Below are 72,089 nucleotides of genomic sequence, written 5' to 3' on the forward strand. Positions count from 1 at the left end.
CATTTGGTTTGAGCGCAATCATTAAACTTAGGTCAAAAAAGCCATTTAAGCCTTTTCACAGTGAGATCTATGCGATATGGCCGAGAAATGTAATTTTGATGTTAACTCCCAAACCGCTGCGCAGAAGTCAACTAAACTTCACCCAATAGTGTATTGTATCACATTCTAGTAGTTACATTTGAAAATTTCGTTCTAGGACATTTGGTTTGAGCGCAATCATTAAACTTAATTAAAAAAGTCATTTAAGCCTTTTCACAGTGAGATCTATGCGATATGGCCGAGAAATGTAATTTTGATGTTAACTCCCAAACCGCTGCGCAGAAGTCAACCAAACTTCACCCAATAGTGTATTGTATCACAATCTAGTAGTTACATTTGAAAATTTTGTTCTATGACATTTTGTTTGAACGCAATCATCAAACTTAATTAAAAAAGTCATTTAAGCCTTTTCACAGTGAGATCTATGCGATATGGCCGAGAAATGTAATTTTGATGTTAACTCCCAAACCGCTGCGCAGAAGTCAACCAAACTTCACCCATTAGTGTATTGTATCACAATCTAGTAGTTACATGTGGAAATTTGGTTATTGGACATTTGGTTTGAGCGCAATCATTAAACTTAGGTCAAAAAAGCCATTTAAGCCTTTTCACAGTGAGATCTATGCGATATGGCCGAGAAATGTAATTTTGATGTTAACTCCCAAACCGCTGCGCAGAAGTCAACCAAACTTCACCCAATAGTGTATTGTATCACAATCTAGTAGTTACATTTGAAAATTTTGTTCTAGGAAATTTTGTTTGAGCGCAATCATCAAACTTAATTAAAAAAGTCATTTAAGCCTTTTCACAGTGAGATCTATGCGATATGGCCGAGAAATGTAATTTTGATGTTAACTCCCAAACCTCTGCGCAGAAGTCAACCAAACTTCACCCATTAGTGTATTGTATCACAATCTAGTAGTTACATGTGGAAATTTGGTTCTAGGACATTTGATTTGAGCGCAATCCTCAAACTTAGGTCAAAAAAGCCATTTAAGCCTTTTCACAGTGAGATCTATGCGATATGGCCGAGAAATGTAATTTTGATGTTAACTCCCAAACCGCTGCGCAGAAGTCAACCAAACTTCACCCAATAGTGTATTGTATCACATTCTAGTAGTTACATTTGAAAATTTCGTTCTAGGACATTTGGTTTGAGCGCAATCTTTAAACTTAGGTCAAAAAAGCCATTTAAGCCTTTTCACAGTGAGATCTATGCGATATGGCCGAGAAATGTAATTTTGATGTTAACTCCCAAACCGCTGCGCAGAAGTCAACCAAACTTCACCCAATAGTGTATTGTATCACAATCTAGTAGTTACATTTGAAAATTTTGTTCTAGGACATTTTGTTTGAACGCAATCATCAAACTTAATTAAAAAAGTCATTTAAGCCTTTTCACAGTGAGATCTATGCGATATGGCCGAGAAATGTAATTTTGATGTCAACTCCCAAACCGCTGCGCAGAAGTCAACCAAACTTCACCCAATAGTGTATTGTATCACAATCTAGTAGTTACATTTGAAAATTTTGTTCTAGGACATTTTGTTTGAACGCAATCATAAAACTTAATTAAAAAAGTCATTTAAGCCTTTTCACAGTGAGATCTATGCGATATGGCCGAGAAATGTAATTTTGATGTTAACTCCCAAACCGCTGCGCAGAAGTCAACCAAACTTCACCCAATAGTGTATTGTATCACATTCTAGTAGTTACATTTGAAAATTTCGTTCTAGGACATTTGGTTTGAGCGCAATCATTAAACTTAGGTCAAAAAAGCCATTTAAGCCTTTTCACAGTGAGATCTATGCGATATGGCCGAGAAATGTAATTTTGATGTTAACTCCCAAACCGCTGCGCAGAAGTCAACTAAACTTCACCCAATAGTGTATTGTATCACATTCTAGTAGTTACATTTGAAAATTTCGTTCTAGGACATTTGGTTTGAGCGCAATCATTAAACTTAATTAAAAAAGTCATTTAAGCCTTTTCACAGTGAGATCTATGCGATATGGCCGAGAAATGTAATTTTGATGTTAACTCCCAAACCGCTGCGCAGAAGTCAACCAAACTTCACCCATTAGTGTATTGTATCACAATCTAGTAATTACATGTGGAAATTTGGTTCTAGGACATTTGATTTGAGCGCAATCCTCAAACTTAGGTCAAAAAAGCCATTTAAGCCTTTTCACAGTGAGATCTATGCGATATGGCCGAGAAATGTAATTTTGATGTTAACTCCCAAACCGCTGCGCAGAAGTCAACCAAACTTCACCCAATAGTGTATTGTATCACATTCTAGTAGTTACATTTGAAAATTTCGTTCTAGGACATTTGGTTTGAGCGCAATCTTTAAACTTAGGTCAAAAAAGCCATTTAAGCCTTTTCACAGTGAGATCTATGCGATATGGCCGAGGAATGTAATTTTGATGTTAACTCCCAAACCGCTGCGCAGAAGTCAACCAAACTTCACCCAATAGTGTATTGTATCACAATCTAGTAGTTACATTTGAAAATTTTGTTCTAGGACATTTTGTTTGAACGCAATCATCAAACTTAATTAAAAAAGTCATTTAAGCCTTTTCACAGTGAGATCTATGCGATATGGCCGAGAAATGTAATTTTGATGTTAACTCCCAAACCGCTGCGCAGAAGTCAACCAAACTTCACCCAATAGTGTATTGTATCACAATCTATTAGTTACATTTGGAAATTTGGTTCTTGGACATTTGATTTGAGCGCAATCCTCAAACTTAGGTCAAAAAAGCCATTTAAGCCTTTTCACAGTGAGATCTATGCGATATGGCCGAGAAATGTAATTTTGATGTTAACTCCCAAACCGCTGTGCAGAAGTCAACCAAACTTCACCGAATAGTGTATTGTATCACAATCTAGTAGTTACATTTGAAAATTTTGTTCTAGGAAATTTTGTTTGAGCGCAATCATCAAACTTAATTAAAAAAGTCATTTAAGCCTTTTCACAGTGAGATCTATGCGATATGGCCGAGAAATGTAATTTTGATGTTAACTCCCAAACCTCTGCGCAGAAGTCAACCAAACTTCACCCATTAGTGTATTGTATCACAATCTAGTAGTTACATGTGGAAATTTGGTTCTAGGACATTTGATTTGAGCGCAATCCTCAAACTTAGGTCAAAAAAGCCATTTAAGCCTTTTCACAGTGAGATCTATGCGATATGGCCGAGAAATGTAATTTTGATGTTAACTCCCAAACCGCTGCGCAGAAGTCAACCAAACTTCACCCAATAGTGTATTGTATCACATTCTAGTAGTTACATTTGAAAATTTCGTTCTAGGACATTTGGTTTGAGCGCAATCTTTAAACTTAGGTCAAAAAAGCCATTTAAGCCTTTTCACAGTGAGATCTATGCGATATGGCCGAGAAATGTAATTTTGATGTTAACTCCCAAACCGCTGCGCAGAAGTCAACCAAACTTCACCCAATAGTGTATTGTATCACAATCTAGTAGTTACATTTGAAAATTTTGTTCTAGGACATTTTGTTTGAACGCAATCATCAAACTTAATTAAAAAAGTCATTTAAGCCTTTTCACAGTGAGATCTATGCGATATGGCCGAGAAATGTAATTTTGATGTTAACTCCCAAACCGCTGCGCAGAAGTCAACCAAACTTCACCCAATAGTGTATTGTATCACAATCTAGTAGTTACATTTGGAAATTTGGTTCTTGGACATTTGATTTGAGCGCAATCCTCAAACTTAGGTCAAAAAAGCCATTTAAGCCTTTTCACAGTGAGATCTATGCGATATGGCCGAGAAATGTAATTTTGATGTTAACTCCCAAACCGCTGCGCAGAAGTCAACCAAACTTCACCCAATAGTGTATTGTATCACAATCTAGTAGTTACATTTGAAAATTTTGTTCTAGGACATTTTGTTTGAACGCAATCATCAAACTTAATTAAAAAAGTCATTTAAGCCTTTTCACAGTGAGATCTATGCGATATGGCCGAGAAATGTAATTTTGATGTTAACTCCCAAACCGCTGCGCAGAAGTCAACCAAACTTCACCCAATAGTGTATTTTATCACAATCTAGTAGTTACATTTGGAAATTTAGTTCTTGGACATTTGATTTGAGCGCAATCATTAAACTTAATTAAAAAAGTCATTTAAGCCTTTTCACAGTGAGATCTATGCGATATGGCCGAGAAATGTAATTTTGATGTTAACTCCCAAACCGCTGCGCAGAAGTCAACCAAACTTCACCCATTAGTGTATTGTATCACAATCTAGTAATTACATGTAGAAATTTGGTTCTAGGACATTTGATTTGAGCGCAATCCTCAAACTTAGGTCAAAAAAGCCATTTAAGCCTTTTCACAGTGAGATCTATGCGATATGGCCGAGAAATGTAATTTTGATGTTAACTCCCAAACCGCTGCGCAGAAGTCAACCAAACTTCACCCAATAGTGTATTGTATCACAATCTAGTAGTTACATTTGAAAATTTTGTTCTATGACATTTTGTTTGAACGCAATCATCAAACTTAATTAAAAAAGTCATTTAAGCCTTTTCACAGTGAGATCTATGCGATATGGCCGAGAAATGTAATTTTGATGTTAACTCCCAAACCGCTGCGCAGAAGTCAACCAAACTTCACCCATTAGTGTATTGTATCACAATCTAGTAGTTATATGTGGAAATTTGGTTATTGGAAATTTGGTTTGAGCGCAATCATTAAACTTAGGTCAAAAAAGCCATTTAAGCCTTTTCACAGTGAGATCTATGCGATATGGCCGAGAAATGTAATTTTGATGTTAACTCCCAAACCGCTGCGCAGAAGTCAACCAAACTTCACCCAATAGTGTATTGTATCACAATCTAGTAGTTACATTTGAAAATTTCGTTCTAGGACATTTTGTTTGAGCGCAATCATCAAACTTAATTAAAAAAGTCATTTAAGCCTTTTCACAGTGAGATCTATGCGATATGGCCGAGAAATGTAATTTTGATGTTAACTCCCAAACCGCTGCGCAGAAGTCAACCAAACTTCACCCATTAGTGTATTGTATCACAATCTAGTAGTTACATGTGAAAATTTGGTTCTAGGACATTTGATTTGAGCGCAATCCTCAAACTTAGGTCAAAAAAGCCATTTAAGCCTTTTCACAGTGAGATCTATGCGATATGGCCGAGAAATGTAATTTTGATGTTAACTCCCAAACCGCTGCGCAGAAGTCAACCAAACTTCACCCAATAGTGTATTGTATCACATTCTAGTAGTTACATTTGAAAATTTCGTTCTAGGACATTTGGTTTGAGCGCAATCTTTAAACTTAGGTCAAAAAAGCCATTTAAGCCTTTTCACAGTGAGATCTATGCGATATGGCCGAGGAATGTAATTTTGATGTTAACTCCCAAACCGCTGCGCAGAAGTCAACCAAACTTCACCCAATAGTGTATTGTATCACAATCTAGTAGTTACATGTGGAAATTTGGTTTTTGGACATTTGGTTTGAGCGCAATCATTAAACTTAGGTCAAAAAAGCCATTTAAGCCTTTTCACAGTGAGATCTATGCGATATGGCCGAGAAATGTAATTTTGATGTTAACTCCCAAACCGCTGCGCAGAAGTCAACCAAACTTCACCCAATAGTGTATTGTATCACAATCTAATAGTTACATTTGAAAATTTTGTTCTAGGAAATTTTGTTTGAGCGCAATCATCAAACTTAATTAAAAAAGTCATTTAAGCCTTTTCACAGTGAGATCTATGCGATATGGCCGAGAAATGTAATTTTGATGTTAACTCCCAAACCTCTGCGCAGAAGTCAACCAAACTTCACCCATTAGTGTATTGTATCACAATCTAGTAGTTACATGTGGAAATTTGGTTCTAGGACATTTGATTTGAGCGCAATCCTCAAACTTAGGTCAAAAAAGCCATTTAAGCCTTTTCACAGTGAGATCTATGCGATATGGCCGAGAAATGTAATTTTGATGTTAACTCCCAAACCGCTGCGCAGAAGTCAACCAAACTTCACCCAATAGTGTATTGTATCACAATCTAGTAGTTACATTTGAAAATTTTGTTCTAGGACATTTTGTTTGAACGCAATCATCAAACTTAATTAAAAAAGTCATTTAAGCCTTTTCACAGTGAGATCTATGCGATATGGCCGAGAAATGTAATTTTGATGTTAACTCCCAAACCGCTGCGCAGAAGTCAACCAAACTTCACCCAATAGTGTATTGTATCACAATCTAGTAGTTACATTTGGAAATTTGGTTCTTGGACATTTGATTTGAGCGCAATCCTCAAACTTAGGTCAAAAAAGCCATTTAAGCCTTTTCACAGTGAGATCTATGCGATATGGCCGAGAAATGTAATTTTGATGTTAACTCCCAAACCGCTGCGCAGAAGTCAACCAAACTTCACCCAATAGTGTATTGTATCACAATCTAGTAGTTACATTTGAAAATTTTGTTCTAGGACATTTTGTTTGAACGCAATCATCAAACTTAATTAAAAAAGTCATTTAAGCCTTTTCACAGTGAGATCTATGCGATATGGCCGAGAAATGTAATTTTGATGTTAACTCCCAAACCGCTGCGCAGAAGTCAACCAAACTTCACCCAATAGTGTATTTTATCACAATCTAGTAGTTACATTTGGAAATTTAGTTCTTGGACATTTGATTTGAGCGCAATCATTAAACTTAATTAAAAAAGTCATTTAAGCCTTTTCACAGTGAGATCTATGCGATATGGCCGAGAAATGTAATTTTGATGTTAACTCCCAAACCGCTGCGCAGAAGTCAACCAAACTTCACCCATTAGTGTATTGTATCACAATCTAGTAATTACATGTGGAAATTTGGTTCTTGGACATTTGATTTGAGCGCAATCCTCAAACTTAGGTCAAAAAAGCCATTTAAGCCTTTTCACAGTGAGATCTATGCGATATGGCCGAGAAATGTAATTTTGATGTTAACTCCCAAACCGCTGTGCAGAAGTCAACCAAACTTCACCCAATAGTGTATTGTATCACAATCTAGTAGTTACATTTGAAAATTTTGTTCTAGGAAATTTTGTTTGAGCGCAATCATCAAACTTAATTAAAAAAGTCATTTAAGCCTTTTCACAGTGAGATCTATGCGATATGGCCGAGAAATGTAATTTTGATGTTAACTCCCAAACCTCTGCGCAGAAGTCAACCAAACTTCACCCATTAGTGTATTGTATCACATTCTAGTAGTTACATTTGAAAATTTCGTTCTAGGACATTTGGTTTGAGCGCAATCTTTAAACTTAGGTCAAAAAAGCCATTTAAGCCTTTTCACAGTGAGATCTATGCGATATGGCCGAGAAATGTAATTTTGATGTTAACTCCCAAACCGCTGCGCAGAAGTCAACCAAACTTCACCCAATAGTGTATTGTATCACAATCTAGTAGTTACATTTGAAAATTTTGTTCTAGGACATTTTGTTTGAACGCAATCATCAAACTTAATTAAAAAAGTCATTTAAGCCTTTTCACAGTGAGATCTATGCGATATGGCCGAGAAATGTAATTTTGATGTTAACTCCCAAACCGCTGCGCAGAAGTCAACCAAACTTCACCCAATAGTGTATTGTATCACAATCTAGTAGTTACATTTGGAAATTTGGTTCTTGGACATTTGATTTGAGCGCAATCCTCAAACTTAGGTCAAAAAAGCCATTTAAGCCTTTTCACAGTGAGATCTATGCGATATGGCCGAGAAATGTAATTTTGATGTTAACTCCCAAACCGCTGCGCAGAAGTCAACCAAACTTCACCCAATAGTGTATTGTATCACAATCTAGTAGTTACATTTGAAAATTTTGTTCTAGGACATTTTGTTTGAACGCAATCATCAAACTTAATTAAAAAAGTCATTTAAGCCTTTTCACAGTGAGATCTATGCGATATGGCCGAGAAATGTAATTTTGATGTTAACTCCCAAACCGCTGCGCAGAAGTCAACCAAACTTCACCCAATAGTGTATTTTATCACAATCTAGTAGTTACATTTGGAAATTTAGTTCTTGGACATTTGATTTGAGCGCAATCATTAAACTTAATTAAAAAAGTCATTTAAGCCTTTTCACAGTGAGATCTATGCGATATGGCCGAGAAATGTAATTTTGATGTTAACTCCCAAACCGCTGCGCAGAAGTCAACCAAACTTCACCCATTAGTGTATTGTATCACAATCTAGTAATTACATGTAGAAATTTGGTTCTAGGACATTTGATTTGAGCGCAATCCTCAAACTTAGGTCAAAAAAGCCATTTAAGCCTTTTCACAGTGAGATCTATGCGATATGGCCGAGAAATGTAATTTTGATGTTAACTCCCAAACCGCTGCGCAGAAGTCAACCAAACTTCACCCAATAGTGTATTGTATCACAATCTAGTAGTTACATTTGAAAATTTTGTTCTATGACATTTTGTTTGAACGCAATCATCAAACTTAATTAAAAAAGTCATTTAAGCCTTTTCACAGTGAGATCTATGCGATATGGCCGAGAAATGTAATTTTGATGTTAACTCCCAAACCGCTGCGCAGAAGTCAACCAAACTTCACCCATTAGTGTATTGTATCACAATCTAGTAGTTATATGTGGAAATTTGGTTATTGGAAATTTGGTTTGAGCGCAATCATTAAACTTAGGTCAAAAAAGCCATTTAAGCCTTTTCACAGTGAGATCTATGCGATATGGCCGAGAAATGTAATTTTGATGTTAACTCCCAAACCGCTGCGCAGAAGTCAACCAAACTTCACCCAATAGTGTATTGTATCACAATCTAGTAGTTACATTTGAAAATTTCGTTCTAGGACATTTTGTTTGAGCGCAATCATCAAACTTAATTAAAAAAGTCATTTAAGCCTTTTCACAGTGAGATCTATGCGATATGGCCGAGAAATGTAATTTTGATGTTAACTCCCAAACCGCTGCGCAGAAGTCAACCAAACTTCACCCATTAGTGTATTGTATCACAATCTAGTAGTTACATGTGAAAATTTGGTTCTAGGACATTTGATTTGAGCGCAATCCTCAAACTTAGGTCAAAAAAGCCATTTAAGCCTTTTCACAGTGAGATCTATGCGATATGGCCGAGAAATGTAATTTTGATGTTAACTCCCAAACCGCTGCGCAGAAGTCAACCAAACTTCACCCAATAGTGTATTGTATCACATTCTAGTAGTTACATTTGAAAATTTCGTTCTAGGACATTTGGTTTGAGCGCAATCTTTAAACTTAGGTCAAAAAAGCCATTTAAGCCTTTTCACAGTGAGATCTATGCGATATGGCCGAGGAATGTAATTTTGATGTTAACTCCCAAACCGCTGCGCAGAAGTCAACCAAACTTCACCCAATAGTGTATTGTATCACAATCTAGTAGTTACATGTGGAAATTTGGTTTTTGGACATTTGGTTTGAGCGCAATCATTAAACTTAGGTCAAAAAAGCCATTTAAGCCTTTTCACAGTGAGATCTATGCGATATGGCCGAGAAATGTAATTTTGATGTTAACTCCCAAACCGCTGCGCAGAAGTCAACCAAACTTCACCCAATAGTGTATTGTATCACAATCTAATAGTTACATTTGAAAATTTTGTTCTAGGAAATTTTGTTTGAGCGCAATCATCAAACTTAATTAAAAAAGTCATTTAAGCCTTTTCACAGTGAGATCTATGCGATATGGCCGAGAAATGTAATTTTGATGTTAACTCCCAAACCTCTGCGCAGAAGTCAACCAAACTTCACCCATTAGTGTATTGTATCACAATCTAGTAGTTACATGTGGAAATTTGGTTCTAGGACATTTGATTTGAGCGCAATCCTCAAACTTAGGTCAAAAAAGCCATTTAAGCCTTTTCACAGTGAGATCTATGCGATATGGCCGAGAAATGTAATTTTGATGTTAACTCCCAAACCGCTGCGCAGAAGTCAACCAAACTTCACCCAATAGTGTATTGTATCACAATCTAGTAGTTACATTTGAAAATTTTGTTCTAGGACATTTTGTTTGAACGCAATCATCAAACTTAATTAAAAAAGTCATTTAAGCCTTTTCACAGTGAGATCTATGCGATATGGCCGAGAAATGTAATTTTGATGTTAACTCCCAAACCGCTGCGCAGAAGTCAACCAAACTTCACCCAATAGTGTATTGTATCACAATCTAGTAGTTACATTTGGAAATTTGGTTCTTGGACATTTGATTTGAGCGCAATCCTCAAACTTAGGTCAAAAAAGCCATTTAAGCCTTTTCACAGTGAGATCTATGCGATATGGCCGAGAAATGTAATTTTGATGTTAACTCCCAAACCGCTGCGCAGAAGTCAACCAAACTTCACCCAATAGTGTATTGTATCACAATCTAGTAGTTACATTTGAAAATTTTGTTCTAGGACATTTTGTTTGAACGCAATCATCAAACTTAATTAAAAAAGTCATTTAAGCCTTTTCACAGTGAGATCTATGCGATATGGCCGAGAAATGTAATTTTGATGTTAACTCCCAAACCGCTGCGCAGAAGTCAACCAAACTTCACCCAATAGTGTATTTTATCACAATCTAGTAGTTACATTTGGAAATTTAGTTCTTGGACATTTGATTTGAGCGCAATCATTAAACTTAATTAAAAAAGTCATTTAAGCCTTTTCACAGTGAGATCTATGCGATATGGCCGAGAAATGTAATTTTGATGTTAACTCCCAAACCGCTGCGCAGAAGTCAACCAAACTTCACCCATTAGTGTATTGTATCACAATCTAGTAATTACATGTGGAAATTTGGTTCTAGGACATTTGATTTGAGCGCAATCCTCAAACTTAGGTCAAAAAAGCCATTTAAGCCTTTTCACAGTGAGATCTATGCGATATGGCCGAGAAATGTAATTTTGATGTTAACTCCCAAACCGCTGCGCAGAAGTCAACCAAACTTCACCCAATAGTGTATTGTATCACAATCTAGTAGTTACATTTGAAAATTTTGTTCTATGACATTTTGTTTGAACGCAATCATCAAACTTAATTAAAAAAGTCATTTAAGCCTTTTCACAGTAAGATCTATGCGATATGGCCGAGAAATGTAATTTTGATGTTAACTCCCAAACCGCTGCGCAGAAGTCAACCAAACTTCACCCATTAGTGTATTGTATCACAATCTAGTAGTTATATGTGGAAATTTGGTTATTGGAAATTTGGTTTGAGCGCAATCATTAAACTTAGGTCAAAAAAGCCATTTAAGCCTTTTCACAGTGAGATCTATGCGATATGGCCGAGAAATGTAATTTTGATGTTAACTCCCAAACCGCTGCGCAGAAGTCAACCAAACTTCACCCAATAGTGTATTGTATCACAATCTAGTAGTTACATTTGAAAATTTCGTTCTAGGACATTTTGTTTGAGCGCAATCATCAAACTTAATTAAAAAAGTCATTTAAGCCTTTTCACAGTGAGATCTATGCGATATGGCCGAGAAATGTAATTTTGATGTTAACTCCCAAACCGCTGCGCAGAAGTCAACCAAACTTCACCCATTAGTGTATTGTATCACAATCTAGTAGTTACATGTGAAAATTTGGTTCTAGGACATTTGATTTGAGCGCAATCCTCAAACTTAGGTCAAAAAAGCCATTTAAGCCTTTTCACAGTGAGATCTATGCGATATGGCCGAGAAATGTAATTTTGATGTTAACTCCCAAACCGCTGCGCAGAAGTCAACCAAACTTCACCCAATAGTGTATTGTATCACATTCTAGTAGTTACATTTGAAAATTTCGTTCTAGGACATTTGGTTTGAGCGCAATCTTTAAACTTAGGTCAAAAAAGCCATTTAAGCCTTTTCACAGTGAGATCTATGCGATATGGCCGAGGAATGTAATTTTGATGTTAACTCCCAAACCGCTGCGCAGAAGTCAACCAAACTTCACCCAATAGTGTATTGTATCACAATCTAGTAGTTACATGTGGAAATTTGGTTTTTGGACATTTGGTTTGAGCGCAATCATTAAACTTAGGTCAAAAAAGCCATTTAAGCCTTTTCACAGTGAGATCTATGCGATATGGCCGAGAAATGTAATTTTGATGTTAACTCCCAAACCGCTGCGCAGAAGTCAACCAAACTTCACCCAATAGTGTATTGTATCACAATCTAATAGTTACATTTGAAAATTTTGTTCTAGGAAATTTTGTTTGAGCGCAATCATCAAACTTAATTAAAAAAGTCATTTAAGCCTTTTCACAGTGAGATCTATGCGATATGGCCGAGAAATGTAATTTTGATGTTAACTCCCAAACCTCTGCGCAGAAGTCAACCAAACTTCACCCATTAGTGTATTGTATCACAATCTAGTAGTTACATGTGGAAATTTGGTTCTAGGACATTTGATTTGAGCGCAATCCTCAAACTTAGGTCAAAAAAGCCATTTAAGCCTTTTCACAGTGAGATCTATGCGATATGGCCGAGAAATGTAATTTTGATGTTAACTCCCAAACCGCTGCGCAGAAGTCAACCAAACTTCACCCAATAGTGTATTGTATCACATTCTAGTAGTTACATTTGAAAATTTCGTTCTAGGACATTTGGTTTGAGCGCAATCTTTAAACTTAGGTCAAAAAAGCCATTTAAGCCTTTTCACAGTGAGATCTATGCGATATGGCCGAGAAATGTAATTTTGATGTTAACTCCCAAACCGCTGCGCAGAAGTCAACCAAACTTCACCCAATAGTGTATTGTATCACAATCTAGTAGTTACATTTGAAAATTTTGTTCTAGGACATTTTGTTTGAACGCAATCATCAAACTTAATTAAAAAAGTCATTTAAGCCTTTTCACAGTGAGATCTATGCGATATGGCCGAGAAATGTAATTTTGATGTTAACTCCCAAACCGCTGCGCAGAAGTCAACCAAACTTCACCCAATAGTGTATTGTATCACAATCTAGTAGTTACATTTGAAAATTTTGTTCTAGGACATTTTGTTTGAACGCAATCATCAAACTTAATTAAAAAAGTCATTTAAGCCTTTTCACGGTGAGATCTATGCGATATGGCCGAGAAATGTAATTTTGATGTTAACTCCCAAACCGCTGCGCAGAAGTCAACCAAACTTCACCCAATAGTGTATTGTATCACAATCTAGTAGTTACATTTGAAAATTTTGTTCTAGGACATTTTGTTTGAACGCAATCATCAAACTTAATTAAAAAAGTCATTTAAGCCTTTTCACAGTGAGATCTATGCGATATGGCCGAGAAATGTAATTTTGATGTTAACTCCCAAACCGCTGCGCAGAAGTCAACCAAACTTCAACCATTAGTGTATTGTATCACAATCTAGTAGTTACATGTGGAAATTTGGTTCTAGGACATTTGATTTGAGCGCAGTCCTCAAACTTAGGTCAAAAAAGCCATTTAAGCCTTTTCACAGTGAGATCTATGCGATATGGCCGAGAAATGTAATTTTGATGTTAACTCCCAAACCGCTGCGCAGAAGTCAACCAAACTTCACCCAATAGTGTATTGTATCACAATCTAGTAGTTACATTTGAAAATTTTGTTCTAGGACATTTTGTTTGAGCGCAATCATCAAACTTAATTAAAAAAGTCATTTAAGCCTTTTCACAGTGAGATCTATGCGATATGGCCGAGAAATGTAATTTTGATGTTAACTCCCAAACCGCTGCGCAGAAGTCAACCAAACTTCACCCATTAGTGTATTGTATCACAATCTAGTAGTTACATGTGGAAATTTGGTTATTGGACATTTGGTTTGAGCGCAATCATTAAACTTAGGTCAAAAAAGCCATTTAAGCCTTTTCACAGTGAGATCTATGCGATATGGCCGAGAAATGTAATTTTGATGTTAACTCCCAAACCGCTGCGCAGAAGTCAACCAAACTTCACCCAATAGTGTATTGTATCACAATCTAGTAGTTACATTTGAAAATTTTGTTCTGGGAAATTTTGTTTGAGCGCAATCATTAAACTTAATTAAAAAAGTCATTTAAGCCTTTTCACAGTGAGATCTATGCGATATGGCCGAGAAATGTAATTTTGATGTTAACTCCCAAACCGCTGCGCAGAAGTCAACCAAACTTCACCCATTTGTGTATTGTATCACAATCTAGTAATTACATGTGGAAATTTGGTTCTACGACATTTGATTTGAGCGCAATCATCAAACTTAGGTCAAAAAAGCCATTTAAGCCTTTTCACAGTGAGATCTATGCGATATGGCCGAGAAATGTAATTTTGATGTTAACTCCCAAACCGCTGCGCAGAAGTCAACCAAACTTCACCCAATAGTGTATTGTATCACAATCTAGTAGTTACATTTGAAAATTTTGTTCTAGGACATTTTGTTTGAACGCAATCATCAAACTTAATTAAAAAAGTCATTTAAGCCTTTTCACAGTGAGATCTATGCGATATGGCCGAGAAATGTAATTTTGATGTTAACTCCCAAACCGCTGCGCAGAAGTCAACCAAACTTCAACCATTAGTGTATTGTATCACAATCTAGTAGTTACATGTGGAAATTTGGTTCTAGGACATTTGATTTGAGCGCAGTCCTCAAACTTAGGTCAAAAAAGCCATTTAAGCCTTTTCACAGTGAGATCTATGCGATATGGCCGAGAAATGTAATTTTGATGTTAACTCCCAAACCGCTGCGCAGAAGTCAACCAAACTTCACCCAATAGTGTATTGTATCACAATCTAGTAGTTACATTTGAAAATTTTGTTCTAGGACATTTTGTTTGAGCGCAATCATCAAACTTAATTAAAAAAGTCATTTAAGCCTTTTCACAGTGAGATCTATGCGATATGGCCGAGAAATGTAATTTTGATGTTAACTCCCAAACCGCTGCGCAGAAGTCAACCAAACTTCACCCATTAGTGTATTGTATCACAATCTAGTAGTTACATGTGGAAATTTGGTTATTGGACATTTGGTTTGAGCGCAATCATTAAACTTAGGTCAAAAAAGCCATTTAAGCCTTTTCACAGTGAGATCTATGCGATATGGCCGAGAAATGTAATTTTGATGTTAACTCCCAAACCGCTGCGCAGAAGTCAACCAAACTTCACCCAATAGTGTATTGTATCACAATCTAGTAGTTACATTTGAAAATTTTGTTCTGGGAAATTTTGTTTGAGCGCAATCATTAAACTTAATTAAAAAAGTCATTTAAGCCTTTTCACAGTGAGATCTATGCGATATGGCCGAGAAATGTAATTTTGATGTTAACTCCCAAACCGCTGCGCAGAAGTCAACCAAACTTCACCCATTTGTGTATTGTATCACAATCTAGTAATTACATGTGGAAATTTGGTTCTACGACATTTGATTTGAGCGCAATCATCAAACTTAGGTCAAAAAAGCCATTTAAGCCTTTTCACAGTGAGATCTATGCGATATGGCCGAGAAATGTAATTTTGATGTTAACTCCCAAACCGCTGCGCAGAAGTCAACCAAACTTCACCCATTAGTGTATTGTATCACAATCTAGTAGTTACATGTGGAAATTTGGTTTTTGGACATTTGGTTTGAGCGCAATCATTAAACTTAGGTCAAAAAAGCCATTTAAGCCTTTTCACAGTGAGATCTATGCGATATGGCCGAGAAATGTAATTTTGATGTTAACTCCCAAACCGCTGCGCAGAAGTCAACCAAACTTCACCCAATAGTGTATTGTATCACAATCTAATAGTTACATTTGAAAATTTTGTTCTAGGAAATTTTGTTTGAGCGCAATCATCAAACTTAATTAAAAAAGTCATTTAAGCCTTTTCACAGTGAGATCTATGCGATATGGCCGAGAAATGTAATTTTGATGTTAACTCCCAAACCTCTGCGCAGAAGTCAACCAAACTTCACCCATTAGTGTATTGTATCACAATTTAGTAGTTACATGTGGAAATTTGGTTCTAGGACATTTGATTTGAGCGCAATCCTCAAACTTAGGTCAAAAAAGCCATTTAAGCCTTTTCACAGTGAGATCTATGCGATATGGCCGAGAAATGTAATTTTGATGTTAACTCCCAAACCGCTGCGCAGAAGTCAACCAAACTTCACCCAATAGTGTATTGTATCACATTCTAGTAGTTACATTTGAAAATTTCGTTCTAGGACATTTGGTTTGAGCGCAATCTTTAAACTTATGTCAAAAAAGCCATTTAAGCCTTTTCACAGTGAGATCTATGCGATATGGCCGAGAAATGTAATTTTGATGTTAACTCCCAAACCGCTGCGCAGAAGTCAACCAAACTTCACCCAATAGTGTATTGTATCACAATCTAGTAGTTACATTTGAAAATTTTGTTCTAGGAAATTTTGTTTGAGCGCAATCATCAAACTTAATTAAAAAAGTCATTTAAGCCTTTTCACAGTGAGATCTATGCGATATGGCCGAGAAATGTAATTTTGATGTTAACTCCCAAACCGCTGCGCAGAAGTCAACCAAACTTCACCCAATAGTGTATTGTATCACAATCTAGTAGTTACATTTGAAAATTTTGTTCTAGGACATTTTGTTTGAACGCAATCATCAAACTTAATTAAAAAAGTCATTTAAGCCTTTTCACAGTGAGATCTATGCGATATGGCCGAGAAATGTAATTTTGATGTTAACTCCCAAACCGCTGCGCAGAAGTCAACCAAACTTCAACCATTAGTGTATTGTATCACAATCTAGTAGTTACATGTGGAAATTTGGTTCTAGGACATTTGATTTGAGCGCAGTCCTCAAACTTAGGTCAAAAAAGCCATTTAAGCCTTTTCACAGTGAGATCTATGCGATATGGCCGAGAAATGTAATTTTGATGTTAACTCCCAAACCGCTGCGCAGAAGTCAACCAAACTTCACCCAATAGTGTATTGTATCACAATCTAGTAGTTACATTTGAAAATTTTGTTCTAGGACATTTTGTTTGAGCGCAATCATCAAACTTAATTAAAAAAGTCATTTAAGCCTTTTCACAGTGAGATCTATGCGATATGGCCGAGAAATGTAATTTTGATGTTAACTCCCAAACCGCTGCGCAGAAGTCAACCAAACTTCACCCATTAGTGTATTGTATCACAATCTAGTAGTTACATGTGGAAATTTGGTTATTGGACATTTGGTTTGAGCGCAATCATTAAACTTAGGTCAAAAAAGCCATTTAAGCCTTTTCACAGTGAGATCTATGCGATATGGCCGAGAAATGTAATTTTGATGTTAACTCCCAAACCGCTGCGCAGAAGTCAACCAAACTTCACCCAATAGTGTATTGTATCACAATCTAGTAGTTACATTTGAAAATTTTGTTCTGGGAAATTTTGTTTGAGCGCAATCATTAAACTTAATTAAAAAAGTCATTTAAGCCTTTTCACAGTGAGATCTATGCGATATGGCCGAGAAATGTAATTTTGATGTTAACTCCCAAACCGCTGCGCAGAAGTCAACCAAACTTCACCCATTTGTGTATTGTATCACAATCTAGTAATTACATGTGGAAATTTGGTTCTACGACATTTGATTTGAGCGCAATCATCAAACTTAGGTCAAAAAAGCCATTTAAGCCTTTTCACAGTGAGATCTATGCGATATGGCCGAGAAATGTAATTTTGATGTTAACTCCCAAACCGCTGCGCAGAAGTCAACCAAACTTCACCCATTAGTGTATTGTATCACAATCTAGTAGTTACATGTGGAAATTTGGTTTTTGGACATTTGGTTTGAGCGCAATCATTAAACTTAGGTCAAAAAAGCCATTTAAGCCTTTTCACAGTGAGATCTATGCGATATGGCCGAGAAATGTAATTTTGATGTTAACTCCCAAACCGCTGCGCAGAAGTCAACCAAACTTCACCCAATAGTGTATTGTATCACAATCTAATAGTTACATTTGAAAATTTTGTTCTAGGAAATTTTGTTTGAGCGCAATCATCAAACTTAATTAAAAAAGTCATTTAAGCCTTTTCACAGTGAGATCTATGCGATATGGCCGAGAAATGTAATTTTGATGTTAACTCCCAAACCTCTGCGCAGAAGTCAACCAAACTTCACCCATTAGTGTATTGTATCACAATCTAGTAGTTACATGTGGAAATTTGGTTCTAGGACATTTGATTTGAGCGCAATCCTCAAACTTAGGTCAAAAAAGCCATTTAAGCCTTTTCACAGTGAGATCTATGCGATATGGCCGAGAAATGTAATTTTGATGTTAACTCCCAAACCGCTGCGCAGAAGTCAACCAAACTTCACCCAATAGTGTATTGTATCACATTCTAGTAGTTACATTTGAAAATTTCGTTCTAGGACATTTGGTTTGAGCGCAATCTTTAAACTTATGTCAAAAAAGCCATTTAAGCCTTTTCACAGTGAGATCTATGCGATATGGCCGAGAAATGTAATTTTGATGTTAACTCCCAAACCGCTGCGCAGAAGTCAACCAAACTTCACCCAATAGTGTATTGTATCACAATCTAGTAGTTACATTTGAAAATTTTGTTCTAGGAAATTTTGTTTGAGCGCAATCATCAAACTTAATTAAAAAAGTCATTTAAGCCTTTTCACAGTGAGATCTATGCGATATGGCCGAGAAATGTAATTTTGATGTTAACTCCCAAACCGCTGCGCAGAAGTCAACCAAACTTCACCCAATAGTGTATTGTATCACAATCTAGTAGTTACATTTGAAAATTTTGTTCTAGGACATTTTGTTTGAACGCAATCATCAAACTTAATTAAAAAAGTCATTTAAGCCTTTTCACGGTGAGATCTATGCGATATGGCCGAGAAATGTAATTTTGATGTTAACTCCCAAACCGCTGCGCAGAAGTCAACCAAACTTCACCCAATAGTGTATTGTATCACATTCTAGTAGTTACATTTGAAAATTTCGTTCTAGGACATTTGGTTTGAGCGCAATCATTAAACTTAGGTCAAAAAAGCCATTTAAGCCTTTTCACAGTGAGATCTATGCGATATGGCCGAGAAATGTAATTTTGATGTTAACTCCCAAACCGCTGCGCAGAAGTCAACCAAACTTCACCCAATAGTGTATTGTATCACAATCTAGTAGTTACATTTGAAAATTTTGTTCTAGGAAATTTTTTTTGAGCGCAATCATCAAACTTAATTAAAAAAGTCATTTAAGCCTTTTCATAGTGAGATCTATACGATATGGCCGAGAAATGTAATTTTGATGTTAACTCCCAAACCTCTGCGCAGAAGTCAACCAAACTTCACCCATTAGTGTATTGTATCACAATCTAGTAGTTACATGTGGAAATTTGGTTCTAGGACATTTGATTTGAGCGCAATCCTCAAACTTAGGTCAAAAAAGCCATTTAAGCCTTTTCACAGTGAGATCTATGCGATATGGCCGAGAAATGTAATTTTGATGTTAACTCCCAAACCGCTGCGCAGAAGTCAACCAAACTTCACCCAATAGTGTATTGTATCACATTCTAGTAGTTACATTTGAAAATTTCGTTCTAGGACATTTGGTTTGAGCGCAATCTTTAAACTTAGGTCAAAAAAGCCATTTAAGCCTTTTCACAGTGAGATCTATGCGATATGGCCGAGAAATGTAATTTTGATGTTAACTCCCAAACCGCTGCGCAGAAGTCAACCAAACTTCACCCAATAGTGTATTGTATCACAATCTAGTAGTTACATTTGAAAATTTTGTTCTAGGACATTTTGTTTGAACGCAATCATCAAACTTAATTAAAAAAGTCATTTAAGCCTTTTCACAGTGAGATCTATGCGATATGGCCGAGAAATGTAATTTTGATGTTAACTCCCAAACCGCTGCGCAGAAGTCAACCAAACTTCACCCAATAGTGTATTGTATCACAATCTAGTAGTTACATTTGAAAATTTTGTTCTATGACATTTTGTTTGAACGCAATCATCAAACTTAATTAAAAAAGTCATTTAAGCCTTTTCACAGTGAGATCTATGCGATATGGCCGAGAAATGTAATTTTGATGTTAACTCCCAAACCGCTGCGCAGAAGTCAACCAAACTTCACCCATTAGTGTATTGTATCACAATCTAGTAGTTACATGTGGAAATTTGGTTATTGGACATTTGGTTTGAGCGCAATCATCAAACTTAGGTCAAAAAAGCCATTTAAGCCTTTTCACAGTGAGATCTATGCGATATGGCCGAGAAATGTAATTTTGATGTTAACTCCCAAACCGCTGCGCAGAAGTCAACCAAACTTCACCCAATAGTGTATTGTATCACAATCTAGTAGTTACATTTGAAAATTTTGTTCTAGGAAATTTTGTTTGAGCGCAATCATCAAACTTAATTAAAAAAGTCATTTAAGCCTTTTCACAGTGAGATCTATGCGATATGGCCGAGAAATGTAATTTTGATGTTAACTCCCAAACCTCTGCGCAGAAGTCAACCAAACTTCACCCAATAGTGTATTGTATCACAATCTAGTAGTTACATGTGGAAATTTGGTTCTAGGACATTTGATTTGAGAGCAATCTTTAAACTTAGGTCAAAAAAGCCATTTAAGCCTTTTCACAGTGAGATCTATGCGATATGGCCGAGAAATGTAATTTTGATGTTAACTCCCAAACCGCTGCGCAGAAGTCAACCAAACTTCACCCAATAGTGTATTGTATCACAATCTAGTAGTTACATTTGGAAATTTTGTTCTTGGACATTTGATTTGAGTGCAATCCTCAAACTTAGGTCAAAAAAGCCATTTAAGCCTTTTCACAGTGAGATCTATGCGATATGGCCGAGAAATGTAATTTTGATGTTAACTCCCAAACCGCTGCGCAGAAGTCAACCAAACTTCACCCATTAGTGTATTGTATCACAATCTAGTAGTTACATGTGGAAATTTGGTTCTAGGACATTTGATTTGAGCGCAATCCTCAAACTTAGGTCAAAAAAGCCATTTAAGCCTTTTCACAGTGAGATCTATGCGATATGGCCGAGAAATGTAATTTTGATGTTAACTCCCAAACCGCTGCGCAGAAGTCAACCAAACTTCACCCAATAGTGTATTGTATCACATTCTAGTAGTTACATTTGAAAATTTCGTTCTAGGACATTTGGTTTGAGCGCAATCTTTAAACTTAGGTCAAAAAAGCCATTTAAGCCTTTTCACAGTGAGATCTATGCGATATGGCCGAGAAATGTAATTTTGATGTTAACTCCCAAACCGCTGCGCAGAAGTCAACCAAACTTCACCCAATAGTGTATTGTATCACAATCTAGTAGTTACATTTGAAAATTTTGTTCTAGGACATTTTGTTTGAACGCAATCATCAAACTTAATTAAAAAAGTCATTTAAGCCTTTTCACAGTGAGATCTATGCGATATGGCCGAGAAATGTAATTTTGATGTTAACTCCCAAACCGCTGCGCAGAAGTCAACCAAACTTCACCCAATAGTGTATTGTATCACAATCTAGTAGTTACATTTGGAAATTTGGTTCTTGGACATTTGATTTGAGCGCAATCCTCAAACTTAGGTCAAAAAAGCCATTTAAGCCTTTTCACAGTGAGATCTATGCGATATGGCCGAGAAATGTAATTTTGATGTTAACTCCCAAACCGCTGCGCAGAAGTCAACCAAACTTCACCCAATAGTGTATTGTATCACAATCTAGTAGTTACATTTGAAAATTTTGTTCTAGGACATTTTGTTTGAACGCAATCATCAAACTTAATTAAAAAAGTCATTTAAGCCTTTTCACAGTGAGATCTATGCGATATGGCCGAGAAATGTAATTTTGATGTTAACTCCCAAACCGCTGCGCAGAAGTCAACCAAACTTCACCCAATAGTGTATTTTATCACAATCTAGTAGTTACATTTGGAAATTTAGTTCTTGGACATTTGATTTGAATGCAATCATTAAACTTAATTAAAAAAGTCATTTAAGCCTTTTCACAGTGAGATCTATGCGATATGGCCGAGAAATGTAATTTTGATGTTAACTCCCAAACCGCTGCGCAGAAGTCAACCAAACTTCACCCATTAGTGTATTGTATCACAATCTAGTAATTACATGTAGAAATTTGGTTCTAGGACATTTGATTTGAGCGCAATCCTCAAACTTAGGTCAAAAAAGCCATTTAAGCCTTTTCACAGTGAGATCTATGCGATATGGCCGAGAAATGTAATTTTGATGTTAACTCCCAAACCGCTGCGCAGAAGTCAACCAAACTTCACCCAATAGTGTATTGTATCACAATCTAGTAGTTACATTTGAAAATTTTGTTCTATGACATTTTGTTTGAACGCAATCATCAAACTTAATTAAAAAAGTCATTTAAGCCTTTTCACAGTGAGATCTATGCGATATGGCCGAGAAATGTAATTTTGATGTTAACTCCCAAACCGCTGCGCAGAAGTCAACCAAACTTCACCCATTAGTGTATTGTATCACAATCTAGTAGTTATATGTGGAAATTTGGTTATTGGAAATTTGGTTTGAGCGCAATCATTAAACTTAGGTCAAAAAAGCCATTTAAGCCTTTTCACAGTGAGATCTATGCGATATGGCCGAGAAATGTAATTTTGATGTTAACTCCCAAACCGCTGCGCAGAAGTCAACCAAACTTCACCCAATAGTGTATTGTATCACAATCTAGTAGTTACATTTGAAAATTTCGTTCTAGGACATTTTGTTTGAGCGCAATCATCAAACTTAATTAAAAAAGTCATTTAAGCCTTTTCACAGTGAGATCTATGCGATATGGCCGAGAAATGTAATTTTGATGTTAACTCCCAAACCGCTGCGCAGAAGTCAACCAAACTTCACCCATTAGTGTATTGTATCACAATCTAGTAGTTACATGTGAAAATTTGGTTCTAGGACATTTGATTTGAGCGCAATCCTCAAACTTAGGTCAAAAAAGCCATTTAAGCCTTTTCACAGTGAGATCTATGCGATATGGCCGAGAAATGTAATTTTGATGTTAACTCCCAAACCGCTGCGCAGAAGTCAACCAAACTTCACCCAATAGTGTATTGTATCACATTCTAGTAGTTACATTTGAAAATTTCGTTCTAGGACATTTGGTTTGAGCGCAATCTTTAAACTTAGGTCAAAAAAGCCATTTAAGCCTTTTCACAGTGAGATCTATGCGATATGGCCGAGGAATGTAATTTTGATGTTAACTCCCAAACCGCTGCGCAGAAGTCAACCAAACTTCACCCAATAGTGTATTGTATCACAATCTAGTAGTTACATGTGGAAATTTGGTTTTTGGACATTTGGTTTGAGCGCAATCATTAAACTTAGGTCAAAAAAGCCATTTAAGCCTTTTCACAGTGAGATCTATGCGATATGGCCGAGAAATGTAATTTTGATGTTAACTCCCAAACCGCTGCGCAGAAGTCAACCAAACTTCACCCAATAGTGTATTGTATCACAATCTAATAGTTACATTTGAAAATTTTGTTCTAGGAAATTTTGTTTGAGCGCAATCATCAAACTTAATTAAAAAAGTCATTTAAGCCTTTTCACAGTGAGATCTATGCGATATGGCCGAGAAATGTAATTTTGATGTTAACTCCCAAACCTCTGCGCAGAAGTCAACCAAACTTCACCCATTAGTGTATTGTATCACAATCTAGTAGTTACATGTGGAAATTTGGTTCTAGGACATTTGATTTGAGCGCAATCCTCAAACTTAGGTCAAAAAAGCCATTTAAGCCTTTTCACAGTGAGATCTATGCGATATGGCCGAGAAATGTAATTTTGATGTTAACTCCCAAACCGCTGCGCAGAAGTCAACCAAACTTCACCCAATAGTGTATTGTATCACATTCTAGTAGTTACATTTGAAAATTTCGTTCTAGGACATTTGGTTTGAGCGCAATCTTTAAACTTAGGTCAAAAAAGCCATTTAAGCCTTTTCACAGTGAGATCTATGCGATATGGCCGAGAAATGTAATTTTGATGTTAACTCCCAAACCGCTGCGCAGAAGTCAACCAAACTTCACCCAATAGTGTATTGTATCACAATCTAGTAGTTACATTTGAAAATTTTGTTCTAGGACATTTTGTTTGAACGCAATCATCAAACTTAATTAAAAAAGTCATTTAAGCCTTTTCACAGTGAGATCTATGCGATATGGCCGAGAAATGTAATTTTGATGTTAACTCCCAAACCGCTGCGCAGAAGTCAACCAAACTTCACCCAATAGTGTATTGTATCACAATCTAGTAGTTACATTTGAAAATTTTGTTCTAGGACATTTTGTTTGAACGCAATCATCAAACTTAATTAAAAAAGTCATTTAAGCCTTTTCACGGTGAGATCTATGCGATATGGCCGAGAAATGTAATTTTGATGTTAACTCCCAAACCGCTGCGCAGAAGTCAACCAAACTTCACCCAATAGTGTATTGTATCACAATCTAGTAGTTACATTTGAAAATTTTGTTCTAGGACATTTTGTTTGAACGCAATCATCAAACTTAATTAAAAAAGTCATTTAAGCCTTTTCACAGTGAGATCTATGCGATATGGCCGAGAAATGTAATTTTGATGTTAACTCCCAAACCGCTGCGCAGAAGTCAACCAAACTTCAACCATTAGTGTATTGTATCACAATCTAGTAGTTACATGTGGAAATTTGGTTCTAGGACATTTGATTTGAGCGCAGTCCTCAAACTTAGGTCAAAAAAGCCATTTAAGCCTTTTCACAGTGAGATCTATGCGATATGGCCGAGAAATGTAATTTTGATGTTAACTCCCAAACCGCTGCGCAGAAGTCAACCAAACTTCACCCAATAGTGTATTGTATCACAATCTAGTAGTTACATTTGAAAATTTTGTTCTAGGACATTTTGTTTGAGCGCAATCATCAAACTTAATTAAAAAAGTCATTTAAGCCTTTTCACAGTGAGATCTATGCGATATGGCCGAGAAATGTAATTTTGATGTTAACTCCCAAACCGCTGCGCAGAAGTCAACCAAACTTCACCCATTAGTGTATTGTATCACAATCTAGTAGTTACATGTGGAAATTTGGTTATTGGACATTTGGTTTCAGCGCAATCATTAAACTTAGGTCAAAAAAGCCATTTAAGCCTTTTCACAGTGAGATCTATGCGATATGGCCGAGAAATGTAATTTTGATGTTAACTCCCAAACCGCTGCGCAGAAGTCAACCAAACTTCACCCAATAGTGTATTGTATCACAATCTAGTAGTTACATTTGAAAATTTTGTTCTGGGAAATTTTGTTTGAGCGCAATCATTAAACTTAATTAAAAAAGTCATTTAAGCCTTTTCACAGTGAGATCTATGCGATATGGCCGAGAAATGTAATTTTGATAACTCCCAAACCGCTGCGCAGAAGTCAACCAAACTTCACCAATTTGTGTATTGTATCACAATCTAGTAATTACATGTGGAAATTTGGTTCTACGACATTTGATTTGAGCGCAATCATCAAACTTAGGTCAAAAAAGCCATTTAAGCCTTTTCACAGTGAGATCTATGCGATATGGCCGAGAAATGTAATTTTGATGTTAACTCCCAAACCGCTGCGCAGAAGTCAACCAAACTTCACCCAATAGTGTATTGTATCACAATCTAGTAGTTACATTTGAAAATTTTGTTCTAGGACATTTTGTTTGAACGCAATCATCAAACTTAATTAAAAAAGTCATTTAAGCCTTTTCACAGTGAGATCTATGCGATATGGCCGAGAAATGTAATTTTGATGTTAACTCCCAAACCGCTGCGCAGAAGTCAACCAAACTTCAACCATTAGTGTATTGTATCACAATCTAGTAGTTACATGTGGAAATTTGGTTCTAGGACATTTGATTTGAGCGCAGTCCTCAAACTTAGGTCAAAAAAGCCATTTAAGCCTTTTCACAGTGAGATCTATGCGATATGGCCGAGAAATGTAATTTTGATGTTAACTCCCAAACCGCTGCGCAGAAGTCAACCAAACTTCACCCAATAGTGTATTGTATCACAATCTAGTAGTTACATTTGAAAATTTTGTTCTAGGACATTTTGTTTGAGCGCAATCATCAAACTTAATTAAAAAAGTCATTTAAGCCTTTTCACAGTGAGATCTATGCGATATGGCCGAGAAATGTAATTTTGATGTTAACTCCCAAACCGCTGCGCAGAAGTCAACCAAACTTCACCCATTAGTGTATTGTATCACAATCTAGTAGTTACATGTGGAAATTTGGTTATTGGACATTTGGTTTGAGCGCAATCATTAAACTTAGGTCAAAAAAGCCATTTAAGCCTTTTCACAGTGAGATCTATGCGATATGGCCGAGAAATGTAATTTTGATGTTAACTCCCAAACCGCTGCGCAGAAGTCAACCAAACTTCACCCAATAGTGTATTGTATCACAATCTAGTAGTTACATTTGAAAATTTTGTTCTGGGAAATTTTGTTTGAGCGCAATCATTAAACTTAATTAAAAAAGTCATTTAAGCCTTTTCACAGTGAGATCTATGCGATATGGCCGATAAATGTAATTTTGATGTTAACTCCCAAACCGCTGCGCAGAAGTCAACCAAACTTCACCCATTTGTGTATTGTATCACAATCTAGTAATTACATGTGGAAATTTGGTTCTACGACATTTGATTTGAGCGCAATCATCAAACTTAGGTCAAAAAAGCCATTTAAGCCTTTTCACAGTGAGATCTATGCGATATGGCCGAGAAATGTAATTTTGATGTTAACTCCCAAACCGCTGCGCAGAAGTCAACCAAACTTCACCCATTAGTGTATTGTATCACAATCTAGTAGTTACATGTGGAAATTTGATTTTTGGACATTTGGTTTGAGCGCAATCATTAAACTTAGGTCAAAAAAGCCATTTAAGCCTTTTCACAGTGAGATCTATGCGATATGGCCGAGAAATGTAATTTTGATGTTAACTCCCAAACCGCTGCGCAGAAGTCAACCAAACTTCACCCAATAGTGTATTGTATCACAATCTAATAGTTACATTTGAAAATTTTGTTCTAGGAAATTTTGTTTGAGCGCAATCATCAAACTTAATTAAAAAAGTCATTTAAGCCTTTTCACAGTGAGATCTATGCGATATGGCCGAGAAATGTAATTTTGATGTTAACTCCCAAACCTCTGCGCAGAAGTCAACCAAACTTCACCCATTAGTGTATTGTATCACAATCTAGTAGTTACATGTGGAAATTTGGTTCTAGGACATTTGATTTGAGCGCAATCCTCAAACTTAGGTCAAAAAAGCCATTTAAGCCTTTTCACAGTGAGATCTATGCGATATGGCCGAGAAATGTAATTTTGATGTTAACTCCCAAACCGCTGCGCAGAAGTCAACCAAACTTCACCCAATAGTGTATTGTATCACATTCTAGTAGTTACATTTGAAAATTTCGTTCTAGGACATTTGGTTTGAGCGCAATCTTTAAACTTATGTCAAAAAAGCCATTTAAGCCTTTTCACAGTGAGATCTATGCGATATGGCCGAGAAATGTAATTTTGATGTTAACTCCCAAACCGCTGCGCAGAAGTCAACCAAACTTCACCCAATAGTGTATTGTATCACAATCTAGTAGTTACATTTGAAAATTTTGTTCTAGGAAATTTTGTTTGAGCGCAATCATCAAACTTAATTAAAAAAGTCATTTAAGCCTTTTCACAGTGAGATCTATGCGATATGGCCGAGAAATGTAATTTTGATGTTAACTCCCAAACCGCTGCGCAGAAGTCAACCAAACTTCACCCAATAGTGTATTGTATCACAATCTAGTAGTTACATTTGAAAATTTTGTTCTAGGACATTTTGTTTGAACGCAATCATCAAACTTAATTAAAAAAGTCATTTAAGCCTTTTCACGGTGAGATCTATGCGATATGGCCGAGAAATGTAATTTTGATGTTAACTCCCAAACCGCTGCGCAGAAGTCAACCAAACTTCACCCAATAGTGTATTGTATCTCATTCTAGTAGTTACATTTGAAAATTTCGTTCTAGGACATTTGGTTTGAGCGCAATCATTAAACTTAGGTCAAAAAAGCCATTTAAGCCTTTTCACAGTGAGATCTATGCGATATGGCCGAGAAATGTAATTTTGATGTTAACTCCCAAACCGCTGCGCAGAAGTCAACCAAACTTCACCCAATAGTGTATTGTATCACAATCTAGTAGTTACATTTGAAAATTTTGTTCTAGGAAATTTTTTTTGAGCGCAATCATCAAACTTAATTAAAAAAGTCATTTAAGCCTTTTCATAGTGAGATCTATACGATATGGCCGAGAAATGTAATTTTGATGTTAACTCCCAAACCTCTGCGCAGAAGTCAAACAAACTTCACCCATTAGTGTATTGTATCACAATCTAGTAGTTACATGTGGAAATTTGGTTCTAGGACATTTGATTTGAGCGCAATCCTCAAACTTAGGTCAAAAAAGCCATTTAAGCCTTTTCACAGTGAGATCTATGCGATATGGCCGAGAAATGTAATTTTGATGTTAACTCCCAAACCGCTGCGCAGAAGTCAACCAAACTTCACCCAATAGTGTATTGTATCACATTCTAGTAGTTACATTTGAAAATTTCGTTCTAGGACATTTGGTTTGAGCGCAATCTTTAAACTTAGGTCAAAAAAGCCATTTAAGCCTTTTCACAGTGAGATCTATGCGATATGGCCGAGAAATGTAATTTTGATGTTAACTCCCAAACCGCTGCGCAGAAGTCAACCAAACTTCACCCAATAGTGTATTGTATCACAATCTAGTAGTTACATTTGAAAATTTTGTTCTAGGACATTTTGTTTGAACGCAATCATCAAACTTAATTAAAAAAGTCATTTAAGCCTTTTCACAGTGAGATCTATGCGATATGGCCGAGAAATGTAATTTTGATGTTAACTCCCAAACCGCTGCGCAGAAGTCAACCAAACTTCACCCAATAGTGTATTGTATCACAATCTAGTAGTTACATTTGAAAATTTTGTTCTATGACATTTTGTTTGAACGCAATCATCAAACTTAATTAAAAAAGTCATTTAAGCCTTTTCACAGTGAGATCTATGCGATATGGCCGAGAAATGTAATTTTGATGTTAACTCCCAAACCGCTGCGCAGAAGTCAACCAAACTTCACCCATTAGTGTATTGTATCACAATCTAGTAGTTACATGTGGAAATTTGGTTATTGGACATTTGGTTTGAGCGCAATCATCAAACTTAGGTCAAAAAAGCCATTTAAGCCTTTTCACAGTGAGATCTATGCGATATGGCCGAGAAATGTAATTTTGATGTTAACTCCCAAACCGCTGCGCAGAAGTCAACCAAACTTCACCCAATAGTGTATTGTATCACAATCTAGTAGTTACATTTGAAAATTTTGTTCTAGGAAATTTTGTTTGAGCGCAATCATCAAACTTAATTAAAAAAGTCATTTAAGCCTTTTCACAGTGAGATCTATGCGATATGGCCGAGAAATGTAATTTCGATGTTAACTCCCAAACCTCTGCGCAGAAGTCAACCAAACTTCACCCAATAGTGTATTGTATCACAATCTAGTAGTTACATGTGGAAATTTGGTTCTAGGACATTTGATTTGAGAGCAATCTTTAAACTTAGGTCAAAAAAGCCATTTAAGCCTTTTCACAGTGAGATCTATGCGATATGGCCGAGAAATGTAATTTTGATGTTAACTCCCAAACCGCTGCGCAGAAGTCAACCAAACTTCACCCAATAGTGTATTGTATCACAATCTAGTAGTTACATTTGAAAATTTTGTTCTAGGACATTTTGTTTGAACGCAATCATCAAACTTAATTAAAAAAGTCATTTAAGCCTTTTCACGGTGAGATCTATGCGATATGGCCGAGAAATGTAATTTTGATGTTAACTCCCAAACCGCTGCGCAGAAGTCAACCAAACTTCACCCAATAGTGTATTGTATCACATTCTAGTAGTTACATTTGAAAATTTCGTTCTAGGACATTTGGTTTGAGCGCAATCATTAAACTTAGGTCAAAAAAGCCATTTAAGCCTTTTCACAGTGAGATCTATGCGATATGGCCGAGAAATGTAATTTTGATGTTAACTCCCAAACCGCTGCGCAGAAGTCAACCAAACTTCACCCATTAGTGTATTGTATCACAATCTAGTAATTACATGTGGAAATTTGGTTCTAGGACATTTGATTTGAGCGCAATCCTCAAACTTAGGTCAAAAAAGCCATTTAAGCCTTTTCACAGTGAGATCTATGCGATATGGCCGAGAAATGTAATTTTGATGTTAACTCCCAAACCGCTGCGCAGAAGTCAACCAAACTTCACCCAATAGTGTATTGTATCACAATCTAGTAGTTACATTTGAAAATTTTGTTCTAGGAAATTTTGTTTGAGCGCAATCATCAAACTTAATTAAAAAAGTCATTTAAGCCTTTTCACAGTGAGATCTATGCGATATGGCCGAGAAATGTAATTTTGATGTTAACTCCCAAACCGCTGCGCAGAAGTCAACCAAACTTCACCCAATAGTGTATTGTATCACAATCTAGTAGTTACATTTGGAAATTTGGTTCTTGGACATTTGATTTGAGCGCAATCCTCAAACTTAGGTCAAAAAAGCCATTTAAGCCTTTTCACAGTGAGATCTATGCGATATGGCCGAGAAATGTAATTTTGATGTTAACTCCCAAACCGCTGCGCAGAAGTCAACCAAACTTCACCCAATAGTGTATTGTATCACAATCTAGTAGTTACATTTGAAAATTTTGTTCTAGGACATTTTGTTTGAACGCAATCATCAAACTTAATTAAAAAAGTCATTTAAGACTTTTCACAGTGAGATCTATGCGATATGGCCGAGAAATGTAATTTTGATGTTAACTCCCAAACCGCTGCGCAGAAGTCAACCAAACTTCACCCAATAGTGTATTGTATCACATTCTAGTAGTTACATTTGAAAATTTCGTTCTAGGACATTTGGTTTGAGCGCAATCATTAAACTTAGGTCAAAAAAGCCATTTAAGCCTTTTCACAGTGAGATCTATGCGATATGGCCGAGAAATGTAATTTTGATGTTAACTCCCAAACCGCTGCGCAGAAGTCAACCAAACTTCACCCAATAGTGTATTGTATCACAATCTAGTAGTTACATTTGAAAATTTTGTTCTAGGAAATTTTGTTTGAGCGCAATCATCAAACTTAATTAAAAAAGTCATTTAAGCCTTTTCACAGTGAGATCTATGCGATATGGCCGAGAAATGTAATTTTGATGTTAACTCCCAAACCGCTGCGCAGAAGTCAACCAAACTTCACCCATTAGTGTATTGTATCACAATCTAGTAGTTACATGTGAAAATTTGGTTCTAGGACATTTGATTTGAGCGAAATCCTCAAACTTAGGTCAAAAAAGCCATTTAAGCCTTTTCACAGTGAGATCTATGCGATATGGCCGAGAAATGTAATTTTGATGTTAACTCCCAAACCGCTGCGCAGAAGTCAACCAAACTTCACCCAATAGTGTATTGTATCACATTCTAGTAGTTACATTTGAAAATTTCGTTCTAGGACATTTGGTTTGAGCGCAATCATTAAACTTAGGTCAAAAAAGCCATTTAAGCCTTTTCACAGTGAGATCTATGCGATATGGCCGAGAAATGTAATTTTGATGTTAACTCCCAAACCGCTGCGCAGAAGTCAACTAAACTTCACCCAATAGTGTATTGTATCACATTCTAGTAGTTACATTTGAAAATTTCGTTCTAGGACATTTTGTTTGAGCGCAATCATTAAACTTAATTAAAAAAGTCATTTAAGCCTTTTCACAGTGAGATCTATGCGATATGGCCGAGAAATGTAATTTTGATGTTAACTCCCAAACCGCTGCGCAGAAGTCAACCAAACTTCACCCAATAGTGTATTGTATCACAATCTAGTAGTTACATTTGAAAATTTTGTTCTATGACATTTTGTTTGAACGCAATCATCAAACTTAATTAAAAAAGTCATTTAAGCCTTTTCACAGTGAGATCTATGCGATATGGCCGAGAAATGTAATTTTGATGTTAACTCCCAAACCGCTGCGCAGAAGTCAACCAAACTTCACCCAATAGTGTATTGTATCACAATCTAGTAGTTACATGTGGAAATTTGGTTCTAGGACATTTGATTTGAGCGCAGTCCTCAAACTTAGGTCAAAAAAGCCATTTAAGCCTTTTCACAGTGAGATCTATGCGATATGGCCGAGAAATGTAATTTTGATGTTAACTCCCAAACCGCTGCGCAGAAGTCAACCAAACTTCACCCATTAGTGTATTGTATCACAATCTAGTAGTTACATGTGGAAATTTGGTTATTGGACATTTGGTTTGAGCGCAATCATTAAACTTAGGTCAAAAAAGCCATTTAAGCCTTTTCACAGTGAGATCTATGCGATATGGCCGAGAAATGTAATTTTGATGTTAACTCCCAAACCGCTGCGCAGAAGTCAACCAAACTTCACCCAATAGTGTATTGTATCACATTCTAGTAGTTACATTTGAAAATTTCGTTCTAGGACATTTGGTTTGAGCGCAATCTTTAAACTTAGGTCAAAAAAGCCATTTAAGCCTTTTCACAGTGAGATCTATGCGATATGGCCGAGAAATGTAATTTTGATGTTAACTCCCAAACCGCTGCGCAGAAGTCAACCAAACTTCACCCAATAGTGTATTGTATCACAATCTAGTAGTTACATTTGAAAATTTTGTTCTAGGACATTTTGTTTGAACGCAATCATCAAACTTAATTAAAAAAGTCATTTAAGCCTTTTCACAGTGAGATCTATGCGATATGGCCGAGAAATGTAATTTTGATGTTAACTCCCAAACCGCTGCGCAGAAGTCAACCAAACTTCACCCAATAGTGTATTGTATCACAATCTAGTAGTTACATTTGAAAATTTTGTTCTATGACATTTTGTTTGAACGCAATCATCAAACTTAATTAAAAAAGTCATTTAAGCCTTTTCACAGTGAGATCTATGCGATATGGCCGAGAAATGTAATTTTGATGTTAACTCCCAAACCGCTGCGCAGAAGTCAACCAAACTTCACCCATTAGTGTATTGTATCACAATCTAGTAGTTACATGTGGAAATTTGGTTATTGGACATTTGGTTTGAGCGCAATCATCAAACTTAGGTCAAAAAAGCCATTTAAGCCTTTTCACAGTGAGATCTATGCGATATGGCCGAGAAATGTAATTTTGATGTTAACTCCCAAACCGCTGCGCAGAAGTCAACCAAACTTCACCCAATAGTGTATTGTATCACAATCTAGTAGTTACATTTGAAAATTTTGTTCTAGGAAATTTTGTTTGAGCGCAATCATCAAACTTAATTAAAAAAGTCATTTAAGCCTTTTCACAGTGAGATCTATGCGATATGGCCGAGAAATGTAATTTTGATGTTAACTCCCAAACCTCTGCGCAGAAGTCAACCAAACTTCACCCAATAGTGTATTGTATCACAATCTAGTAGTTACATGTGGAAATTTGGTTCTAGGACATTTGATTTGAGAGCAATCTTTAAACTTAGGTCAAAAAAGCCATTTAAGCCTTTTCACAGTGAGATCTATGCGATATGGCCGAGAAATGTAATTTTGATGTTAACTCCCAAACCGCTGCGCAGAAGTCAACCAAACTTCACCCAATAGTGTATTGTATCACAATCTAGTAGTTACATTTGGAAATTTTGTTCTTGGACATTTGATTTGAGTGCAATCCTCAAACTTAGGTCAAAAAAGCCATTTAAGCCTTTTCACAGTGAGATCTATGCGATATGGCCGAGAAATGTAATTTTGATGTTAACTCCCAAACCGCTGCGCAGAAGTCAACCAAACTTCACCCATTAGTGTATTGTATCACAATCTAGTAGTTACATGTGGAAATTTGGTTCTAGGACATTTGATTTGAGCGCAATCCTCAAACTTAGGTCAAAAAAGCCATTTAAGCCTTTTCACAGTGAGATCTATGCGATATGGCCGAGAAATGTAATTTTGATGTTAACTCCCAAACCGCTGCGCAGAAGTCAACCAAACTTCACCCAATAGTGTATTGTATCACATTCTAGTAGTTACATTTGAAAATTTCGTTCTAGGACATTTGGTTTGAGCGCAATCTTTAAACTTAGGTCAAAAAAGCCATTTAAGCCTTTTCACAGTGAGATCTATGCGATATGGCCGAGAAATGTAATTTTGATGTTAACTCCCAAACCGCTGCGCAGAAGTCAACCAAACTTCACCCAATAGTGTATTGTATCACAATCTAGTAGTTACATTTGAAAATTTAGTTCTAGGACATTTTGTTTGAACGCAATCATCAAACTTAATTAAAAAAGTCATTTAAGCCTTTTCACAGTGAGATCTATGCGATATGGCCGAGAAATGTAATTTTGATGTTAACTCCCAAACCGCTGCGCAGAAGTCAACCAAACTTCACCCAATAGTGTATTGTATCACAATCTAGTAGTTACATTTGAAAATTTTGTTCTAGGACATTTTGTTTGAACGCAATCATCAAACTTAATTAAAAAAGTCATTTAAGCCTTTTCACGGTGAGATCTATGCGATATGGCCGAGAAATGTAATTTTGATGTTAACTCCCAAACCGCTGCGCAGAAGTCAACCAAACTTCACCCAATAGTGTATTGTATCACATTCTAGTAGTTACATTTGAAAATTTCGTTCTAGGACATTTGGTTTGAGCGCAATCATTAAACTTAGGTCAAAAAAGCCATTTAAGCCTTTTCACAGTGAGATCTATGCGATATGGCCGAGAAATGTAATTTTGATGTTAACTCCCAAACCGCTGCGCAGAAGTCAACTAAACTTCACCCAATAGTGTATTGTATCACATTCTAGTAGTTACATTTGAAAATTTCGTTCTAGGACATTTGGTTTGAGCGCAATCATTAAACTTAGGTCAAAAAAGCCATTTAAGCCTTTTCACAGTGAGATCTATGCGATATGGCCGAGAAATGTAATTTTGATGTTAACTCCCAAACCGCTGCGCAGAAGTCAACCAAACTTCACCCAATAGTGTATTGTATCACAATCTAGTAGTTACATTTGAAAATTTTGTTCTAGGAAATTTTGTTTGAGCGCAATCATCAAACTTAATTAAAAAAGTCATTTAAGCCTTTTCACAGTGAGATCTATGCGATATGGCCGAGAAATGTAATTTTGATGTTAACTCCCAAACCGCTGCGCAGAAGTCAACCAAACTTCACCCAATAGTGTATTGTATCACAATCTAGTAGTTACATTTGGAAATTTGGTTCTTGGACATTTGATTTGAGCGCAATCCTCAAACTTAGGTCAAAAAAGCCATTTAAGCCTTTTCACAGTGAGATCTATGCGATATGGCCGAGAAATGTAATTTTGATGTTAACTCCCAAACCGCTGCGCAGAAGTCAACCAAACTTCACCCAATAGTGTATTGTATCACAATCTAGTAGTTACATTTGAAAATTTTGTTCTAGGACATTTTGTTTGAACGCAATCATCAAACTTAATTAAAAAAGTCATTTAAGACTTTTCACAGTGAGATCTATGCGATATGGCCGAGAAATGTAATTTTGATGTTAACTCCCAAACCGCTGCGCAGAAGTCAACCAAACTTCACCCAATAGTGTATTGTATCACATTCTAGTAGTTACATTTGAAAATTTCGTTCTAGGACATTTGGTTTGAGCGCAATCATTAAACTTAGGTCAAAAAAGCCATTTAAGCCTTTTCACAGTGAGATCTATGCGATATGGCCGAGAAATGTAATTTTGATGTTAACTCCCAAACCGCTGCGCAGAAGTCAACCAAACTTCACCCAATAGTGTATTGTATCACAATCTAGTAGTTACATTTGAAAATTTTGTTCTAGGAAATTTTGTTTGAGCGCAATCATCAAACTTAATTAAAAAAGTCATTTAAGCCTTTTCACAGTGAGATCTATGCGATATGGCCGAGAAATGTAATTTTGATGTTAACTCCCAAACCGCTGCGCAGAAGTCAACCAAACTTCACCCATTAGTGTATTGTATCACAATCTAGTAGTTACATGTGAAAATTTGGTTCTAGGACATTTGATTTGAGCGAAATCCTCAAACTTAGGTCAAAAAAGCCATTTAAGCCTTTTCACAGTGAGATCTATGCGATATGGCCGAGAAATGTAATTTTGATGTTAACTCCCAAACCGCTGCGCAGAAGTCAACCAAACTTCACCCAATAGTGTATTGTATCACATTCTAGTAGTTACATTTGAAAATTTCGTTCTAGGACATTTGGTTTGAGCGCAATCATTAAACTTAGGTCAAAAAAGCCATTTAAGCCTTTTCACAGTGAGATCTATGCGATATGGCCGAGAAATGTAATTTTGATGTTAACTCCCAAACCGCTGCGCAGAAGTCAACTAAACTTCACCCAATAGTGTATTGTATCACATTCTAGTAGTTACATTTGAAAATTTCGTTCTAGGACATTTTGTTTGAGCGCAATCATTAAACTTAATTAAAAAAGTCATTTAAGCCTTTTCACAGTGAGATCTATGCGATATGGCCGAGAAATGTAATTTTGATGTTAACTCCCAAACCGCTGCGCAGAAGTCAACCAAACTTCACCCAATAGTGTATTGTATCACAATCTAGTAGTTACATTTGAAAATTTTGTTCTATGACATTTTGTTTGAACGCAATCATCAAACTTAATTAAAAAAGTCATTTAAGCCTTTTCACAGTGAGATCTATGCGATATGGCCGAGAAATGTAATTTTGATGTTAACTCCCAAACCGCTGCGCAGAAGTCAACCAAACTTCACCCAATAGTGTATTGTATCACAATCTAGTAGTTACATGTGGAAATTTGGTTCTAGGACATTTGATTTGAGCGCAGTCCTCAAACTTAGGTCAAAAAAGCCATTTAAGCCTTTTCACAGTGAGATCTATGCGATATGGCCGAGAAATGTAATTTTGATGTTAACTCCCAAACCGCTGCGCAGAAGTCAACCAAACTTCACCCATTAGTGTATTGTATCACAATCTAGTAGTTACATGTGGAAATTTGGTTATTGGACATTTGGTTTGAGCGCAATCATTAAACTTAGGTCAAAAAAGCCATTTAAGCCTTTTCACAGTGAGATCTATGCGATATGGCCGAGAAATGTAATTTTGATGTTAACTCCCAAACCGCTGCGCAGAAGTCAACCAAACTTCACCCAATAGTGTATTGTATCACATTCTAGTAGTTACATTTGAAAATTTCGTTCTAGGACATTTGGTTTGAGCGCAATCTTTAAACTTAGGTCAAAAAAGCCATTTAAGCCTTTTCACAGTGAGATCTATGCGATATGGCCGAGAAATGTAATTTTGATGTTAACTCCCAAACCGCTGCGCAGAAGTCAACCAAACTTCACCCAATAGTGTATTGTATCACAATCTAGTAGTTACATTTGAAAATTTTGTTCTAGGACATTTTGTTTGAACGCAATCATCAAACTTAATTAAAAAAGTCATTTAAGCCTTTTCACAGTGAGATCTATGCGATATGGCCGAGAAATGTAATTTTGATGTTAACTCCCAAACCGCTGCGCAGAAGTCAACCAAACTTCACCCAATAGTGTATTGTATCACAATCTAGTAGTTACATTTGAAAATTTTGTTCTATGACATTTTGTTTGAACGCAATCATCAAACTTAATTAAAAAAGTCATTTAAGCCTTTTCACAGTGAGATCTATGCGATATGGCCGAGAAATGTAATTTTGATGTTAACTCCCAAACCGCTGCGCAGAAGTCAACCAAACTTCACCCATTAGTGTATTGTATCACAATCTAGTAGTTACATGTGGAAATTTGGTTATTGGACATTTGGTTTGAGCGCAATCATCAAACTTAGGTCAAAAAAGCCATTTAAGCCTTTTCACAGTGAGATCTATGCGATATGGCCGAGAAATGTAATTTTGATGTTAACTCCCAAACCGCTGCGCAGAAGTCAACCAAACTTCACCCAATAGTGTATTGTATCACAATCTAGTAGTTACATTTGAAAATTTTGTTCTAGGAAATTTTGTTTGAGCGCAATCATCAAACTTAATTAAAAAAGTCATTTAAGCCTTTTCACAGTGAGATCTATGCGATATGGCCGAGAAATGTAATTTTGATGTTAACTCCCAAACCTCTGCGCAGAAGTCAACCAAACTTCACCCAATAGTGTATTGTATCACAATCTAGTAGTTACATGTGGAAATTTGGTTCTAGGACATTTGATTTGAGAGCAATCTTTAAACTTAGGTCAAAAAAGCCATTTAAGCCTTTTCACAGTGAGATCTATGCGATATGGCCGAGAAATGTAATTTTGATGTTAACTCCCAAACCGCTGCGCAGAAGTCAACCAAACTTCACCCAATAGTGTATTGTATCACAATCTAGTAGTTACATTTGGAAATTTTGTTCTTGGACATTTGATTTGAGTGCAATCCTCAAACTTAGGTCAAAAAAGCCATTTAAGCCTTTTCACAGTGAGATCTATGCGATATGGCCGAGAAATGTAATTTTGATGTTAACTCCCAAACCGCTGCGCAGAAGTCAACCAAACTTCACCCATTAGTGTATTGTATCACAATCTAGTAGTTACATGTGGAAATTTGGTTCTAGGACATTTGATTTGAGCGCAATCCTCAAACTTAGGTCAAAAAAGCCATTTAAGCCTTTTCACAGTGAGATCTATGCGATATGGCCGAGAAATGTAATTTTGATGTTAACTCCCAAACCGCTGCGCAGAAGTCAACCAAACTTCACCCAATAGTGTATTGTATCACATTCTAGTAGTTACATTTGAAAATTTCGTTCTAGGACATTTGGTTTGAGCGCAATCTTTAAACTTAGGTCAAAAAAGCCATTTAAGCCTTTTCACAGTGAGATCTATGCGATATGGCCGAGAAATGTAATTTTGATGTTAACTCCCAAACCGCTGCGCAGAAGTCAACCAAACTTCACCCAATAGTGTATTGTATCACAATCTAGTAGTTACATTTGAAAATTTAGTTCTAGGACATTTTGTTTGAACGCAATCATCAAACTTAATTAAAAAAGTCATTTAAGCCTTTTCACAGTGAGATCTATGCGATATGGCCGAGAAATGTAATTTTGATGTTAACTCCCAAACCGCTGCGCAGAAGTCAACCAAACTTCACCCAATAGTGTATTGTATCACAATCTAGTAGTTACATTTGAAAATTTTGCTCTAGGACATTTTGTTTGAACGCAATCATCAAACTTAATTAAAAAAGTCATTTAAGCCTTTTCACGGTGAGATCTATGCGATATGGCCGAGAAATGTAATTTTGATGTTAACTCCCAAACCGCTGCGCAGAAGTCAACCAAACTTCACCCAATAGTGTATTGTATCACATTCTAGTAGTTACATTTGAAAATTTCGTTCTAGGACATTTGGTTTGAGCGCAATCATTAAACTTAGGTCAAAAAAGCCATTTAAGCCTTTTCACAGTGAGATCTATGCGATATGGCCGAGAAATGTAATTTTGATGTTAACTCCCAAACCGCTGCGCAGAAGTCAACTAAACTTCACCCAATAGTGTATTGTATCACATTCTAGTAGTTACATTTGAAAATTTCGTTCTAGGACATTTGGTTTGAGCGCAATCATTAAACTTAGGTCAAAAAAGCCATTTAAGCCTTTTCACAGTGAGATCTATGCGATATGGCCGAGAAATGTAATTTTGATGTTAACTCCCAAACCGCTGCGCAGAAGTCAACCAAACTTCACCCATTAGTGTATTGTATCACAATCTAGTAATTACATGTGGAAATTTGGTTCTAGGACATTTGATTTGAGCGCAATCCTCAAACTTAGGTCAAAAAAGCCATTTAATCCTTTTCACAGTGAGATCTATGCGATATTGCCGAGAAATGTAATTTTGATGTTAACTCCCAAACCGCTGCGCAGAAGTCAACCAAACTTCACCCAATAGTGTATTGTATCACAATCTAGTAGTTACATTTGAAAATTTTGTTCTAGGAAATTTTGTTTGAGCGCAATCATCAAACTTAATTAAAAAAGTCATTTAAGCCTTTTCACAGTGAGATCTATACGATATGGCCGAGAAATGTAATTTTGATGTTAACTCCCAAACCTCTGCGCAGAAGTCAACCAAACTTCACCCATTAGTGTATTGTATCACAATCTAGTAGTTACATGTGGAAATTTGGTTCTAGGACATTTGATTTGAGCGCAATCCTCAAACTTAGGTCAAAAAAGCCATTTAGGCCTTTTCACAGTGAGATCTATGCGATATGGCCGAGAAATGTAATTTTGATGTTAACTCACAAACCGCTGCGCAGAAGTCAACCAAACTTCACCCAATAGTGTATTGTATCACATTCTAGTAGTTACATTTGAAAATTTCGTTCTAGGACATTTGGTTTGAGCGCAATCTTTAAACTTAGGTCAAAAAAGCCATTTAAGCCTTTTCACAGTGAGATCTATGCGATATGGCCGAGAAATGTAATTTTGATGTTAACTCCCAAACCGCTGCGCAGAAGTCAACCAAACTTCACCCAATAGTGTATTGTATCACGATCTAGTAGTTACATTTGAAAATTTTGTTCTAGGACATTTTGTTTGAACGCAATCATCAAACTTAATTAAAAAAGTCATTTAAGCCTTTTCACAGTGAGATCTATGCGATATGGCCGAGAAATGTAATTTTGATGTTAACTCCCAAACCGCTGCGCAGAAGTCAACCAAACTTCACCCAATAGTGTATTGTATCACAATCTAGTAGTTACATTTGGAAATTTGGTTCTTGGACATTTGATTTGAGCGCAATCCTCAAACTTAGGTCAAAAAAGCCATTTAAGCCTTTTCACAGTGAGATCTATGCGATATGGCCGAGAAATGTAATTTTGATGTTAACTCCCAAACCGCTGCGCAGAAGTCAACCAAACTTCACCCAATAGTGTATTGTATCACAATCTAGTAGTTACATTTGAAAATTTTGTTCTAGGACATTTTGTTTGAACGCAATCATCAAACTTAATTAAAAAAGTCATTTAAGACTTTTCACAGTGAGATCTATGCGATATGGCCGAGAAATGTAATTTTGATGTTAACTCCCAAACCGCTGCGCAGAAGTCAACCAAACTTCACCCAATAGTGTATTGTATCACATTCTAGTAGTTACATTTGAAAATTTCGTTCTAGGACATTTGGTTTGAGCGCAATCATTAAACTTAGGTCAAAAAAGCCATTTAAGCCTTTTCACAGTGAGATCTATGCGATATGGCCGAGAAATGTAATTTTGATGTTAACTCCCAAACCGCTGCGCAGAAGTCAACCAAACTTCACCCAATAGTGTATTGTATCACAATCTAGTAGTTACATTTGAAAATTTTGTTCTAGGAAATTTTGTTTGAGCGCAATCATCAAACTTAATTAAAAAAGTCATTTAAGCCTTTTCACAGTGAGATCTATGCGATATGGCCGAGAAATGTAATTTTGATGTTAACTCCCAAACCGCTGCGCAGAAGTCAACCAAACTTCACCCATTAGTGTATTGTATCACAATCTAGTAGTTACATGTGAAAATTTGGTTCTAGGACATTTGATTTGAGCGAAATCCTCAAACTTAGGTCAAAAAAGCCATTTAAGCCTTTTCACAGTGAGATCTATGCGATATGGCCGAGAAATGTAATTTTGATGTTAACTCCCAAACCGCTGCGCAGAAGTCAACCAAACTTCACCCAATAGTGTATTGTATCACATTCTAGTAGTTACATTTGAAAATTTCGTTCTAGGACATTTGGTTTGAGCGCAATCATTAAACTTAGGTCAAAAAAGCCATTTAAGCCTTTTCACAGTGAGATCTATGCGATATGGCCGAGAAATGTAATTTTGATGTTAACTCCCAAACCGCTGCGCAGAAGTCAACCAAACTTCACCCATTAGTGTATTGTATCACAATCTAGTAATTACATGTGGAAATTTGGTTCTAGGACATTTGATTTGAGCGCAATCCTCAAACTTAGGTCAAAAAAGCCATTTAAGCCTTTTCACAGTGAGATCTATGCGATATGGCCGAGAAATGTAATTTTGATGTTAACTCCCAAACCGCTGCGCAGAAGTCAACCAAACTTCACCCAATAGTGTATTGTATCACAATCTAGTAGTTACATTTGAAAATTTTGTTCTAGGAAATTTTGTTTGAGCGCAATCATCAAACTTAATTAAAAAAGTCATTTAAGCCTTTTCACAGTGAGATCTATACGATATGGCCGAGAAATGTAATTTTGATGTTAACTCCCAAACCTCTGCGCAGAAGTCAACCAAACTTCACCCATTAGTGTATTGTATCACAATCTAGTAGTTACATGTGGAAATTTGGTTCTAGGACATTTGATTTGAGCTCAATCCTCAAACTTAGGTCAAAAAAGCCATTTAGGCCTTTTCACAGTGAGATCTATGCGATATGGCCGAGAAATGTAATTTTGATTTTAACTCACAAACCGCTGCGCAGAAGTCAACCAAACTTCACCCAATAGTGTATTGTATCACATTCTAGTAGTTACATTTGAAAATTTCGTTCTAGGACATTTGGTTTGAGCGCAATCTTTAAACTTAGGTCAAAAAAGCCATTTAAGCCTTTTCACAGTGAGATCTATGCGATATGGCCGAGAAATGTAATTTTGATGTTAACTCCCAAACCGCTGCGCAGAAGTCAACCAAACTTCACCCAATAGTGTATTGTATCACGATCTAGTAGTTACATTTGAAAATTTTGTTCTAGGACATTTTGTTTGAACGCAATCATCAAACTTAATTAAAAAAGTCATTTAAGCCTTTTCACAGTGAGATCTATGCGATATGGCCGAGAAATGTAATTTTGATGTTAACTCCCAAACCGCTGCGCAGAAGTCAACCAAACTTCACCCAATAGTGTATTGTATCACAATCTAGTAGTTACATTTGGAAATTTGGTTCTTGGACATTTGATTTGAGCGCAATCCTCAAACTTAGGTCAAAAAAGCCATTTAAGCCTTTTCACAGTGAGATCTATGCGATATGGCCGAGAAATGTAATTTTGATGTTAACTCCCAAACCGCTGCGCAGAAGTCAACCAAACTTCACCCAATAGTGTATTGTATCACAATCTAGTAGTTACATTTGAAAATTTTGTTCTAGGACATTTTGTTTGAACGCAATCATCAAACTTAATTAAAAAAGTCATTTAAGACTTTTCACAGTGAGATCTATGCGATATGGCCGAGAAATGTAATTTTGATGTTAACTCCCAAACCGCTGCGCAGAAGTCAACCAAACTTCACCCAATAGTGTATTGTATCACATTCTAGTAGTTACATTTGAAAATTTCGTTCTAGGACATTTGGTTTGAGCGCAATCATTAAACTTAGGTCAAAAAAGCCATTTAAGCCTTTTCACAGTGAGATCTATGCGATATGGCCGAGAAATGTAATTTTGATGTTAACTCCCAAACCGCTGCGCAGAAGTCAACCAAACTTCACCCAATAGTGTATTGTATCACAATCTAGTAGTTACATTTGAAAATTTTGTTCTAGGAAATTTTGTTTGAGCGCAATCATCAAACTTAATTAAAAAAGTCATTTAAGCCTTTTCACAGTGAGATCTATGCGATATGGCCGAGAAATGTAATTTTGATGTTAACTCCCAAACCGCTGCGCAGAAGTCAACCAAACTTCACCCATTAGTGTATTGTATCACAATCTAGTAGTTACATGTGAAAATTTGGTTCTAGGACATTTGATTTGAGCGAAATCCTCAAACTTAGGTCAAAAAAGCCATTTAAGCCTTTTCACAGTGAGATCTATGCGATATGGCCGAGAAATGTAATTTTGATGTTAACTCCCAAACCGCTGCGCAGAAGTCAACCAAACTTCACCCAATAGTGTATTGTATCACATTCTAGTAGTTACATTTGAAAATTTCGTTCTAGGACATTTGGTTTGAGCGCAATCATTAAACTTAGGTCAAAAAAGCCATTTAAGCCTTTTCACAGTGAGATCTATGCGATATGGCCGAGAAATGTAATTTTGATGTTAACTCCCAAACCGCTGCGCAGAAGTCAACTAAACTTCACCCAATAGTGTATTGTATCACATTCTAGTAGTTACATTTGAAAATTTCGTTCTAGGACATTTTGTTTGAGCGCAATCATTAAACTTAATTAAAAAAGTCATTTAAGCCTTTTCACAGTGAGATCTATGCGATATGGCCGAGAAATGTAATTTTGATGTTAACTCCCAAACCGCTGCGCAGAAGTCAACCAAACTTCACCCAATAGTGTATTGTATCACAATCTAGTAGTTACATTTGAAAATTTTGTTCTATGACATTTTGTTTGAACGCAATCATCAAACTTAATTAAAAAAGTCATTTAAGCCTTTTCACAGTGAGATCTATGCGATATGGCCGAGAAATGTAATTTTGATGTTAACTCCCAAACCGCTGCGCAGAAGTCAACCAAACTTCACCCAATAGTGTATTGTATCACAATCTAGTAGTTACATGTGGAAATTTGGTTCTAGGACATTTGATTTGAGCGCAGTCCTCAAACTTAGGTCAAAAAAGCCATTTAAGCCTTTTCACAGTGAGATCTATGCGATATGGCCGAGAAATGTAATTTTGATGTTAACTCCCAAACCGCTGCGCAGAAGTCAACCAAACTTCACCCAATAGTGTATTGTATCACAATCTAGTAGTTACATTTGAAAATTTTGTTCTAGGACATTTTGTTTGAGCGCAATCATCAAACTTAATTAAAAAAGTCATTTAAGCCTTTTCACAGTGAGATCTATGCGATATGGCCGAGAAATGTAATTTTGATGTTAACTCCCAAACCGCTGCGCAGAAGTCAACCAAACTTCACCCATTAGTGTATTGTATCACAATCTAGTAGTTACATGTGGAAATTTGGTTATTGGACATTTGGTTTGAGCGCAATCATTAAACTTAGGTCAAAAAAGCCATTTAAGCCTTTTCACAGTGAGATCTATGCGATATGGCCGAGAAATGTAATTTTGATGTTAACTCCCAAACCGCTGCGCAGAAGTCAACCAAACTTCACCCATTTGTGTATTGTATCACAATCTAGTAATTACATGTGGAAATTTGGTTCTACGACATTTGATTTGAGCGCAATCATCAAACTTAGGTCAAAAAAGCCATTTAAGCCTTTTCACAGTGAGATCTATGCGATATGGCCGAGAAATGTAATTTTGATGTTAACTCCCAAACCGCTGCGCAGAAGTCAACCAAACTTCACCCAATAGTGTATTGTATCACAATCTAGTAGTTACATTTGAAAATTTTGTTCTAGGACATTTTGTTTGAACGCAATCATCAAACTTAATTAAAAAAGTCATTTAAGCCTTTTCACAGTGAGATCTATGCGATATGGCCGAGAAATGTAATTTTGATGTTAACTCCCAAACCGCTGCGCAGAAGTCAACCAAACTTCAACCATTAGTGTATTGTATCACAATCTAGTAGTTACATGTGGAAATTTGGTTCTAGGACATTTGATTTGAGCGCAGTCCTCAAACTTAGGTCAAAAAAGCCATTTAAGCCTTTTCACAGTGAGATCTATGCGATATGGCCGAGAAATGTAATTTTGATGTTAACTCCCAAACCGCTGCGCAGAAGTCAACCAAACTTCACCCAATAGTGTATTGTATCACAATCTAGTAGTTACATTTGAAAATTTTGTTCTAGGACATTTTGTTTGAGCGCAATCATCAAACTTAATTAAAAAAGTCATTTAAGCCTTTTCACAGTGAGATCTATGCGATATGGCCGAGAAATGTAATTTTGATGTTAACTCCCAAACCGCTGCGCAGAAGTCAACCAAACTTCACCCATTAGTGTATTGTATCACAATCTAGTAGTTACATGTGGAAATTTGGTTATTGGACATTTGGTTTGAGCGCAATCATTAAACTTAGGTCAAAAAAGCCATTTAAGCCTTTTCACAGTGAGATCTATGCGATATGGCCGAGAAATGTAATTTTGATGTTAACTCCCAAACCGCTGCGCAGAAGTCAACAAAACTTCACCCAATAGTGTATTGTATCACAATCTAGTAGTTACATTTGAAAATTTTGTTCTGGGAAATTTTGTTTGAGCGCAATCATTAAACTTAATTAAAAAAGTCATTTAAGCCTTTTCACAGTGAGATCTATGCGATATGGCCGAGAAATGTAATTTTGATGTTAACTCCCAAACCGCTGCGCAGAAGTCAACCAAACTTCACCCATTTGTGTATTGTATCACAATCTAGTAATTACATGTGGAAATTTGGTTCTACGACATTTGATTTGAGCGCAATCATCAAACTTAGGTCAAAAAAGCCATTTAAGCCTTTTCACAGTGAGATCTATGCGATATGGCCGAGAAATGTAATTTTGATGTTAACTCCCAAACCGCTGCGCAGAAGTCAACCAAACTTCACCCATTAGTGTATTGTATCACAATCTAGTAGTTACATGTGGAAATTTGGTTTTTGGACATTTGGTTTGAGCGCAATCATTAAACTTAGGTCAAAAAAGCCATTTAAGCCTTTTCACAGTGAGATCTATGCGATATGGCCGAGAAATGTAATTTTGATGTTAACTCCCAAACCGCTGCGCAGAAGTCAACCAAACTTCACCCAATAGTGTATTGTATCACAATCTAATAGTTACATTTGAAAATTTTGTTCTAGGAAATTTTGTTTGAGCGCAATCATCAAACTTAATTAAAAAAGTCATTTAAGCCTTTTCACAGTGAGATCTATGCGATATGGCCGAGAAATGTAATTTTGATGTTAACTCCCAAACCTCTGCGCAGAAGTCAACCAAACTTCACCCATTAGTGTATTGTATCACAATCTAGTAGTTACATGTGGAAATTTGGTTCTAGGACATTTGATTTGAGCGCAATCCTCAAACTTAGGTCAAAAAAGCCATTTAAGCCTTTTCACAGTGAGATCTATGCGATATGGCCGAGAAATGTAATTTTGATGTTAACTCCCAAACCGCTGCGCAGAAGTCAACCAAACTTCACCCAATAGTGTATTGTATCACATTCTAGTAGTTACATTTGAAAATTTCGTTCTAGGACATTTGGTTTGAGCGCAATCTTTAAACTTATGTCAAAAAAGCCATTTAAGCCTTTTCACAGTGAGATCTATGCGATATGGCCGAGAAATGTAATTTTGATGTTAACTCCCAAACCGCTGCGCAGAAGTCAACCAAACTTCACCCAATAGTGTATTGTATCACAATCTAGTAGTTACATTTGAAAATTTTGTTCTAGGAAATTTTGTTTGAGCGCAATCATCAAACTTAATTAAAAAAGTCATTTAAGCCTTTTCACAGTGAGATCTATGCGATATGGCCGAGAAATGTAATTTTGATGTTAACTCCCAAACCGCTGCGCAGAAGTCAACCAAACTTCACCCAATAGTGTATTGTATCACAATCTAGTAGTTACATTTGAAAATTTTGTTCTAGGACATTTTGTTTGAACGCAATCATCAAACTTAATTAAAAAAGTCATTTAAGCCTTTTCACGGTGAGATCTATGCGATATGGCCGAGAAATGTAATTTTGATGTTAACTCCCAAACCGCTGCGCAGAAGTCAACCAAACTTCACCCAATAGTGTATTGTATCACATTCTAGTAGTTACATTTGAAAATTTCGTTCTAGGACATTTGGTTTGAGCGCAATCATTAAACTTAGGTCAAAAAAGCCATTTAAGCCTTTTCACAGTGAGATCTATGCGATATGGCCGAGAAATGTAATTTTGATGTTAACTCCCAAACCGCTGCGCAGAAGTCAACCAAACTTCACCCAATAGTGTATTGTATCACAATCTAGTAGTTACATTTGAAAATTTTGTTCTAGGAAATTTTTTTTGAGCGCAATCATCAAACTTAATTAAAAAAGTCATTTAAGCCTTTTCATAGTGAGATCTATACGATATGGCCGAGAAATGTAATTTTGATGTTAACTCCCAAACCTCTGCGCAGAAGTCAACCAAACTTCACCCATTAGTGTATTGTATCACAATCTAGTAGTTACATGTGGAAATTTGGTTCTAGGACATTTGATTTGAGCGCAATCCTCAAACTTAGGTCAAAAAAGCCATTTAAGCCTTTTCACAGTGAGATCTATGCGATATGGCCGAGAAATGTAATTTTGATGTTAACTCCCAAACCGCTGCGCAGAAGTCAACCAAACTTCACCCAATAGTGTATTGTATCACATTCTAGTAGTTACATTTGAAAATTTCGTTCTAGGACATTTGGTTTGAGCGCAATCTTTAAACTTAGGTCAAAAAAGCCATTTAAGCCTTTTCACAGTGAGATCTATGCGATATGGCCGAGAAATGTAATTTTGATGTTAACTCCCAAACCGCTGCGCAGAAGTCAACCAAACTTCACCCAATAGTGTATTGTATCACAATCTAGTAGTTACATTTGAAAATTTTGTTCTAGGACATTTTGTTTGAACGCAATCATCAAACTTAATTAAAAAAGTCATTTAAGCCTTTTCACAGTGAGATCTATGCGATATGGCCGAGAAATGTAATTTTGATGTTAACTCCCAAACCGCTGCGCAGAAGTCAACCAAACTTCACCCAATAGTGTATTGTATCACAATCTAGTAGTTACATTTGAAAATTTTGTTCTATGACATTTTGTTTGAACGCAATCATCAAACTTAATTAAAAAAGTCATTTAAGCCTTTTCACAGTGAGATCTATGCGATATGGCCGAGAAATGTAATTTTGATGTTAACTCCCAAACCGCTGCGCAGAAGTCAACCAAACTTCACCCATTAGTGTATTGTATCACAATCTAGTAGTTACATGTGGAAATTTGGTTATTGGACATTTGGTTTGAGCGCAATCATCAAACTTAGGTCAAAAAAGCCATTTAAGCCTTTTCACAGTGAGATCTATGCGATATGGCCGAGAAATGTAATTTTGATGTTAACTCCCAAACCGCTGCGCAGAAGTCAACCAAACTTCACCCAATAGTGTATTGTATCACAATCTAGTAGTTACATTTGAAAATTTTGTTCTAGGAAATTTTGTTTGAGCGCAATCATCAAACTTAATTAAAAAAGTCATTTAAGCCTTTTCACAGTGAGATCTATGCGATATGGCCGAGAAATGTAATTTTGATGTTAACTCCCAAACCTCTGCGCAGAAGTCAACCAAACTTCACCCAATAGTGTATTGTATCACAATCTAGTAGTTACATGTGGAAATTTGGTTCTAGGACATTTGATTTGAGAGCAATCTTTAAACTTAGGTCAAAAAAGCCATTTAAGCCTTTTCACAGTGAGATCTATGCGATATGGCCGAGAAATGTAATTTTGATGTTAACTCCCAAACCGCTGCGCAGAAGTCAACCAAACTTCACCCAATAGTGTATTGTATCACAATCTAGTAGTTACATTTGGAAATTTTGTTCTTGGACATTTGATTTGAGTGCAATCCTCAAACTTAGGTCAAAAAAGCCATTTAAGCCTTTTCACAGTGAGATCTATGCGATATGGCCGAGAAATGTAATTTTGATGTTAACTCCCAAACCGCTGCGCAGAAGTCAACCAAACTTCACCCATTAGTGTATTGTATCACAATCTAGTAGTTACATGTGGAAATTTGGTTCTAGGACATTTGATTTGAGCGCAATCCTCAAACTTAGGTCAAAAAAGCCATTTAAGCCTTTTCACAGTGAGATCTATGCGATATGGCCGAGAAATGTAATTTTGATGTTAACTCCCAAACCGCTGCGCAGAAGTCAACCAAACTTCACCCAATAGTGTATTGTATCACATTCTAGTAGTTACATTTGAAAATTTCGTTCTAGGACATTTGGTTTGAGCGCAATCTTTAAACTTAGGTCAAAAAAGCCATTTAAGCCTTTTCACAGTGAGATCTATGCGATATGGCCGAGAAATGTAATTTTGATGTTAACTCCCAAACCGCTGCGCAGAAGTCAACCAAACTTCACCCAATAGTGTATTGTATCACAATCTAGTAGTTACATTTGAAAATTTAGTTCTAGGACATTTTGTTTGAACGCAATCCTCAAACTTAGGTCAAAAAAGCCATTTAAGCCTTTTCACAGTGAGATCTATGCGATATGGCCGAGAAATGTAATTTTGATGTTAACTCCCAAACCGCTGCGCAGAAGTCAACCAAACTTCACCCAATAGTGTATTGTATCACAATCTAGTAGTTACATTTGAAAATTTTGTTCTAGGAAATTTTGTTTGAGCGCAATCATCAAACTTAATTAAAAAAGTCATTTAAGCCTTTTCACAGTGAGATCTATACGATATGGCCGAGAAATGTAATTTTGATGTTAACTCCCAAACCTCTGCGCAGAAGTCAACCAAACTTCACCCATTAGTGTATTGTATCACAATCTAGTAGTTACATGTGGAAATTTGGTTCTAGGACATTTGATTTGAGCGCAATCCTCAAACTTAGGTCAAAAAAGCCATTTAGGCCTTTTCACAGTGAGATCTATGCGATATGGCCGAGAAATGTAATTTTGATGTTAACTCACAAACCGCTGCGCAGAAGTCAACCAAACTTCACCCAATAGTGTATTGTATCACATTCTAGTAGTTACATTTGAAAATTTCGTTCTAGGACATTTGGTTTGAGCGCAATCTTTAAACTTAGGTCAAAAAAGCCATTTAAGCCTTTTCACAGTGAGATCTATGCGATATGGCCGAGAAATGTAATTTTGATGTTAACTCCCAAACCGCTGCGCAGAAGTCAACCAAACTTCACCCAATAGTGTATTGTATCACAATCTAGTAGTTACATTTGAAAATTTTGTTCTAGGACATTTTGTTTGAACGCAATCATCAAACTTAATTAAAAAAGTCATTTAAGCCTTTTCACAGTGAGATCTATGCGATATGGCCGAGAAATGTAATTTTGATGTTAACTCCCAAACCGCTGCGCAGAAGTCAACCAAACTTCACCCAATAGTGTATTGTATCACAATCTAGTAGTTACATTTGGAAATTTGGTTCTTGGACATTTGATTTGAGCGCAATCCTCAAACTTAGGTCAAAAAAGCCATTTAAGCCTTTTCACAGTGAGATCTATGCGATATGGCCGAGAAATGTAATTTTGATGTTAACTCCCAAACCGCTGCGCAGAAGTCAACCAAACTTCACCCAATAGTGTATTGTATCACAATCTAGTAGTTACATTTGAAAATTTTGTTCTAGGACATTTTGTTTGAACGCAATCATCAAACTTAATTAAAAAAGTCATTTAAGCCTTTTCACGGTGAGATCTATGCGATATGGCCGAGAAATGTAATTTTGATGTTAACTCCCAAACCGCTGCGCAGAAGTCAACCAAACTTCACCCAATAGTGTATTGTATCACATTCTAGTAGTTACATTTGAAAATTTCGTTCTAGGACATTTGGTTTGAGCGCAATCATTAAACTTAGGTCAAAAAAGCCATTTAAGCCTTTTCACAGTGAGATCTATGCGATATGGCCGAGAAATGTAATTTTGATGTTAACTCCCAAACCGCTGCGCAGAAGTCAACTAAACTTCACCCAATAGTGTATTGTATCACATTCTAGTAGTTACATTTGAAAATTTCGTTCTAGGACATTTGGTTTGAGCGCAATCATTAAACTTAATTAAAAAAGTCATTTAAGCCTTTTCACAGTGAGATCTATGCGATATGGCCGAGAAATGTAATTTTGATGTTAACTCCCAAACCGCTGCGCAGAAGTCAACCAAACTTCACCCATTAGTGTATTGTATCACAATCTAGTAATTACATGTGGAAATTTGGTTCTAGGACATTTGATTTGAGCGCAATCCTCAAACTTAGGTCAAAAAAGCCATTTAAGCCTTTTCACAGTGAGATCTATGCGATATGGCCGAGAAATGTAATTTTGATGTTAACTCCCAAACCGCTGCGCAGAAGTCAACCAAACTTCACCCAATAGTGTATTGTATCACAATCTAGTAGTTACATTTGAAAATTTTGTTCTAGGAAATTTTGTTTGAGCGCAATCATCAAACTTAATTAAAAAAGTCATTTAAGCCTTTTCACAGTGAGATCTATACGATATGGCCGAGAAATGTAATTTTGATGTTAACTCCCAAACCTCTGCGCAGAAGTCAACCAAACTTCACCCATTAGTGTATTGTATCACAATCTAGTAGTTACATGTGGAAATTTGGTTCTAGGACATTTGATTTGAGCGCAATCCTCAAACTTAGGTCAAAAAAGCCATTTAGGCCTTTTCACAGTGAGATCTATGCGATATGGCCGAGAAATGTAATTTTGATGTTAACTCACAAACCGCTGCGCAGAAGTCAACCAAACTTCACCCAATAGTGTATTGTATCACATTCTAGTAGTTACATTTGAAAATTTCGTTCTAGGACATTTGGTTTGAGCGCAATCTTTAAACTTAGGTCAAAAAAGCCATTTAAGCCTTTTCACAGTGAGATCTATGCGATATGGCCGAGAAATGTAATTTTGATGTTAACTCCCAAACCGCTGCGCAGAAGTCAACCAAACTTCACCCAATAGTGTATTGTATCACAATCTAGTAGTTACATTTGAAAATTTTGTTCTAGGACATTTTGTTTGAACGCAATCATCAAACTTAATTAAAAAAGTCATTTAAGCCTTTTCACAGTGAGATCTATGCGATATGGCCGAGAAATGTAATTTTGATGTTAACTCCCAAACCGCTGCGCAGAAGTCAACCAAACTTCACCCAATAGTGTATTGTATCACAATCTAGTAGTTACATTTGGAAATTTGGTTCTTGGACATTTGATTTGAGCGCAATCCTCAAACTTAGGTCAAAAAAGCCATTTAAGCCTTTTCACAGTGAGATCTATGCGATATGGCCGAGAAATGTAATTTTGATGTTAACTCCCAAACCGCTGCGCAGAAGTCAACCAAACTTCACCCAATAGTGTATTGTATCACAATCTAGTAGTTACATTTGAAAATTTTGTTCTAGGACATTTTGTTTGAACGCAATCATCAAACTTAATTAAAAAAGTCATTTAAGCCTTTTCACGGTGAGATCTATGCGATATGGCCGAGAAATGTAATTTTGATGTTAACTCCCAAACCGCTGCGCAGAAGTCAACCAAACTTCACCCAATAGTGTATTGTATCACATTCTAGTAGTTACATTTGAAAATTTCGTTCTAGGACATTTGGTTTGAGCGCAATCATTAAACTTAGGTCAAAAAAGCCATTTAAGCCTTTTCACAGTGAGATCTATGCGATATGGCCGAGAAATGTAATTTTGATGTTAACTCCCAAACCGCTGCGCAGAAGTCAACTAAACTTCACCCAATAGTGTATTGTATCACATTCTAGTAGTTACATTTGAAAATTTCGTTCTAGGACATTTGGTTTGAGCGCAATCATTAAACTTAATTAAAAAAGTCATTTAAGCCTTTTCACAGTGAGATCTATGCGATATGGCCGAGAAATGTAATTTTGATGTTAACTCCCAAACCGCTGCGCAGAAGTCAACCAAACTTCACCCATTAGTGTATTGTATCACAATCTAGTAATTACATGTGGAAATTTGGTTCTAGGACATTTGATTTGAGCGCAATCCTCAAACTTAGGTCAAAAAAGCCATTTAAGCCTTTTCACAGTGAGATCTATGCGATATGGCCGAGAAATGTAATTTTGATGTTAACTCCCAAACCGCTGCGCAGAAGTCAACCAAACTTCACCCAATAGTGTATTGTATCACAATCTAGTAGTTACATTTGAAAATTTTGTTCTAGGAAATTTTGTTTGAGCGCAATCATCAAACTTAATTAAAAAAGTCATTTAAGCCTTTTCACAGTGAGATCTATACGATATGGCCGAGAAATGTAATTTTGATGTTAACTCCCAAACCTCTGCGCAGAAGTCAACCAAACTTCACCCATTAGTGTATTGTATCACAATCTAGTAGTTACATGTGGAAATTTGGTTCTAGGACATTTGATTTGAACGCAATCATCAAACTTAATTAAAAAAGTCATTTAAGCCTTTTCACAGTGAGATCTATGCGATATGGCCGAGAAATGTAATTTTGATGTTAACTCCCAAACCGCTGCGCAGAAGTCAACCAAACTTCACCCAATAGTGTATTGTATCACAATCTAGTAGTTACATTTGGAAATTTGGTTCTTGGACATTTGATTTGAGCGCAATCCTCAAACTTAGGTCAAAAAAGCCATTTAAGCCTTTTCACAGTGAGATCTATGCGATATGGCCGAGAAATGTAATTTTGATGTTAACTCCCAAACCGCTGCGCAGAAGTCAACCAAACTTCACCCAATAGTGTATTGTATCACAATCTAGTAGTTACATTTGAAAATTTTGTTCTAGGACATTTTGTTTGAACGCAATCATCAAACTTAATTAAAAAAGTCATTTAAGCCTTTTCACAGTGAGATCTATGCGATATGGCCGAGAAATGTAATTTTGATGTTAACTCCCAAACCGCTGCGCAGAAGTCAACCAAACTTCACCCAATAGTGTATTGTATCACAATCTAGTAGTTACATTTGAAAATTTTGTTCTAGGACATTTTGTTTGAACGCAATCATCAAACTTAATTAAAAAAGTCATTTAAGCCTTTTCACGGTGAGATCTATGCGATATGGCCGAGAAATGTAATTTTGATGTTAACTCCCAAACCGCTGCGCAGAAGTCAACCAAACTTCACCCATTAGTGTATTGTATCACAATCTAGTAATTACATGTGGAAATTTGGTTCTAGGACATTCGATTTGAGCGCAATCCTCAAACTTAGGTCAAAAAAGCCATTTAAGCCTTTTCACAGTGAGATCTATGCTATATTGCCGAGAAATGTAATTTTGATGTTAACTCCCAAACCGCTGCGCAGAAGTCAACCAAACTTCACCCAATAGTGTATTGTATCACAATCTAGTAGTTACATTTGAAAATTTTGTTCTATGACATTTTGTTTGAACGCAATCATCAAACTTAATTAAAAAAGTCATTTAAGCCTTTTCACAGTGAGATCTATGCGATATGGCCGAGAAATGTAATTTTGATGTTAACTCCCAAACCGCTGCGCAGAAGTCAACCAAACTTCACCCATTAGTGTATTGTATCACAATCTAGTAGTTACATGTGGAAATTTGGTTATTGGACATTTGGTTTGAGCGCAATCATTAAACTTAGGTCAAAAAAGCCATTTAAGCCTTTTCACAGTGAGATCTATGCGATATGGCCGAGAAATGTAATTTTGATGTTTACTCCCAAACCGCTGCGCAGAAGTCAACCAAACTTCACCCAATAGTGTATTGTATCACAATCTAGTAGTTACATTTGAAAATTTTGTTCTAGAAAATTTTGTTTGAGCGCAATCATCAAACTTAATTAAAAAAGTCATTTAAGCCTTTTCACAGTGAGATCTATACGATATGGCCGAGAAATGTAATTTTGATGTTAACTCCCAAACCTCTGCGCAGAAGTCAACCAAACTTCACCCATTAGTGTATTGTATCACAATCTAGTAGTTACATGTGGAAATTTGGTTATTGGACATTTGGTTTGAGCGCAATCATTAAACTTAGGTCAAAAAAGCCATTTAAGCCTTTTCACAGTGAGATCTATGCGATATGGCCGAGAAATGTAATTTTGATGTTAACTCCCAAACCGCTGCGCAGAAGTCAACCAAACTTCACCCAATAGTGTATTGTATCACAATCTAGTAGTTACATTTGGAAATTTGGTTCTTGGACATTTGATTTGAGCGCAATCCTCAAACTTAGGTCAAAATAGCCATTTAAGCCTTTTCACAGTGAGATCTATGCGATATGGCCGAGAAATGTAATTTTGATGTTAACTCCCAAACCGCTGCGCAGAAGTCAACCAAACTTCACCCAATAGTGTATTGTATCACAATCTAGTAGTTACATTTGAAAATTTTGTTCTAGGACATTTTGTTTGAGCGCAATCATTAAACTTAGGTCAAAAAAGCCATTTAAGCCTTTTCACAGTGAGATCTATGCGATATGGCCGAGAAATGTAATTTTGATGTTAACTCCCAAACCGCTGCGCAGAAGTCAACTAAACTTCACCCAATAGTGTATTGTATCACATTCTAGTAGTTACATTTGAAAATTTCGTTCTAGGACATTTGGTTTGAGCGCAATCATTAAACTTAATTAAAAAAGTCATTTAAGCCTTTTCACAGTGAGATCTATGCGATATGGCCGAGAAATGTAATTTTGATGTTAACTCCCAAACCGCTGCGCAGAAGTCAACCAAACTTCACCCATTAGTGTATTGTATCACAATCTAGTAATTACATGTGGAAATTTGGTTCTAGGACATTTGATTTGAGCGCAATCCTCAAACTTAGGTCAAAAAAGCCATTTAAGCCTTTTCACAGTGAGATCTATGCGATATGGCCGAGAAATGTAATTTTGATGTTAACTCCCAAACCGCTGCGCAGAAGTCAACCAAATTTCACCCAATAGTGTATTGTATCACAATCTAGTAGTTACATTTGAAAATTTTGTTCTATGACATTTTGTTTGAACGCAATCATCAAACTTAATTAAAAAAGTCATTTAAGCCTTTTCACAGTGAGATCTATGCGATATGGCCGAGAAATGTAATTTTGATGTTAACTCCCAAACCGCTGCGCAGAAGTCAACCAAACTTCACCCATTAGTGTATTGTATCACAATCTAGTAGTTACATGTGGAAATTTGGTTATTGGACATTTGGTTTGAGCGCAATCATTAAACTTAGGTCAAAAAAGCCATTTAAGCCTTTTCACAGTGAGATCTATGCGATATGGCCGAGAAATGTAATTTTGATGTTAACTCCCAAACCGCTGCGCAGAAGTCAACCAAACTTCACCCAATAGTGTATTGTATCACAATCTAGTAGTTACATTTGAAAATTTTGTTCTAGGAAAATTTGTTTGAGCGCAATCATCAAACTTAATTAAAAAAGTCATTCAAGCCTTTTCACATTGAGATCTATGCGATATGGCCGAGAAATGTAATTTTGATGTTAACTCCCAAACCTCTGCGCAGAAGTCAACCAAACTTCACCCATTAGTGTATTGTATCACAATCTAGTAGTTACATGTGGAAATTTGGTTCTAGGACATTTGATTTGAGCGCAATCCTCAAACTTAGGTCAAAAAAGCCATTTAAGCCTTTTCACAGTGAGATCTATGCGATATGGCCGAGAAATGTAATTTTGATGTTAACTCCCAAACCGCTGCGCAGAAGTCAACCAAACTTCACCCAATAGTGTATTGTATCACAATCTAGTAGTTACATTTGGAAATTTGGTTCTTGGACATTTGATTTGAGCGCAATCCTCAAACTTAGGTCAAAAAAGCCATTTAAGCCTTTTCACAGTGAGATCTATGCGATATGGCCGAGAAATGTAATTTTGATGTTAACTCCCAAACCGCTGCGCAGAAGTCAACCAAACTCTACCCAATAGTGTATTGTATCACAATCTAGTAGTTACATTTGAAAATTTTGTTCTAGGACATTTTGTTTGAACGCAATCATCAAACTTAATTAAAAAAGTCATTTAAGCCTTTTCACAGTGAGATCTATGCGATATGGCCGAGAAATGTAATTTTGATGTTAACTCCCAAACCGCTGCGCAGAAGTCAACCAAACTTCACCCAATAGTGTATTGTATCACAATCTAGTAGTTACATTTGAAAATTTTGTTCTAGGAAATTTTGTTTGAGCGCAATCATCAAACTTAATTAAAAAAGTCATTTAAGCCTTTTCACAGTGAGATCTATGCGATATGGCCGAGAAATGTAATTTTGATGTTAACTCCCAAACCGCTGCGCAGAAGTCAACCAAACTTCACCCAATTGTGTATTGTATCACAATCTAGTAGTTACATTTGAAAATTTTGTTCTAGGAAATTTTGTTTGAGCGCAATCATCAAACTTAATTAAAAAAGTCATTTAAGCCTTTTCACAGTGAGATCTATGCGATATGGCCGAGAAATGTAATTTTGATGTTAACTCCCAAACCGCTGCGCAGAAGTCAACCAAACTTCACCCATTAGTGTATTGTATCACAATCTAGTAGTTACATGTGAAAATTTGGTTCTAGGACATTTGATTTGAGCGCAATCCTCAAACTTAGGTCAAAAAAGCCATTTAAGCCTTTTCACAGTGAGATCTATGCGATATGGCCGAGAAATGTAATTTTGATGTTAACTCCCAAACCGCTGCGCAGAAGTCAACCAAACTTCACCCATTAGTGTATTGTATCACAATCTAGTAGTTACATGTGGAAATTTGGTTATTGGACATTTGGTTTGAGCGCAATAATTAAACTTAGGTCAAAAAAGCCATTTAAGCCTTTTCACAGTGAGATCTATGCGATATGGCCGAGAAATGTAATTTTGATGTTAACTCCCAAACCGCTGCGCAGAAGTCAACCAAACTTCACCCAATAGTGTATTGTATCACAATCTAGTAGTTACATTTGAAAATTTTGTTCTAGGAAATTTTGTTTGAGCGCAATCATCAAACTTAATTAAAAAAGTCATTTAAGCCTTTTCACAGTGAGATCTATGCGATATGGCCGAGAAATGTAATTTTGATGTTAACTCCCAAACCTCTGCGCAGAAGTCAACCAAACTTCACCCATTAGTGTATTGTATCACAATCTAGTAGTTACATGTGGAAATTTGGTTCTAGGACATTTGATTTGAGCGCAATCCTCAAACTTAGGTCAAAAAAGCCATTTAAGCCTTTTCACAGTGAGATCTATGCGATATGGCCGAGAAATGTAATTTTGATGTTAACTCCCAAACCGCTGCGCAGAAGTCAACCAAACTTCACCCAATAGTGTATTGTATCACAATCTAGTAGTTACATTTGGAAATTTGGTTCTTGGACATTTGATTTGAGCGCAATCCTCAAACTTAGGTCAAAAAAGCCATTTAAGCCTTTTCACAGTGAGATCTATGCGATATGGCCGAGAAATGTAATTTTGATGTTAACTCCCAAACCGCTGCGCAGAAGTCAACCAAACTTCACCCAATAGTGTATTGTATCACAATCTAGTAGTTACATTTGAAAATTTTGTTCTAGGACATTTTGTTTGAACGCAATCATCAAACTTAATTAAAAAAGTCATTTAAGCCTTTTCACAGTGAGATCTATGCGATATGGCCGAGAAACGTAATTTTGATGTTAACTCCCAAACCGCTGCGCAGAAGTCAACCAAACTTCACCCAATAGTGTATTGTATCACAATCTAGTAGTTACATGTGGAAATTTGGTTATTGGACATTTTGTTTGAACGCAATCATCAAACTTAATTAAAAAAGTCATTTAAGCCTTTTCACAGTGAGATCTATGCGATATGGCCGAGAAATGTAATTTTGATGTTAACTCCCAAACCGCTGCGCAGAAGTCAACCAAACTTCACTCAATAGTGTATTGTATCACAATCTAGTAGTTACATTTGAAAATTTTGTTCTAGGACATTTTGTTTGAACGCAATCATCAAACTTAATTAAAAAAGTCATTTAAGCCTTTTCACGGTGAGATCTATGCGATATGGCCGAGAAATGTAATTTTGATGTTAACTCCCAAACCGCTGCGCAGAAGTCAACCAAACTTCACCCAATAGTGTATTGTATCACATTCTAGTAGTTACATTTGAAAATTTCGTTCTAGGACATTTGGTTTGAGCGCAATCATTAAACTTAGGTCAAAAAAGCCATTTAAGCCTTTTCACAGTGAGATCTATGCGATATGGCCGAGAAATGTAATTTTGATGTTAACTCCCAAACCGCTGCGCAGAAGTCAACTAAACTTCACCCAATAGTGTATTGTATCACATTCTAGTAGTTACATTTGAAAATTTCGTTCTAGGACATTTGGTTTGAGCGCAATCATTAAACTTAATTAAAAAAGTCATTTAAGCCTTTTCACAGTGAGATCTATGCGATATGGCCGAGAAATGTAATTTTAATGTTAACTCCCAAACCGCTGCGCAGAAGTCAACCAAACTTCACCCAATAGTGTATTGTATCACATTCTAGTAGTTACATTTGAAAATTTCGTTCTAGGACATTTGGTTTGAGCGCAATCATTAAACTTAGGTCAAAAAAGCCATTTAAGCCTTTTCACAGTGAGATCTATGCGATATGGCCGAGAAATGTAATTTTGATGTTAACTCCCAAACCGCTGCGCAGAAGTCAACCAAACTTCACCCAATAGTGTATTGTATCACAATCTAGTAGTTACATTTGAAAATTTTGTTCTAGGAAATTTTGTTTGAGCGCAATCATCAAACTTAATTAAAAAAGTCATTTAAGCCTTTTCACAGTGAGATCTATGCGATATGGCCGAGAAATGTAATTTTGATGTTAACTCCCAAACCGCTGCGCAGAAGTCAACCAAACTTCACCCATTAGTGTATTGTATCACAATCTAGTAGTTACATGTGAAAATTTGGTTCTAGGACATTTGATTTGAGCGCAATCCTCAAACTTAGGTCAAAAAAGCCATTTAAGCCTTTTCACAGTGAGATCTATGCGATATGGCCGAGAAATGTAATTTTGATGTTAACTCCCAAACCGCTGCGCAGAAGTCAACCAAACTTCACCCAATAGTGTATTGTATCACATTCTAGTAGTTACATTTGAAAATTTCGTTCTAGGACATTTGGTTTGAGCGCAATCATTAAACTTAGGTCAAAAAAGCCATTTAAGCCTTTTCACAGTGAGATCTATGCGATATGGCCGAGAAATGTAATTTTGATGTTAACTCCCAAACCGCTGCGCAGAAGTCAACTAAACTTCACCCAATAGTGTATTGTATCACATTCTAGTAGTTACATTTGAAAATTTCGTTCTAGGACATTTGGTTTGAGCGCAATCATTAAACTTAATTAAAAAAGTCATTTAAGCCTTTTCACAGTGAGATCTATGCGATATGGCCGAGAAATGTAATTTTGATGTTAACTCCCAAACCGCTGCGCAGAAGTCAACCAAACTTCACCCATTAGTGTATTGTATCACAATCTAGTAATTACATGTGGAAATTTGGTTCTAGGACATTTGATTTGAGCGCAATCCTCAAACTTAGGTCAAAAAAGCCATTTAAGCCTTTTCACAGTGAGATCTATGCGATATGGCCGAGAAATGTAATTTTGATGTTAACTCCCAAACCGCTGCGCAGAAGTCAACTAAACTTCACCCAATAGTGTATTGTATCACAATCTAGTAGTTACATTTGAAAATTTTGTTCTAGGAAATTTTGTTTGAGCGCAATCATCAAACTTAATTAAAAAAGTCATTTAAGCCTTTTCACAGTGAGATCTATGCGATATGGCCGAGAAATGTAATTTTGATGTTAACTCCCAAACCGCTGCGCAGAAGTCAACCAAACTTCACCCATTAGTGTATTGTATCACAATCTAGTAGTTACATGTGGAAATTTGGTTATTGGACATTTGATTTGAGCGCAATCCTCAAACTTAGGTCAAAAAAGCCATTTAAGCCTTTTCACAGTGAGATCTATGCGATATGGCCGAGAAATGTAATTTTGATGTTAACTCCCAAACCGCTGCGCAGAAGTCAACCAAACTTCACCCATTAGTGTATTGTATCACAATCTAGTAGTTACATGTGGAAATTTGGTTCTAGGACATTTGATTTGAGCGCAATCCTCAAACTTAGGTCAAAAAAGCCATTTAAGCCTTTTCACAGTGAGATCTATGCGATATGGCCGAGAAATGTAATTTTGATGTTAACTCCCAAACCGCTGCGCAGAAGTCAACTAAACTTCAACCAATAGTGTATTGTATCACATTCTAGTAGTTACATTTGAAAATTTTGTTCTAGGACATTTGGTTTGAGCGCAATCATTAAACTTAATTAAAAAAGTCATTTAAGCCTTTTCACAGTGAGATCTATGCGATATGGCCGAGAAATGTAATTTTTATGTTAACTCCCAAACCGCTGCGCAGAAGTCAACTAAACTTCACCCAATAGTGTATTGTATCACATTCTAGTAGTTACATTTGAAAATTTTGTTCTAGGACATTTGGTTTGAGCGCAATCATTAAACTTAATTAAAAAAGTCATTTAAGCCTTTTCACAGTGAGATCTATGCGATATGGCCGAGAAATGTAATTTTGATGTTAACTCCCAAACCGCTGCGCAGAAGTCAACCAAACTTCACCCATTAGTGTATTGTATCACAATCTAGTAATTACATGTGGAAATTTGGTTCAAGGACATTTGATTTGAGCGCAATCCTCAAACTTAGGTCAAAAAAGCCATTTAAGCCTTTTCACAGTGAGATCTATGCGATATGGCCGAGAAATGTAATTTTGATGTTAACTCCCAAACCGCTGCGCAGAAGTCAACCAAACTTCACCCAATAGTGTATTGTATCACAATCTAGTAGTTACATTTGAAAATTTTGTTCTATGACATTTTGTTTGAACGCAATCATCAAACTTAATTAAAAAAGTCATTTAAGCCTTTTCACAGTGAGATCTATGCGATATGGCCGAGAAATGTAATTTTGATGTTAACTCCCAAACCGCTGCGCAGAAGTCAACCAAACTTCACCCATTAGTGTATTGTATCACAATCTAGTAGTTACATGTGGAAATTTGGTTATTGGACATTTGATTTGAGCGCAATCCTCAAACTTAGGTCAAAAAAGCCATTTAAGCCTTTTCAAGTGAGATCTATGCGATATGGCCGAGAAATGTAATTTTGATGTTAACTCCCAAACCGCTGCGCAGAAGTCAACCAAACTTCACCCAATAGTGTATTGTATCACATTCTAGTAGTTACATTTGAAAATTTCGTTCTAGGACATTTGGTTTGAGCGCAATCTTTAAACTTAGGTCAAAAAAGCCATTTAAGCCTTTTCACATTGAGATCTATGCGATATGGCCGAGAAATGTAATTTTGATGTTAACTCCCAAACCGCTGCGCAGAAGTCAACCAAACTTCACCCAATAGTGTATTGTATCACATTCTAGTAGTTACATTTGAAAATTTCGTTCTAGGACATTTGGTTTGAGCGCAATCTTTAAACTTAGGTCAAAAAAGCCATTTAAGCCTTTTCACAGTGAGATCTATGCGATATGGCCGAGAAATGTAATTTTGATGTTAACTCCCAAACCGCTGCGCAGAAGTCAACCAAACTTCACCCATTATTGTATTGTATCACAATCTAGTAATTACATGTGGAAATTTGGTTCTAGGACATTTGATTTGAGCGCAATCCTCAAACTTAGGTCAAAAAAGCCATTTAAGCCTTTTCACAGTGAGATCTATGCGATATGGCCGAGAAATGTAATTTTGATGTTAACTCCCAAACCGCTGCGCAGAAGTCAACCAAACTTCACCCAATAGTGTATTGTATCACAATCTAGTAGTTACATTTGAAAATTTTGTTCTATGACATTTTGTTTGAACGCAATCATCAAACTTAATTAAAAAAATCATTTAAGCCTTTTCACAGTGAGATCTATGCGATATGGCCGAGAAATGTAATTTTGATGTTAACTCCCAAACCGCTGCGCAGAAGTCAACCAAACTTCACCCATTAGTGTATTGTATCACAATGTAGTAGTTACATTTGAAAATTTTGTTCTAGGAAATTTTGTTTGAGCGCAATCATCAAACTTAATTAAAAAAGTCATTTAAGCCTTTTCACAGTGAGATCTATACGATATGGCCGAGAAATGTAATTTTGATGTTAACTCCCAAACCTCTGCGCAGAAGTCAACCAAACTTCACCCATTAGTGTATTGTATCACAATCTAGTAGTTACATGTGGAAATTTGGTTCTAGGACATTTGATTTGAGCGCAATCCTCAAACTTAGGTCAAAAAAGCCATTTAAGCCTTTTCACAGTGAGATCTATGCGATATGGCCGAGAAATGTAATTTTGATGTTAACTCCCAAACCGCTGCGCAGAAGTCAACCAAACTTCACCCAATAGTGTATTGTATCACATTCTAGTAGTTACATTTGAAAATTTCGTTCTAGGACATTTGGTTTGAGCGCAATCTTTAAACTTAGGTCAAAAAAGCCATTTAAGCCTTTTCACAGTGAGATCTATGCGATATGGCCGAGAAATGTAATTTTGATGTTAACTCCCAAACCGCTGCGCAGAAGTCAACTAAACTTCACCCAATAGTGTATTGTATCACATTCTAGTAGTTACATTTGAAAATTTCGTTCTAGGACATTTGGTTTGAGCGCAATCATTAAACTTAATTAAAAAAGTCATTTAAGCCTTTTCACAGTGAGATCTATGCGATATGGCCGAGAAATGTAATTTTGATGTTAACTCCCAAACCGCTGCGCAGAAGTCAACCAAACTTCACCCATTAGTGTATTGTATCACAATCTAGTAATTACATGTGGAAATTTGGTTCTAGGACATTTGATTTGAGCGCAATCCTCAAACTTAGGTCAAAAAAGCCATTTAAGCCTTTTCACAGTGAGATCTATGCGATATGGCCGAGAAATGTAATTTTGATGTTAACTCCCAAACCGCTGCGCAGAAGTCAACCAAACTTCACCCAATAGTGTATTGTATCACAATCTAGTAGTTACATTTGAAAATTTTGTTCTATGACATTTTGTTTGAACGCAATCATCAAACTTAATTAAAAAAATCATTTAAGCCTTTTCACAGTGAGATCTATGCGATATGGCCGAGAAATGTAATTTTGATGTTAACTCCCAAACCGCTGCGCAGAAGTCAACCAAACTTCACCCATTAGTGTATTGTATCACAATCTAGTAGTTACATTTGAAAATTTTGTTCTAGGAAATTTTGTTTGAGCGCAATCATCAAACTTAATTAAAAAAGTCATTTAAGCCTTTTCACAGTGAGATCTATACGATATGGCCGAGAAATGTAATTTTGATGTTAACTCCCAAACCTCTGCGCAGAAGTCAACCAAACTTCACCCATTAGTGTATTGTATCACAATCTAGTAGTTACATGTGGAAATTTGGTTCTAGGACATTTGATTTGAGCGCAATCCTCAAACTTAGGTCAAAAAAGCCATTTAAGCCTTTTCACAGTGAGATCTATGCGATATGGCCGAGAAATGTAATTTTGATGTTAACTCCCAAACCGCTGCGCAGAAGTCAATTAAACTTCACCCAATAGTGTATTGTATCACATTCTAGTAGTTACATTTGAAAATTTCGTTCTAGGACATTTGGTTTGAGCGCAATCTTTAAACTTAGGTCAAAAAAGCCATTTAAGCCTTTTCACAGTGAGATCTATGCGATATGGCCGAGAAATGTAATTTTGATGTTAACTCCCAAACCGCTGCGCAGAAGTCAACCAAACTTCACCCAATAGTGTATTGTATCACAATCTAGTAGTTACATTTGAAAATTTTGTTCTAGGACATTTTGTTTGAGCGCAATCCTCAAACTTAGGTCAAAAAAGCCATTTAAGCCTTTTTACAGTGAGATCTATGCGATATGGCCGAGAAATGTAATTTTGATGTTAACTCCCAAACCGCTGCGCAGAAGTCAACCAAACTTCACCCAATAGTGTATTGTATCACAATCTAGTAGTTACATTTGAAAATTTTGTTCTATGACATTTTGTTTGAACGCAATCATCAAACTTAATTAAAAAAGTCATTTAAGCCTTTTCACAGTGAGATCTATGCGATATGGCCGAGAAATGTAATTTTGATGTTAACTCCCAAACCGCCTCGCAGAAGTCAACCAAACTTCACCCATTAGTGTGTTGTATCACAATCTAGTAGTTACATGTGGAAATTTGGTTATTGGACATTTGGTTTGAGCGCAATCATTAAACTTAGGTCAAAAAAGCCATTTAAGCCTTTTCACAGTGAGATCTATGCGATATGGCCGAGAAATGTAATTTTGATGTTAACTCCAAAACCGCTGCGCAGAAGTCAACCAAACTTCACCCAATAGTGTATTGTATCACAATCTAGTAGTTACATTTGAAAATTTTGTTCTAGGAAATTTTGTTTGAGCGCAATCATCAAACTTAATTAAAAAAGTCATTTAAGCCTTTTCACAGTGAGATCTATGCGATATGGCCGAGAAATGTAATTTTGATGTTAACTCCCAAACCTCTGCGCAGAAGTCAACCAAACTTCACCCATTAGTGTATTGTATCACAATCTAGTAGTTACATGTGGAAATTTGGTTCTAGGACATTTGATTTGAGCGCAATCCTCAAACTTAGGTCAAAAAAGCCATTTAAGCCTTTTCACAGTGAGATCTATGCGATATGGCCGAGAAATGTAATTTTGATGTTAACTCCCAAACCGCTGCGCAGAAGTCAACCAAACTTCACCCAATAGTGTATTGTATCACATTCTAGTAGTTACATTTGAAAATTTCGTTCTAGGACATTTGGTTTGAGCGCAATCTTTAAACTTAGGTCAAAAAAGCCATTTAAGCCTTTTCACAGTGAGATCTATGCGATATGGCCGAGAAATGTAATTTTGATGTTAACTCCCAAACCGCTGCGCAGAAGTCAACCAAACTTCACCCAATAGTGTATTGTATCACAATCTAGTAGTTACATTTGAAAATTTTGTTCTAGGACATTTTGTTTGAACGCAATCATCAAACTTAATTAAAAAAGTCATTTAAGCCTTTTCACAGTGAGATCTATGCGATATGGCCGAGAAATGTAATTTTGATGTTAACTCCCAAACCGCTGCGCAGAAGTCAACCAAACTTCACCCAATAGTGTATTGTATCACAATCTAGTAGTTACATTTGAAAATTTTGTTCTAGGACATTTTGTTTGAACGCAATCATCAAACTTAATTAAAAAAGTCATTTAAGCCTTTTCACGGTGAGATCTATGCGATATGGCCGAGAAATGTAATTTTGATGTTAACTCCCAAACCGCTGCGCAGAAGTCAACCAAACTTCACCCAATAGTGTATTGTATCACATTCTAGTAGTTACATTTGAAAATTTCGTTCTAGGACATTTGGTTTGAGCGCAATCATTAAACTTAGGTCAAAAAAGCCATTTAAGCCTTTTCACAGTGAGATCTATGCGATATGGCCGAGAAATGTAATTTTGATGTTAACTCCCAAACCGCTGCGCAGAAGTCAACTAAACTTCACCCAATAGTGTATTGTATCACATTCTAGTAGTTACATTTGAAAATTTCGTTCTAGGACATTTGGTTTGAGCGCAATCATTAAACTTAGGTCAAAAAAGCCATTTAAGCCTTTTCACAGTGAGATCTATGCGATATGGCCGAGAAATGTAATTTTGATGTTAACTCCCAAACCGCTGCGCAGAAGTCAACCAAACTTCACCCAATAGTGTATTGTATCACAATCTAGTAGTTACATTTGAAAATTTTGTTCTAGGACATTTTGTTTGAACGCAATCATCAAACTTAATTAAAAAAGTCATTTAAGCCTTTTCACGGTGAGATCTATGCGATATGGCCGAGAAATGTAATTTTGATGTTAACTCCCAAACCGCTGCGCAGAAGTCAACCAAACTTCACCCAATAGTGTATTGTATCACATTCTAGTAGTTACATTTGAAAATTTCGTTCTAGGACATTTGGTTTGAGCGCAATCATTAAACTTAGGTCAAAAAAGCCATTTAAGCCTTTTCACAGTGAGATCTATGCGATATGGCCGAGAAATGTAATTTTGATGTTAACTCCCAAACCGCTGCGCAGAAGTCAACTAAACTTCACCCAATAGTGTATTGTATCACATTCTAGTAGTTACATTTGAAAATTTCGTTCTAGGACATTTGGTTTGAGCGCAATCATTAAACTTAATTAAAAAGTCATTTAAGCCTTTTCACAGTGAGATCTATGCGATATGGCCGAGAAATGTAATTTTGATGTTAACTCCCAAACCGCTGCGCAGAAGTCAACCAAACTTCACCCATTAGTGTATTGTATCACAATCTAGTAATTACATGTGGAAATTTGGTTCTAGGACATTTGATTTGAGCGCAATCCTCAAACTTAGGTCAAAAAAGCCATTTAAGCCTTTTCACAGTGAGATCTATGCGATATGGCCGAGAAATGTAATTTTGATGTTAACTCCCAAACCGCTGCGCAGAAGTCAACCAAACTTCACCCAATAGTGTATTGTATCACAATCTAGTAGTTACATTTGAAAATTTTGTTCTATGACATTTTGTTTGAACGCAATCATCAAACTTAATTAAAAAAGTCATTTAAGCCTTTTCACAGTGAGATCTATGCGATATGGCCGAGAAATGTAATTTTGATGTTAACTCCCAAACCGCTGCGCAGAAGTCAACCAAACTTCACCCATTAGTGTATTGTATCACAATCTAGTAGTTACATGTAGAAATTTGGTTATTGGACATTTGGTTTGAGCGCAATCATTAAACTTAGGTCAAAAAAGCCATTTAAGCCTTTTCACAGTGAGATCTATGCGATATGGCCGAGAAATGTAATTTTGATGTTAACTCCCAAACCGCTGCGCAGAAGTCAACCAAACTTCACCCATTATTGTATTGTATCACAATCTAGTAATTACATGTGGAAATTTGGTTCTAGGACATTTGATTTGAGCGCAATCCTCAAACTTAGGTCAAAAAAGCCATTTAAGCCTTTTCACAGTGAGATCTATGCGATATGGCCGAGAAATGTAATTTTGATGTTAACTCCCAAACCGCTGCGCAGAAGTCAACCAAACTTCACCCAATAGTGTATTGTATCACAATCTAGTAGTTACATTTGAAAATTTTGTTCTATGACATTTTGTTTGAACGCAATCATCAAACTTAATTAAAAAAATCATTTAAGCCTTTTCACAGTGAGATCTATGCGATATGGCCGAGAAATGTAATTTTGATGTTAACTCCCAAACCGCTGCGCAGAAGTCAACCAAACTTCACCCATTAGTGTATTGTATCACAATGTAGTAGTTACATTTGAAAATTTTGTTCTAGGAAATTTTGTTTGAGCGCAATCATCAAACTTAATTAAAAAAGTCATTTAAGCCTTTTCACAGTGAGATCTATACGATATGGCCGAGAAATGTAATTTTGATGTTAACTCCCAAACCTCTGCGCAGAAGTCAACCAAACTTCACCCATTAGTGTATTGTATCACAATCTAGTAGTTACATGTGGAAATTTGGTTCTAGGACATTTGATTTGAGCGCAATCCTCAAACTTAGGTCAAAAAAGCCATTTAAGCCTTTTCACAGTGAGATCTATGCGATATGGCCGAGAAATGTAATTTTGATGTTAACTCCCAAACCGCTGCGCAGAAGTCAACCAAACTTCACCCAATAGTGTATTGTATCACATTCTAGTAGTTACATTTGAAAATTTCGTTCTAGGACATTTGGTTTGAGCGCAATCTTTAAACTTAGGTCAAAAAAGCCATTTAAGCCTTTTCACAGTGAGATCTATGCGATATGGCCGAGAAATGTAATTTTGATGTTAACTCCCAAACCGCTGCGCAGAAGTCAACTAAACTTCACCCAATAGTGTATTGTATCACATTCTAGTAGTTACATTTGAAAATTTCGTTCTAGGACATTTGGTTTGAGCGCAATCATTAAACTTAATTAAAAAAGTCATTTAAGCCTTTTCACAGTGAGATCTATGCGATATGGCCGAGAAATGTAATTTTGATGTTAACTCCCAAACCGCTGCGCAGAAGTCAACCAAACTTCACCCATTAGTGTATTGTATCACAATCTAGTAATTACATGTGGAAATTTGGTTCTAGGACATTTGATTTGAGCGCAATCCTCAAACTTAGGTCAAAAAAGCCATTTAAGCCTTTTCACAGTGAGATCTATGCGATATGGCCGAGAAATGTAATTTTGATGTTAACTCCCAAACCGCTGCGCAGAAGTCAACCAAACTTCACCCAATAGTGTATTGTATCACAATCTAGTAGTTACATTTGAAAATTTTGTTCTATGACATTTTGTTTGAACGCAATCATCAAACTTAATTAAAAAAAATCATTTAAGCCTTTTCACAGTGAGATCTATGCGATATGGCCGAGAAATGTAATTTTGATGTTAACTCCCAAACCGCTGCGCAGAAGTCAACCAAACTTCACCCATTAGTGTATTGTATCACAATCTAGTAGTTACATTTGAAAATTTTGTTCTAGGAAATTTTGTTTGAGCGCAATCATCAAACTTAATTAAAAAAGTCATTTAAGCCTTTTCACAGTGAGATCTATACGATATGGCCGAGAAATGTAATTTTGATGTTAACTCCCAAACCTCTGCGCAGAAGTCAACCAAACTTCACCCATTAGTGTATTGTATCACAATCTAGTAGTTACATGTGGAAATTTGGTTCTAGGACATTTGATTTGAGCGCAATCCTCAAACTTAGGTCAAAAAAGCCATTTAAGCCTTTTCGCAGTGAGATCTATGCGATATGGCCGAGAAATGTAATTTTGATGTTAACTCCCAAACCGCTGCGCAGAAGTCAATTAAACTTCACCCAATAGTGTATTGTATCACATTCTAGTAGTTACATTTGAAAATTTCGTTCTAGGACATTTGGTTTGAGCGCAATCTTTAAACTTAGGTCAAAAAAGCCATTTAAGCCTTTTCACAGTGAGATCTATGCGATATGGCCGAGAAATGTAATTTTGATGTTAACTCCCAAACCGCTGCGCAGAAGTCAACCAAACTTCACCCAATAGTGTATTGTATCACAATCTAGTAGTTACATTTGAAAATTTTGTTCTAGGACATTTTGTTTGAGCGCAATCCTCAAACTTAGGTCAAAAAAGCCATTTAAGCCTTTTTACAGTGAGATCTATGCGATATGGCCGAGAAATGTAATTTTGATGTTAACTCCCAAACCGCTGCGCAGAAGTCAACCAAACTTCACCCAATAGTGTATTGTATCACAATCTAGTAGTTACATTTGAAAATTTTGTTCTATGACATTTTGTTTGAACGCAATCATCAAACTTAATTAAAAAAGTCATTTAAGCCTTTTCACAGTGAGATCTATGCGATATGGCCGAGAAATGTAATTTTGATGTTAACTCCCAAACCGCCTCGCAGAAGTCAACCAAACTTCACCCATTAGTGTGTTGTATCACAATCTAGTAGTTACATGTGGAAATTTGGTTATTGGACATTTGGTTTGAGCGCAATCATTAAACTTAGGTCAAAAAAGCCATTTAAGCCTTTTCACAGTGAGATCTATGCGATATGGCCGAGAAATGTAATTTTGATGTTAACTCCAAAACCGCTGCGCAGAAGTCAACCAAACTTCACCCAATAGTGTATTGTATCACAATCTAGTAGTTACATTTGAAAATTTTGTTCTAGGAAATTTTGTTTGAGCGCAATCATCAAACTTAATTAAAAAAGTCATTTAAGCCTTTTCACAGTGAGATCTATGCGATATGGCCGAGAAATGTAATTTTGATGTTAACTCCCAAACCTCTGCGCAGAAGTCAACCAAACTTCACCCATTAGTGTATTGTATCACAATCTAGTAGTTACATGTGGAAATTTGGTTCTAGGACATTTGATTTGAGCGCAATCCTCAAACTTAGGTCAAAAAAGCCATTTAAGCCTTTTCACAGTGAGATCTATGCGATATGGCCGAGAAATGTAATTTTGATGTTAACTCCCAAACCGCTGCGCAGAAGTCAACCAAACTTCACCCAATAGTGTATTGTATCACATTCTAGTAGTTACATTTGAAAATTTCGTTCTAGGACATTTGGTTTGAGCGCAATCTTTAAACTTAGGTCAAAAAAGCCATTTAAGCCTTTTCACAGTGAGATCTATGCGATATGGCCGAGAAATGTAATTTTGATGTTAACTCCCAAACCGCTGCGCAGAAGTCAACCAAACTTCACCCAATAGTGTATTGTATCACAATCTAGTAGTTACATTTGAAA

Source organism: Corythoichthys intestinalis, chromosome 3 (assembly GCF_030265065.1).
Source record: "Corythoichthys intestinalis isolate RoL2023-P3 chromosome 3, ASM3026506v1, whole genome shotgun sequence".
Lineage (NCBI taxonomy): Eukaryota > Metazoa > Chordata > Actinopteri > Syngnathiformes > Syngnathidae > Corythoichthys > Corythoichthys intestinalis.